General features: G+C 46.0%; 3 protein-coding genes and 1 pseudogene across 4 annotated transcripts; 2 read left to right on the top strand and 2 right to left on the bottom strand.

The window, feature by feature from the left end:
• Positions 1–13810: 13810 nt before the first annotated feature.
• LOC142312504 (manganese-dependent ADP-ribose/CDP-alcohol diphosphatase-like) lies at positions 13811–44430 on the bottom strand. Of its 2 annotated transcripts, none has more exons than XM_075351463.1 (4): positions 44296–44430; positions 15975–16571; positions 14513–14629; positions 13811–14345 (listed from the first exon to the last, which is right to left on the bottom strand). In XM_075351463.1, the coding sequence occupies exons 1-4, from the start codon at positions 44390–44392 to the stop codon at positions 14050–14052; spliced, it is 1107 nt and encodes a 368-aa protein (XP_075207578.1). In that variant the 5' UTR covers positions 44393–44430; the 3' UTR covers positions 13811–14049. The 2 variants fall into 2 exon arrangements, with proteins under 2 accessions (XP_075207578.1, XP_075207579.1); XM_075351464.1 differs by lacking the exon at positions 44296–44430 and adding an exon at positions 24322–24407.
• On the top strand, positions 24445–50699 carry TMEM220 (transmembrane protein 220). Its single transcript, XM_075351465.1, has 6 exons — positions 24445–24696; positions 38430–38459; positions 43838–43898; positions 44383–44497; positions 44576–44635; positions 50251–50699. Exons 1-6 carry the CDS (start codon positions 24598–24600, stop codon positions 50381–50383), a joined length of 498 nt encoding a protein of 165 aa, XP_075207580.1. The 5' UTR covers positions 24445–24597; the 3' UTR covers positions 50384–50699.
• Positions 50700–64816: 14117 nt separating this feature from the next.
• LOC142310475 (tripartite motif-containing protein 75-like) lies at positions 64817–67148 on the top strand. Its single transcript, XM_075347996.1, has one exon. It carries the CDS (start codon positions 64969–64971, stop codon positions 66514–66516), a length of 1548 nt encoding a protein of 515 aa, XP_075204111.1. The 5' UTR covers positions 64817–64968; the 3' UTR covers positions 66517–67148.
• A 3729-nt stretch (positions 67149–70877) lies between these two features.
• LOC142313170 (E3 ubiquitin-protein ligase TRIM7-like) overlaps positions 70878–72089 on the bottom strand; it is a 4292-nt pseudogene continuing 3080 nt past the window's right edge.

Genomic DNA, 72089 nt, shown 5'->3' on the forward strand with positions numbered 1-72089 from the left:
CCTCTAGTGGTGACGGTATAAATCTGTATGTAGTGAGCTCCCTCTAGTGGTGGCTGTATAAATCTGTATGTAGTGAGCTCCCTCTAGTGGTGGCTGTATAAATCTGTATATAGTGAGCTCCCTCTAGTGGTGTCTGTATAAATCTGTATGTAGTGACCTCCCTCTAGTGGTGGCTGTATAAATCTGTATGTAGTGAGCTCCCTCTAGTGGTGACTGTATAAATCTGTATGTAGTGAGCTCCCTCTAGTGGTGACGGTATAAATCTGTATGTAGTGAGCTCCCTCTAGTGGTGGCTGTATAAATCTGTATGTAGTTAGCTCCCTCTAGTGGTGGCTGTATAAATCTGTATGTAGTGAGCTCCCTCTAGTGGTGACTGTATAACTCTGTATGTAGTGAGATCCCTCTAGTGGTGACTGTATAAATCTGTATGTAGTGAGCTCCCTCTAGTGGTGACTGTATAAATCTGTATGTAGTGAGCTCCCTCTAGTGGTAGTTGTATAAATCTGTATGTAGTGAGCTCCCTCTAGTGGTGACTGTATAAATCTGTATGTAGTGAGCTCCCTCTAGTGGTGGATGTATAAATCTGTATGTAGTGAGCTCCCTCTAGTGGTGGCTGTATAAATCTGTATGTAGTGAGCTTCCTCTAGTGGTGGCTGTATAATCTGTATGTAGTGAGCTCCCTCTAGTGGTGACTGTATAAATCTGTATGTAGTGAGCTCCCTCTAGTGGTGGCTGTATAATCTGTATGTAGTGAGCTCCCTCTAGTGGTGACTGTATAAATCTGTATGTAGTGAGCTCCCTCTAGTGGTGACGGTATAAATCTGTATGTAGTGAGCTCCCTCTAGTGGTGGATGTATAAATCTGTATGTAGTGAGCTCCCTCTAGTGGTGGCTGTATAAATCTGTATGTAGTGAGCTCCCTCTAGTGGTGACTGTATAAATCTGTATGTAGTGAGCTCCCTCTAGTGGTGACTGTATAAATCTGTATGTAGTGATCTCCCTCTAGTGGTGGCTGTATAAATCTGTATGTAGTGAGCTCCCTCTAGTGGTGACTGTATAAATCTGTATGTAGTGAGCTCCCTCTAGTGGTGGCTGTATAAATCTGTATGTAGTGAGCTCCCTCTAGTGGTGGCTGTATAATCTGTATGTAGTGAGCTCCCTCTAGTGGTGACTGTATAAATCTGTATGTAGTGAGCTCCCTCTAGTGGTGACGGTATAAATCTGTATGTAGTGAGCTCCCTCTAGTGGTGGCTGTATAAATCTGTATGTAGTGAGCTCCCTCTAGTGGTGGCTGTATAAATCTGTATATAGTGAGCTCCCTCTAGTGGTGTCTGTATAAATCTGTATGTAGTGACCTCCCTCTAGTGGTGGCTGTATAAATCTGTATGTAGTGAGCTCCCTCTAGTGGTGACTGTATAAATCTGTATGTAGTGAGCTCCCTCTAGTGGTGACGGTATAAATCTGTATGTAGTGAGCTCCCTCTGATGGTGGCTGTATAAATCTGTATGTAGTGAGCTCCCTCTAGTGGTGACGGTATAAATCTGTATGTAGTGAGCTCCCTCTAGTGGTGGATGTATAAATCTGTATGTAGTGAGCTCCCTCTAGTGGTGGCTGTATAAATCTGTATGCAGTGAGCTCCCTCTAGTGGTGACTGTATAAATCTGTATGTAGTGAGCTCCCTCTAGTGGTGACTGTATAAATCTGTATGTAGTGAGCTCCCTCTAGTGGTGGCTGTATAAATCTGTATGTAGTGAGCTCCCTCTAGTGGTGACTGTATAAATCTGTATGTAGTGAGCTCCCTCTAGTGGTGGCTGTATAAATCTGTATGTAGTGAGCTTCTTCTAGTGGTGGCTGTATAAATCTGTATGTAGTGAGCTCCCTCTAGTGGTGACTGTATAAATCTGTATGTAGTGAGCTCCCTCTAGTGGTGACTGTATAAATCTGTATGTAGTGATCTCCCTCTAGTGGTGACTGTATAAATCTGTATGTAGTGAGCTCCCTCTAGTGGTGACTGTATAAATCTGTATGTAGTGAGCTCCTTCTAGTGTTGACTATATAAATCTGTATGTAGTGATCTCCCTGTAGTGGTGACTGTATAAATCTGTATGTAGTGAGCTCCCTCTAGTGGAGGCTGTATAAATCTGTATGTAGTGAGCTCCCTCTAGTGGTGGCTGTATAAATCTGTATGTAGTGAGCTCCCTCTAGTGGTGACTGTATAATCTGTATGTAGTGAGCTCCCTCTAGTGGTGACTGTATAAATCTGTATGTAGTGAGCTCCCTCTAGTGGTGACGGTATAAATCTGTATGTAGTGAGCTCCCTCTGATGGTGGATGTATAAATCTGTATGTAGTGAGCTTCTTCTAGTGGTGGCTGTATAAATCTGTATGTAGTGAGCTCCCTCTAGTGGTGACTGTATAAATCTGTATGTAGTGAGCTCCCTCTAGTGGTGACTGTATAAATCTGTATGTAGTGATCTCCCTCTAGTGGTGGCTGTATAAATCTGTATGTAGTGATCTCCCTCTAGTGGAGGCTGTATAAATCTGTATGTAGGGAGCTCCTTCTAGTGGTGACTGTATAATCTGTATGTAGTGAGCTCCCTCTAGTGGTGGCTGTATAAATCTGTATGTAGTGAGCTCCCTCTAGTGGTGACTGTATAATCTGTATGTAGTGAGCTCCCTCTAGTGGTGGCTGTATAAATCTGTATGTAGTGACCTCCCTCTAGTGGTGGCTGTATAAATCTGTATGTAGTTAGCTCCCTCTAGTGGTGGATGTATAAATCTGTATGTAGTGAGCTCCCTCTAGTGGCAGCTGTATAAATCTGTATGTAGTGAGCTCCCTCTAGTGGTGGATGTATAAATCTGTATGTAGTGAGCTCCCTCTAGTGGTGACTGTATAAATCTGTATGTAGTGAGCTCCCTCTAGTGGTGGCTGTATAAATCTGTATGTAGTGAGCTCCCTCTAGTGGTGGCTGTATAAATCTGTATGTAGTGAGCTCCCTCTAGTGGTGGCTGTATAAATCTGTATGTAGTGAGCTCCCTCTAGTGGTAGTTGTATAAATCTGTATGTAGTGAGCTCCCTCTAGTGGTGGCTGTATAAATCTGTATGTAGTGAGCTCCGTCTAGTGGTGGCTGTATAAATCTGTATGTAGTGAGCTCCCTCTAGTGGTAGTTGTATAAATCTGTATGTAGTGAGCTCCCTCTAGTGGTGGCTGTATAAATCTGTATGTAGTGAGCTCCCTCTAGTGGTGGCTGTATAAATCTGTATGTAGTGAGTTTCCTCTAGTGGTGGCTGTATAAATCTGTATGTAGTGAGCTCCCTCTAGTGGTGGCTGTATAAATCTGTATGTAGTGAGCTCCCTCTAGTGGTGGCTGTATAAATCTGTATGTAGTGAGCTCCCTCTAGTGGTGGCTGTATAAATCTGTATGTAGTGAGCTCCCTCTAGTGGTGGCTGTATAAATCTGTATATAGTGAGCTCCCTCTAGTGGTGGCTGTATAAATCTGTATGTAGTGAGCTCCCTCTAGTGGTGGCTGTATAAATCTGTATGTAGTTAGCTCCCTCTAGTGGTGGCTGTATAAATCTGTATGTAGTGAGCTCCCTCTAGTGGTGACTGTATAACTCTGTATGTAGTGAGATCCCTCTAGTGGTGACTGTATAAATCTGTATGTAGTGAGCTCCCTCTAGTGGTGACTGTATAAATCTGTATGTAGTGAGCTCCCTCTAGTGGTGACTGTATAAATCTGTATGTAGTGAGCTCCCTCTAGTGGTGGCTGTATAAATCTGTATGTAGTGAGCTCCCTCTAGTGGTGGCTGTATAAATCTGTATGTAGTGAGCTCCCTCTAGTGGTGGCTGTATAAATCTGTATGTAGTGAGCTCCCTCTAGTGGTGGCTGTATAAATCTGTATGTAGTGAGCTCCCTCTAGTGGTGACTGTATAAATCTGTATGTAGTGAGCTCCCTCTAGTGGTGGCTGTATAAATCTGTATGTAGTGAGCTCCCTCTGATGGTGGATGTATAAATCTGTATGTAGTGAGCTCCCTCTAGTGGTGACTGTATAAATCTGTATGTAGTGAGCTCCCTCTAGTGGTGGCTGTATAAATCTGTATGTAGTGAGCTCCCTCTAGTGGTGACTGTATAAATCTGTATGTAGTGAGCTCCCTCTAGTGGTGGCTGTATAAATCTGTATGTAGTGAGCTCCCTCTAGTGGTGGTTGTATAAATCTGTATGTAGTTAGCTCCCTTTAGTGGTGGCTGTATAAATCTGTATGTAGTTAGCTCCCTCTAGTGGTGGCTGTATAAATCTGTATGTAGTTAGCTCCCTCTAGTGGTGGCTGTATAAATCTGTATGTAGTGAGCTCCCTCTAGTGGTGACTGTATAAATCTGTATGTAGTGAGCTCCCTCTAGTGGTGGCTGTATAAATCTGTATGTAGTGACCTCCCTCTAGTGGTGGCTGTATAAATCTGTATGTAGTGACCTCCCTCTAGTGGTGACTGTAAAAATCTGTATGTAGTGAGCTCCCTCTAGTGGTGACTGTATAAATCTGTATGTAGTGAGCTCCCTCTAGTGGTGACTGTATATATCTGTATGTAGTGAGCTCCCTCTAGTGGTGGCTGTATAAATCTGTATGTAGTGAGCTCCCTCTAGTGGTTGCTGTATAAATCTGTATGTAGTGAGCTCCCTCTAGTGGTGGTTGTATAAATCTGTATGTAGTGAGCTCCCTCTAGTGGTGACTGTATAAACCTGTATGTAGTGAGCTCCCTCTAGTGATGACTGTATAAACCTGTATGTAGTGAGCTCCCTCTAGTGGTGGCTGTATAAATCTGTATGTAGTGAGCTCCCTCTAGTGGTGGATGTATAAATCTGTATGTAGTGAGCTCCCTCTAGTGGTGACTGTATAAATCTGTATGTAGTGAGCTCCCTCTAGTGGTGGCTGTATAAATCTGTATGTAGTGAGCTCCCTCTAGTGGTGGCTGTAATCTGTATGTAGTGAGCTCCCTCTAGTGGTGGCTGTATAAATCTGTATGTAGTGAGCTCCCTCTAGTGGTGGCTGTATAAACCTGTATGTAGTGAGCTCCCTCTAGTGGTGGCTGTATAAATCTGTATGTAGTGAGCTCCCTCTAGTGGTGGCTGTATAAACCTGTATGTAGTGATCTCCCTCTAGTGGTGGCTGTATAAACCTGTATGTAGTGAGCTCCCTCTAGTGGTGGCTGTATAAATCTGTATGTAGTGAGCTCCCTCTAGTGGTGGCTGTATAAATCTGTATGTAGTGAGCTCCCTCTAGTGGTGGCTGTATAAATCTGTATGTAGTGAGCTCCCTCTAGTGGTGGCTGTATAAATCTGTATGTAGTGAGCTCCCTCTAGTGGTGGCTGTATAAATCTGTATGTAGTGAGCTCTCTCTAGTGGTGGCTGTATAAATCTGTATGTAGTGAGCTCTCTCTAGTGGTGGCTGTTTAAATCTGTATGTAGTGAGCTCCCTCTAGTGGTGGCTGTATAAATCTGTATGTAGTGAGCTCCCTCTAGTGGTGGCTGTATAAACCTGTATGTAGTGAGCTCCCTCTAGTGGTGACTGTATAAATCTGTATGTAGTGAGCTCCCTCTAGTGGTGACTGTATATATCTGTATGTAGTGAGCTCCCTCTAGTGGTGGCTGTATAAATCTGTATGTAGTGAGCTCCCTCTAGTGGTGGTTGTATAAATCTGTATGTAGTGACCTCCCTCTAGTGGTGGCTGTATAAATCTGTATGTAGTGACCTCCCTCTAGTGGTGGCTGTATAAACCTGTATGTAGTGAGCTCCCTCTAGTGGTGACTGTATAAATCTGTATGTAGTGAGCTCCCTCTAGTGGTGACTGTATATATCTGTATGTAGTGAGCTCCCTCTAGTGGTGGCTGTATAAATCTGTATGTAGTGAGCTCCCCCTAGTGGTGACTGTATAAATCTGTATGTAGTGAGCTCCCTCTAGTGGTGGCTGTATAGATCTGTATGTAGTGAGCTCCCCCTAGTGGTGGCTGTATAAATCTGTATGTAGTGAGCTCCCTCTATTGGTGGCTGTATAATCTGTATGTAGTGAGCTCCCTCTAGTGGTGACTGTATAAATCTGTATGTAGTGAGCTCCCTCTAGTGGTGACTGTATATATCTGTATGTAGTGAGCTCCCTCTAGTGGTGGCTGTATAAATCTGAATGTAGTGAGCTCCCTCTAGTGGTGGCTGTATAAATCTGTATGTAGTGAGCTCCCTCTAGTGGTGGCTGTATAAATCTGTATGTAGTGAGTTCCCTCTAGTGGTGGCTGTATAAATCTGTATGTAGTGAGCTCCCTCTAGTGGTGGCTGTATAAATCTGTATGTAGTGAGCTCCCTCTATTGGTGGCTGTATAAATCTGTATGTAATGAGCTCCCTCTAGTGGTGGCTGTATAAATCTGTATGTAGTTAGCTCCCTCTAGTGGTGGCTGTATAAATCTGTATGTAGTGAGCGCCCTCTAGTGGTGGCTGTATAAATCTGTATGTAGTGAGCTCCCTCTAGTGGTGGCTGTATAAATCTGTATGTAGTGAGCTCCCTCTAGTGGTGGCTGTATAAATCTGTATGTAGTGAGCTCCCTCTAGTGGTGACTGTATAAATCTGTATGTAGTGAGCTCCCTCTAGTGGTGGCTGTATAAATCTGTATGTAGTTAGCTCCCCCCAGTGGTGGCTGTATAAATCTGTATGCAGTGAGCTCCCTCTAGTGGTGACTGTATAAATCTGTATGTAGTGAGATCCCTCTAGTGGTGGCTGTATAAATCTGTATGTAGTTAGCTCCCCCCAGTGGTGGCTGTATAAATCTGTATGTAGTGAGCGCCCTCTAGTGGTGGCTGTATAAAGCTGTATGTAGTGAGCTCCCTCTAGTGGTGGCTGTATAAATCTGTATGTAGTGAGCTCCCTCTAGTGGTGGCTGTATAAATCTGTATGTAGTGAGCGCCCTCTAGTGGTGACTGTATAAATCTGTATGTAGTGAGTTCCCTCTAGTGGTGGCTGTATAAATCTGTATGTAGTTAGCTCCCCCCAGTGGTGGCTGTATAAATCTGTATGTAGTGAGCGCCCTCTAGTGGTGGCTGTATAAAGCTGTATGTAGTGAACTCCCTCTAGTGGTGGCTGTATAAATCTGTATGTAGTGAGCTCCCTCTAGTGGTGACTGTATAAATCTGTATGTAGTGAGCGCCCTCTAGTGGTGACTGTATAAATCTGTATGTAGTGAGATCCCTCTAGTGGTGACTGTATAAATCTGTATGTAGTGAGCTCCCTCTAGTGGTGACTGTATAAATCTGTATGTAGTGAGCTCCCTCTAGTGGTGGCTGTATAAATCTGTATGTAGTGAGCTCCCTCTAGTGGTGGCTGTATAAATCTGTATGTAGTGAGCTCCCTCTAGTGGTGACTGTATAAATCTGTATGTAGTGAGCTCCCTCTAGTGGTGACTGTATAAATCTGTATGTAGTGAGCTCCTATATACAAGAATATAACCACTATAATACTGCCCCTATATACAAGAATATAATTACTATAATACTGCTCCTATATATAAGAATATAACTACTATAATACTGCTCCTATGTACAAGAATATAACTACTATAATACTGCTCCTATGTACAAGAATATAACTACTATAATACTGCTCCTATATACAAGAATATAACTACTATAATACTGCTCCTATATATAAGAATATAACTACTATAATACTGCTCCTATGTACAAGAATATAACTACTATAATACTGCCCCCTATATACAAGAATATAACTCCTATAATACTGCCCCCTATATACAGGAATATAACTACTATAATACTGCCCCTATGTACAAGAATATAACTACTATAATACTGCTCCTATATACAAGAATATAACTACTATAATACTGCCCCTATATACAAGAATATAACTACTATAATACTGCTCCTATATACAAGAATATAACTACTATAATACTGCCCCTAGATACAAGAATATAACTACTATAATACTGCCCCTATGTACAAGAATATAACTACTATAATACTGCCCCTATATACAAGAATATAACTACTATAATACTGCCCCCTATATACAAGAATATAACTACTATAATACTGCCCCTATATACAAGAATATAACTACTATAATACTGCCCCTATATACAAGAATATAACTACTATAATACTGCCCCTATATACAAGAATATAACTACTATAATACTGCTCCTATATACAAGAATATAACTACTATAATACTGCTCCTATATACAAGAATATAACTACTATAATACTGCCCCTATATACAAGAATATAACTACTATAATACTGCTCCTATATACAAGAATATAACTACTATAATACTGCCCCTATATACAAGAATATAACTCCTATAATACTGCCCCCTATATACAGGAATATAACTACTATAATACTGCCCCTATGTACAAGAATATAACTACTATAATACTGCTCCTATATACAAGAATATAATTACTATAATACTGCCCCTATATACAAGAATATAACTACTATAATACTGCTCCTATATACAAGAATATAACTACTATAATACTGCCCCTATGTACAAGAATATAACTACTATAATACTGCTCCTATATATAAGAATATAACTACTATAATACTGCTCCTATATACAAGAATATAACTACTATAATACTGCCCCTATATACAAGAATATAACTACTATAATACTGCCCCCTATATACAAGAAGGTAACTACTATAATACTGCCCCCTATATACAAGAATATAACTACTATAATACTGCCCCTATATACAAGAATATAACTACTATAATACTGCCCCTATATACAAGAAGATAACTACTATAATACTGCCCCTATATACAAGAAGATAACTACTATAATACTGCTCCTATATACAAGAATATAACTACTATAATACTGCCCCCTATATACAAGAATATAACTACTATAATACTGCCCCCTATATACAAGAATATAACTACTATAATACTGCCCCTATATACAAGAAGATAACTACTATAATACTGCTCCTATGTACAAGAATATAACTACTATAATACTGCCCCTATATACAAAAATATATCTGCTATAATACTGCCCCTATGTACAAGAATATAACTACTATAATACTGCCCCTATATACAAGAATATAACTACTATAATACTGTCCCTATATACAAGAATATAAATACTATAATACTGCCCCCTATGTACAAGAGTATAACTACTATAATACTGCCCCTATATACAAGAAGATAACTACTATAATACTGCCCCTATATACAAGAATATAACTACTATAATACTGCCCCTATGTACAAGAATATAACTACTATAATACTGCCCCCCTATATACAAGAATATAACTACTATAATACTGTCCCTATGTACAAGAATATAACTACTATAATACTGCCCCTATGTACAAGAATATAACTACTATAATACTGCTCCTATATACAAGAATATAATTACTATAATACTGCCCCTATGTACAAGAATATAACTATTATAATACTGCTCTCTATATACAAGAATATAACTACTATAATCCTGCCCCTATATACAAGAATATAACTACTATAATACTGCCCCTATGTACAAGAATATAACTACTATAATACTGCCCCTATATACAAGAATATAACTACTATAATACTGCCCCCTATGTACAAGAATATAACTACTATAATACTGCCCCCTATATACAAGAATATACCTACTATAATACTGCCCCCTATATACAAGAATATAACTACTATAATACTGCCCCTATATACAAGAATATAACTACTATAATACTGCTCCTATGTACAAGAATATAACTACTATAATACTGCCCCTATGTACAAGAATATAACTACTATAATACTGCCCCTATATACAAGAATATAACTACTATAATACTGCCCCTATATACAAGAATATAACTACTATAATACTGCCCCTATATACAAGAATATAACTACTATAATACTGCCCCTATGTACAAGAATATAACTACTATAATACTGCTCCCTATATACAAGAATATAACTACTATAATACTGCCCCCTATATACAAGAATATAACTACTATAATTCTGCCCCTATATACAAGAATATAACTACTATAATACTGCTCCTATGTACAAGAATATAACTACTATAATACTGCCCCTATATACAAGAATATAACTACTATAATACTGCCCCTATATACAAGAATATAACTACTATAATACTGCCCCTATATACAAGAATATAACTACTATAATACTGCTCCTATGTACAAGAATATAACTACTATAATACTGCCCCTATATACAAGAATATAACTACTATAATACTGCCCCCTATATACAAGAATATAACTACTATAATACTGCCCCTATATACAAGCATATAACTACTATAATACTGCCCCTATATACAAGAATATAACTACTATAATACTGCCCCTATATACAAGAATATAACTACTATAATACTGCCCCCTATGTACAAGAATATAACTACTATAATACTGCCCCTATGTACAAGAATATAACTACTATAATACTGCCCCTATATACAAGAATATAACTACTATAATACTGCCCCCTATGTACAAGAATATAACTACTATAATACTGCCCCTATGTACAAGAATATAACTACTATAATACTGCCCCTATATACAAGAATATAACTACTATAATACTGCCCCCTATGTACAAGAATATAACTACTATAATACTGCCCCTATATACAAGAATATAACTACTATAATACTGCCCCTATATACAAGAATATAACTACTATAATACTGCCCCTATGTACAAGAATATAACTACTAGAATACTGCCCCTATATACAAGAATATAACTACTATAATACTGCCCCCTATGTACAAGAATATAACTACTATAATACTGCCCCTATATACAAGAATATAACTACTATAATACTGCCCCTATATACAAGAATATAACTACTATAATACTGCCCCTATGTACAAGAATATAACTACTATAATACTGCCCCCTATATACAAGAATATAACTACTATAATACTGCCCCTATATACAAGAATATAACTACTATAATACTGCCTTTATGTACAGGAATATAACTACTATAATGCTGCCCCTATATACAAGAATATAACTACTATAATACCGCCCCTATATACAAGAATATAACTACTATAATACTGCTCCTATATACAAGAATATAACTACTATAATACTGCCCCTATATACAAGAATATAACTACTATAATACTGCTCCTATATACAAGAATATAACTACTATAATACTGCTCCTATATACAAGAATATAACTACTATAATACTGCCCCTATGTACAAGAATATAACTACTATAATACTGCCCCCTATATACAAGAATATAACTACTATAATACTGCCCCTATATACAAGAATATAACTACTATAATACTGCCCCTATGTACAAGAATATATCTGCTATATTACTGCCCCTATGTACAAGAATATAACTACTATAATACTGCTCCTATATACAAGAATATAACTACTATAATACTGCCCCTATGTACAAGAATATAACTACTATAATACTGCCCCTATATACAAGAATATAACTACTATAATACTGTCCCTATATACAAGAATACAACTACTATAATACTGCCCCTATATACAAGAATACAACTACTATAATACTGCCCTCTATATACAAGAATATAACTACTATAATACTGCCCCTATGTACAAGAATATAACTACTATAATACTGCCCCTATATACAAGAATACAACTACTATAATACTGCCCCTATATACAAGAATACAACTACTATAATACTGCCCTCTATATACAAGAATATAACTACTATAATACTGCCCCCTATATACAAGAATATAACTACTATAATACTGCCCCTATGTACAAGAATATATCTGCTATAATACTGCCCCTATGTACAAGAATATAACTACTATAATACTGCCCCTATATACAAGAATATGACTACTATAATACTGTCCCTATGTACAAGAATATAACTACTATAATACTGCCCCTATGTACAAGAATATAACTACTATAATACTGCCCCTATATACAAGAATATAACTACTATAATACTGCCCCTATGTACAAGAATATAACTACTATAATACTGCCCCTATGTACAAGAATATAACTACTATAATACTGCTCCTATATACAAGAATATAACTACTATAATACTGCCCCCTATGTACAAGAATATAACTACTATAATACTGCTCCTATATACAAGAATATAACTACTATAATACTGCCCCTATATACAAGAATATAACTACTATAATACTGCTCCTATATACAAGAATATAACTACTATAATACTGCCCCTATATACAAGAATATAACTACTATAACACTGCCCCTATATACAAGAATATAACTACTATAATACTGCCCCCTATATACAAGAATATAACTACTATAACACTGCCCCTATATACAAGAATATAACTACTATAATACTGCCCCTATATACAAGAATATAACTACTATAATACTGCTCCTATATACAAGAATATAACTAATATAATGCTGCCCCTATATACAAGAATATAACTACTATAATACTGCTCCTATATACAAGAATATAACTACTATAATACTGCCCCCTATATACAAGAATATAACTACTATAACACTGCCCCTATATACAAGAATATAACTGCTATAATACTGCCCCCTATATACAAGAATATAACTACTATAATACTGCCCCTATATCCAAGAATATAACTACTATAATACTGCCCCTATATACAAGAATATAACTACTATAATACTGCCCCTATATACAAGAATATAACTACTATAATACTGCTCCTATATACAAGAATATAACTACTATAATACTGCCCCTATATACAAGAATATAACTACTATAACACTGCCCCTATATACAAGAATATAACTACTATAATACTGCCCCCTATATACAAGAATATAACTACTATAACACTGCCCCTATATACAAGAATATAACTACTATAATACTGCCCCTATATACAAGAATATAACTACTATAACACTGCCCCTATATACAAGAATATAACTACTATAATACTGCTCCTATATACAAGAATATAACTAATATAATGCTGCCCCTATATACAAGAATATAACTACTATAATACTGCTCCTATATACAAGAATATAACTACTATAATACTGCCCCTATATACAAGAATATAACTACTATAATACTGCCCCCTATATACAAGAATATAACTACTATAACACTGCCCCTATATACAAGAATATAACTGCTATAATACTGCCCCCTATATACAAGAATATAACTACTATAATACTGCTCCTATATACAAGAATATAACTACTATAACACTGCCCCTATATACAAGAATATAACTACTATAATACTGCCCCTATATACAAGAATATAACTACTATAATACTGCTCCTATATACAAGAATATAACTACTATAATACTGCCTCCTATATACAAGAATATAACTACTATAATACTGCCCCCTATATACAAGAATATAACTACTATAATACTGCCCCTATATACAAGAATATAACTACTATAATACTGCCTCTATATACAAGAATATAACTACTATAATACTGCCCCTATGTACAAGAATATAACTACTATAATACTGCCCCCTATATACAAGAATATAACTACTATAATACTGCCTCCTATATACAAGAATATAACTACTATAATACTGCCCCTATGTACAAGAATATAACTACTATAATACCGCCCCCTATGTACAGGAATATACCAGCTATAATACTGCCCATCAGTAATAATGACAACCTCTGGACATATTTATGCCGCACACTTTGTATTTTGGAGCTCGTTGTTACAGTTTTCTCTCAGTCTTATTGGTAGATCTTATCGGTAGATCTTATTGGTAGATCTTATTGGTAGATCCTATTGGTAGATCCTCTTTCGTAGTCGTCACACCCGTTGCTGGGAGACAATCCCTCCGGTCCATTAGTACAATGATGTGTTGGAGCCATCATGCTTGTCGCGTGTTCCGCTCATCTTCGCGCCGGTCTTTCCATGGTCCTCTAGCTCTTCCGGTAGAGCAGCGTTCTCTCGGGGATCAGGCCGCGGCCCCTGAGGACCATCTTGTCTTCGTATATGTGCATGGTGCCGAACGCTTGGCTGTCAGGGGGCGTCTCAATGATGCCGTTGAAGGTGACGTGGTGGATTCCACACTGGTCCTGAAAGTATCCACCATCGTGATCGTGTCCAGAAAAATAGGCCACCACACAGGGGTGAGACTGCAGAAGGTCTAGGACCTCCAGATAGTTCCAGGTCAGACATACTGGGTCTGTGGATTTGGGGTGGACTGGGAGGTGACCTGTAATGGAGAAGACATGCTTATTATACCGTGTGTAGTGTAATAGGTTCAAGTCAGCAAGCCAACAGAGGACAAGCCACCAGATGGCAATGAGCTCACGCACGCAACGTCCTCTGGGGGCATTACACAGAGTCACACGTCCATGACTCCCACAGAAGGCGACGTACCTGCAACCATCACTTTTTCATCGTTTTTATCTGATTCTTCGAGAACCTCAGTAATCCAGCTGAGCTGAGCGGCGCTGATCCCACCATTGAACTGGACAAATCGCGTTTCTGGAAGATCTGCAACATAAAAAAAAGTAATCACAACAACACCTACACCATGTCCTCTGACAATGAAAAATACTGAGATGTTGTCACAGTCCAGCCCATCTCTGAAAGTCGACTCAAAGTTTCATGGCAAGAGCCAAGAGCAGACGTTCCTCAGAAGTTGACGTTCCTCACAAGTAGACAATCCTCACAAGTTGACGTCCCTCACAAGTTGACATTCCTCACAAGTTGACGTTCTTCACAAGTTGACGTTCCTCACAAGTTGACGCTCCTCACAAGTTGACGCTCCTCCCAAGTTGACGTTCCTCACAAGTTGACATTCCTCACAAGTTGACGCTCCTCACAAGTTGACGTTCCTCAGAATTAGACAATCCTCACAAGTTGACGTCCCTCACAAGTTGACATTCCTCACAAGTTGACGTTCTTCACAAGTTGACGTTCCTCACAAGTTGACGTTCCTCACAAGTTGACGTTCCTCACAAGTTGACTTTCCTCACAAGTTGCGTTCCTCACAAGTTGTGTTCCTCACAAGTTGCGTTCCTCACAAGTTGACGTTCTTCACAAGTTGACGTTTCTCAGAAGTAGACGTTTCTCACAAGTTGACGTTCCCCACAAGTAGACATTCCTCACAAGTTGACGTTCTTCACAAGTTGACATTCCTCACAAGTTGACATTCCTCACAATTTGACATTTCTCACAAGTTGACGTTCCTCACAAGTTGACGTTCATCACAAGTTGACGTTCCTCACAAGTAGACATTTCTCACAAGTTGACATTCCTCACAAGTTGACATTCTTCCAAGTTGACGTTCCTCACAAGTTGCGTTCCTCAAAAGTTGACGTTCCTCACAAGTTGATGTTCCTTAGATGTTGACGTTCCTCAGAAGTAGATATTACTCACAAGTTGACGTTCCTCACAAGTTCATGTTCCTTACAAGTTAACGTTCCTCAGAAGTTGACTTTGATGCTTCCAGGTGAGGTTTTAAAGGGGTAATCCAGCCTATGATTGTGATTGGCAAGGGATGGTGATCGGTCCTAACTTTTTAGACCAGAATACCCCTTTAAGGTGCTTGTATGCATTTGATCAGAGATGACTTAACCTCGCAATTTGGGCCATGTTTTTGGAACCTCTTAACTCTCGAAAGAGGGATTGTCGTGCTGAATTTCTACTGATCCTTTTGGTTTCTGGGAAAGATAAGACACCACCTAGAAGCCTCAGCTACATAGAGTGTGCATGTGTGTGAGGTTTCAGATGACAAGGTAGGGGTCAACATATACTCTAGGTGTATGGGCACTTTGAGGAATAGAGATAACACAGATATGGTGGGTCCCACCCCTATAGTGTTCCCCTTCAATACCTTTAGGACTGTTTTTGTCTTCATTCGGATTCTTCTGTCTGAGGAGCCTCGAGGACTTGACGTATTTGTCACTGGATGGATCTCGTCCAATCACACTTAAGTCATAAGAGTCAATTAACAGGAGTCGAAATTTTGAGGAAGGACTGAAGTGATAGGCATAAAACGAGTCCAGGGGGTCCCCACCATCTTCAGAAGACGTCGTCGATGTATCGGGGAGTCTGGAACTGTTCAGAATCGACTCCATTAGCTGCTGCCTGGTGAAGTTGTAGAACTCATGGTTTCCCCAGATGTGGTGGACGGGGACCTTCAGCTTTTCAATCTCGGTCAGGACTTTCTTCAGCGACGTCTCGGAGGACTTGTGTGCGACATTGTAACCGTCTATGAGGTCCCCGAGCTGGAGGATGAACTGAGGGGTGTCGGGCTCGGAGGACCACTCTCGTATAGCTCCTTGGAGTAACGATAGACTATTCCTGTAGTATCTCATCCTGGTCTTGACGTAGTTGTACCCATCGTCTATGTCGGCATACTGGATGTCGGCTATGACGCCAAACGTAAATATGGGGTCCTCCATGTCTTCATTCACGGGGGGCTCCGCTCCTGAAAGACAATATTCAGAGAGGGATTAATCATTATGCAACAAAATGGGTGGTCGCATGTAGTTCTACGATGATTGGACCCACTGGTGGGCGAGAACCAAACTCATCGCAACGCTAGAAGGCACATGCGCACTCTCATTACTAACTATGCCATGCCAGGTCTGTGCCGGGGATCCCACACACGTCACTTATCATGGCCCACCGTCACCCATGTGCCCACCATCCAGCATCACTCATGTGCCCACCATCCAGCATCACTCATGTGCCCACCATTCACCGTCACCCATGTGCCCACCATCCAGCATCATCCATGTGCCCACCATCCAGCATCACTCATGTGCCCACCGTCCAGCATCACACATGTGCCCACCATTCACCGTCACCCATGTGCCCACCATCCAGCATCACACATGTGCCCACCGTTCACCGTCACCCATGTGCCCACCATCCAGCATCACACATGTGCCCACCGTTCACCGTCACCCATATGCCCACCATCCAGCATCATCCATGTGCCCACCGTCCAGCATCACCCATGTGCCCATCATCCAGCATCACCCATGTGCCCACCGTCCAGCTTAACCCATATGCCCATCATCCAGCATCACCCATGTGCCCACCATCCAGCATCACCCATATGCTCATCATCCAGCATCACCCATGTGCCCATCATCCAGCATCACCCATGTGCCCATCATCCAACATCACCCATGTGCCCACCGTCCAGCATCACCCATGTGCCCATCATTCAGCATCACCCATGTGCCCATCATCCAGCATCACCCATGTGCCCATCATCCAGCATCACCCATGTGCCCATCATCCAGCATCACCCATGTGCCCATCATCCAGCATCACCCATGTGCCCATCATCCAGCATCACCCATGTGCCCATCGTCCAGCATCACCCATGTGCCCATCGTCCAGCATCACCCATGTGCCCACCATCCAGCATCACCCATGTGCCCATCATCCAGCATCACCCATGTGCCCACCGTCCAGCATCACCCATGTGCCCACCGTCCAGCATCACCCATGTGCCCATCATCCAGCATCACCCATGTGCCCACCGTCCAGCATCACCCATGTGCCCATCATCCAGCATCACCCATGTGCCCACCGTCCAGCATCACCCATGTGCCCATCATCCAGCATCACCCATGTGCCCACCGTCCAGCATCACCCATGTGCCCATCATCCAGCATCACCCATGTGCCCACCGTCCAGCATCACCCATGTGCCCACCGTCCAGCATCACCCATGTGCCCACCGTCCAGCATCACCCATGTGCCCATCATCCAGCATCACCCATGTGCCCATCATCCAGCATCACCCATATGCCCATCATCCAGCATCACCCATGTGCCCACCGTCCAGCATCACCCATGTGCCCATCATCCAGCATCACCCATGTGCCCATCATCCAGCATCACCCATGTGCCCATCATCCAGCATCACCCATGTGCCCACCATCCAGCATCACCCATGTGCCCATCATCCAGCATCACCTATGTGCCCATCATCCAGCATCACCCATGTGCCCATCATCCAGCATCACCCATGTGCCCATCATCCAGCATCACCCATGTGCCCACCATCCAGCATCACCCATATGCCCATCGTCCAGCATCACCCATGTGCCCACCGTCCAGCATCACCCATGTGCCCACCATCCAGCATCACCCATATGCCCATCGTCCAGCATCACCCATGTGCCCACCATCCAGCATCACCCATGTGCCCACCGTCCAGCATCACCCATGTGCCCACCATCCAGCATCACCCATGTGCCCATCATCCAGCATCACCCATGTGCCCATCATCCAGCATCACCCATGTGCCCATCATCCAGCATCACCCATGTGCCCACCATCCAGCATCACCCATGTGCCCATCATCCAGCATCACCTATGTGCCCATCATCCAGCATCACCCATGTGCCCATCATCTAGCATCACCCATGTGCCCATCGTCCAGCATCACCCATGTGCCCACCATCCAGCATCACCCATGTGCCCACCGTCCAGCATCACCCATATGCCCATCATCCAGCATCACCCATGTGCCCATCATCCAGCATCACCCATGTGCCCACCATCCAGCATCACCCATGTGCCCATCATCCAGCATCACCCATGTGCCCACCATCCAGCATCACCCATATGCCCATCGTCCAGCATCACCCATGTGCCCACCATCCAGCATCACCCATGTGCCCACCATCCAGCATCACCCATATGCCCATCGTCCAGCATCACCCATGTGCCCACCATCCAGCATCACCCATGTGCCCACCGTCCAGCATCACCCATATGCCCATCATCCAGCATCACCCATGTGCCCATCATCCAGCATCACCCATGTGCCCACCATCCAGCATCACCCATGTGCCCATCATCCAGCATCACCCATGTGCCCACCACCGTCTCATGCCAGCAGTCGCCCCCGTTGGCCCGGTGAGCTGGTTACAGTTACCTACCCTTGAGATATTAGCGTGACCCTCCCCTCCACATTACACTTATGAACCTTGTGGCCCTAAGTGAGCACAACGCCCCCATCTCCCTTGTACTGTGATTCTTTACATCCTCTTCTGACCCCATTCATCAGAACAATTCCTCACATCCTCCACTGATCCTTTCTTCAGAACGATTCTTCACATATTCCTTCAAACTTTTCATCAGTCTGATTCTTTATATCCTCCTCTGATGCTTTCATCAGAATGATCCTTCACGACTTTCTGTAATCCTTTTATTAGGATTTTTCACATACTCCACTGATCCTGTCATCAGAACGATTCTTCATATATTCCTTCAAAATTTTCATCAGACTGATTCTTTGTATCCTCCTCTGATTCTTTCATCAGAAGAATTCTTCATAACTTTCTCTAATCCTTTCACAATAATGATTCTTCACATACTCCTCTGATCCCATCATCAGGATGATTCTTCACAACCTCCTATAATTTAAATCAGGACAGTTCTTCACATCAAGTTTCGATTCTTTCACCAAAACAATTCTTTATATTCTTCTCTAAATTACATCACATCCTCCGTAATTTCGTTCATCAGAACGATTCTTCACATCCTCCTCTGATCCTTTCATCACAACAATTCTTCACTGATTCCTTTCATCAGACTAATTCTTCACATTCTCCTGTTATCATTTCATCAGGACGATTCTTTACGCTTTTCTTACCCTTTCATCGAAACGATTCTCTGCATCCTCCTCTGATCCTTTCATCAGAATATTTTTTCACATCCTTCACTGATCCTTTTCATCAGATCAATTCTTCACATTCTACTATTATATCATCAGCATGATTCTCTACACTTTTCTTATCCTTTTATCAAAACGATTCTTCACATCCTCCTCTGATTCTTCATCAGAACGATTCTTCACATCCTCCTCTGATCCTTTCTTCAGAATACTTTTTCACATCCTTTGCTGATCCCTTTCATCAGACCAATTCTTCACATCCTCCTCTGATCCTTTCTTCAGAATACTTTTTCACATCCTTTGCTGATCCCTTTCATCAGACCAATTCTTCACATCCTCCTCTGATCCTTTCTTCAGAATACTTTTTCACATCCTTTGCTGATCCCTTTCATCAGACCAATTCTTCACATCCTCCTCTGATCCTTTCTTCAGAATACTTTTTCACATCCTTTGCTGATCCCTTTCATCAGACCAATTCTTCACATCCTCCTCTGATCCTTTCTTCAGAATACTTTTTCACATCCTTTGCTGATCCCTTTCATCAGACCAATACTTCACATCCTCCTCTGATCCTTTCTTCAGAATACTTTTTCACATCCTTTGCTGATCCCTTTCATCAGACCAATTCTTCACATCCTCCTCTGATCCTTTCTTCAGAATACTTTTTCACATCCTTTGCTGATCCCTTTCATCAGACCAATTCTTCACATCCTCCTCTGATCCTTTCTTCAGAATACTTTTTCACATCCTTTGCTGATCCCTTTCATCAGACCAATTCTTCACATCCTCCTCTGATCCTTTCTTCAGAATACTTTTTCACATCCTTTGCTGATCCCTTTCATCAGACCAATTCTTCACATCCTCCTCTGATCCTTTCTTCAGAATACTTTTTCACATCCTTTGCTGATCCCTTTCATCAGACCAATTCTTCACATCCTCCTCTGATCCTTTCTTCAGAATACTTTTTCACATCCTTTGCTGATCCCTTTCATCAGACCAATTCTTCACATCCTCCTCTGATCCTTTCTTCAGAATACTTTTTCACATCCTTTGCTGATCCCTTTCATCAGACCAATTCTTCACATCCTCCTCTGATCCTTTCTTCAGAATACTTTTTCACATCCTTTGCTGATCCCTTTCATCAGACCAATTCTTCACATCCTCCTCTGATCCTTTCTTCAGAATACTTTTTCACATCCTTTGCTGATCCCTTTCATCAGACCAATTCTTCACATCCTCCTCTGATCCTTTCTTCAGAATACTTTTTCACATCCTTTGCTGATCCCTTTCATCAGACCAATTCTTCACATCCTCCTCTGATCCTTTCTTCAGAATACTTTTTCACATCCTTTGCTGATCCCTTTCATCAGACCAATTCTTCACATCCTCCTCTGATCCTTTCTTCAGAATACTTTTTCACATCCTTTGCTGATCCCTTTCATCAGACCAATTCTTCACATCCTCCTCTGATCCTTTCTTCAGAATACTTTTTCACATCCTTTGCTGATCCCTTTCATCAGACCAATTCTTCACATCCTCCTCTGATCCTTTCTTCAGAATACTTTTTCACATCCTTTGCTGATCCCTTTCATCAGACCAATTCTTCACATCCTCCTCTGATCCTTTCTTCAGAATACTTTTTCACATCCTTTGCTGATCCCTTTCATCAGACCAATTCTTCACATCCTCCTCTGATCCTTTCTTCAGAATACTTTTTCACATCCTTTGCTGATCCCTTTCATCAGACCAATTCTTCACATCCTCCTCTGATCCTTTCTTCAGAATACTTTTTCACATCCTTTGCTGATCCCTTTCATCAGACCAATTCTTCACATCCTCCTCTGATCCTTTCTTCAGAATACTTTTTCACATCCTTTGCTGATCCCTTTCATCAGACCAATTCTTCACATCCTCCTCTGATCCTTTCTTCAGAATACTTTTTCACATCCTTTGCTGATCCCTTTCATCAGACCAATTCTTCACATCCTCCTCTGATCCTTTCTTCAGAATACTTTTTCACATCCTTTGCTGATCCCTTTCATCAGACCAATTCTTCACGTTCTCCTGTTATCATCAAGGTGATTCTTCACCCTTTTCTTTAAACGATTCTGTGCATCCTCTTCTGATCCTTTCATCAGAACGATTCATCACTTCTTCATCTGGCTCCATTTGTGATCCAGTTGTTTGCGTTCACAGGATCGCCTACTGCTGGAGGTTCTCACGGGTCCAATGTCCATGAAGGGGCGCTATGCTGGAGGACGGGCCAATCAGCGAGCGCAGATATTACCGCCATATAGACCATAGTATAAGGCCATCTGCAGATGAGACCTTAGGGCCAGTAGCCCCCCGAGCCGCACCGTGACCCTGCACTGCCGGACTTACTAATATAAAGGCCCAGTAGCCCCCGAGCCGCACCGTGACCCTGCACTGCCGGACTTACTAATATAAAGGCCCAGTAGCCCCCCGAGCCGCACCGTGACCCTGCACTGCCGGACTTACTAATATAAAGGCCAAGTAGCCCCCCGAGCCGCACCGTGACCCTGCACTGCCGGACTTACTAATATAAAGGCCCAGTAGCCCCCGAGCCGCACCGTGACCCTGCACTGCCGGACTTACTAATATAAAGGCCCAGTAGCCCCCGAGCCGCACCGTGACCCTGCACTGCCGGACTTACTAATATAAAGGCCAAGTAGCCCCCGAGCCGCACCGTGACCCTGCACTGCCGGACTTACTAATATAAAGGCCCAGTAGCCCCCGAGCCGCACCGTGACCCTGCACTGCCGGACTTACTAATATAAAGGCCCAGTAGCCCCCGAGCCGCACCGTGACCCTGCACTGCCGGACTTACTAATATAAAGGCCCAGTAGCCCCCGAGCCGCACCGTGACCCTGCACTGCCGGACTTACTAATATAAAGGCCCAGTAGCCCCCGAGCCGCACCGTGACCCTGCACTGCCGGACTTACTAATATAAAGGCCCAGTAGCCCCCGAGCCGCACCGTGACCCTGCACTGCCGGACTTACTAATATAAAGGCCCAGTAGCCCCCGAGCCGCACCGTGACCCTGCACTGCCGGACTTACTAATATAAAGGCCCAGTAGCCCCCGAGCCGCACCGTGACCCTGCACTGCCGGACTTACTAATATAAAGGCCAAGTAGCCCCCCGAGCCGCACCGTGACCCTGCACTGCCGGACTTACTAATATAAAGGCCCAGTAGCCCCCGAGCCGCACCGTGACCCTGCACTGCCGGACTTACTAATATAAAGGCCCAGTAGCCCCCGAGCCGCACCGTGACCCTGCACTGCCGGACTTACTAATATAAAGGCCAAGTAGCCCCCGAGCCGCACCGTGACCCTGCACTGCCGGACTTACTAATATAAAGGCCCAGTAGCCCCCGAGCCGCACCGTGACCCTGCACTGCCGGACTTACTAATATAAAGGCCCAGTAGCCCCCGAGCCGCACCGTGACCCTGCACTGCCGGACTTACTAATATAAAGGCCCAGTAGCCCCCGAGCCGCACCGTGACCCTGCACTGCCGGACTTACTAATATAAAGGCCAAGTAGCCCCCCCGAGCCGCACCGTGACCCTGCACTGCCGGACTTACTAATATAAAGGCCAAGTAGCCCCCCGAGCCGCACCGTGACCCTGCACTGCCGGACTTACTAATATAAAGGCCAAGTAGCCCCCCGAGCCGCACCGTGACCCTGCACTGCCGGACTTACTAATATAAAGGCCCAGTAGCCCCCCGAGCCGCACCGTGACCCTGCACTGCCGGACTTACTAATATAAAGGCCCAGTAGCCCCCGAGCCGCACCGTGACCCTGCACTGCCGGACTTACTAATATAAAGGCCAAGTAGCCCCCGAGCCGCACCGTGACCCTGCACTGCCGGACTTACTAATATAAAGGCCCAGTAGCCCCCCGAGCCGCACCGTGACCCTGCACTGCCGGACTTACTAATATAAAGGCCAAGTAGCCCCCCAAGCCGCACCGTGACCCTGCACTGCCGGACTTACTAATATAAAGGCCAAGTAGCCCCCCGAGCCGCACCGTGACCCTGCACTGCCGGACTTACTAATATAAAGGCCCAGTAGCCCCCGAGCCGCACCGTGACCCTGCACTGCCGGACTTACTAATATAAAGGCCAAGTAGCCCCCGAGCCGCACCGTGACCCTGCACTGCCGGACTTACTAATATAAAGGCCCAGTAGCCCCCGAGCCGCACCGTGACCCTGCACTGCCGGACTTACTAATATAAAGGCCCAGTAGCCCCCGAGCCGCACCGTGACCCTGCACTGCCGGACTTACTAATATAAAGGCCAAGTAGCCCCCCAAGCCGCACCGTGACCCCCACACCCACCATGGGGTATTAAGACGACACAGACCCTGGGGGTCTAAAAATTAACCCTTTCAGTAGACAATAAACCTGGATAGTGCACGTATGTGACAAGTGACGACGCGGCGATACGGAGAGGACGTGCGCAGCGTGGCAGGGGTTAATCCTGCCCGGCGAGGGGGGACAAGGGCTGGTCTTACCCGGCATGTTGTGTGACATCAGGGGGAAATGCTTCCTTGTCACAGCCCACCCCCCACGTGATCCCGCCCAGGCACGGACACCCCACCCTCCGGGGCAGGCGCCTCACAGCTGAGGATTTGTTACAGTTGCAGCCAAACTTCACCGACCTGATACATTGTGGCGAAAGTCAGCAGTGATGGAAGGGTTAAGCTGTAGGCGGAGCTTAGGACAGGAAGTGTCTGAAGAATGGAGGAAGACCCAGGAGGGGCAGAGTCTGCAGAGGACTGAGGGGGAGCATGGAGGGCGCAGACCCCACACCCCAATATCAGGGGGCACTGTGGAGGCTCTGCAATGCCACAATGGCCGCATTCTTTACACTGGCTGCGTATGTGCAAGTAAGTGTAACCCTGCGTGTGCTGGAGCGACAGAAAGCAGCACAGAGGATTTCAGGAGAGGAGAGCACAGAGATACATAGAGGAAGGAGCAGGTCCCAGCAGCACAGAGTATTTCAGGAGAGGAGAGCGCTGATCTTATAGGAGGACACAGAGATACAGAGGAAGGAGCAGGTCCCAGCAGCACAGAGTATTTCAGGAGAGGAGAACACTGATCTTATAGGAGGACACAGAGATACATAGAGGAAGGAGCAGGTCCCAGCAGCACAGAGTATTTCAGGAGAGGAGAACACTGATCTTATAGGAGGACACAGAGATACATAGAGGAAGGAGCAGGTCCCAGCAGCACAGAGTATTTCAGGAGAGGAGAGCACTGATCTTATAGGAGGACACAGAGATACATAGAGGAAGGAGCAGGTCCCAGCAGCACAGAGTATTTCAGGAGAGGAGAGCACTGATCTTATAGGAGGTCACAGAGATACAGAGGAAGGAGCAGGTCCCAGCAGCACAGAGTATTTCAGGAGAGGAGAGCACTGATCTTATAGGAGGACACAGAGATACATAGAGGAAGGAGCAGGTCCCAGCAGCACAGAGTATTTCAGGAGAGGAGAGCACTGATCTTATAGGAGGACACAGAGATACATAGAGGAAGGAGCAGGTCCCAGCAGCACAGAGTATTTCAGGAGAGGAGAGCACTGATCTTATAGGAGGACACAGAGATACATAGAGGAAGGAGCAGGTCCCAGCAGCACAGAGTATTTCAGGAGAGGAGAGCGCTGATCTTATAGGAGGACACAGAGATACAGAGGAAGGAGCAGGTCCCAGCAGCACAGAGTATTTCAGGAGAGGAGAACACTGATCTTATAGGAGGACACAGAGATACATAGAGGAAGGAGCAGGTTCCAGCAGCACAGAGTATTTCAGGAGAGGAGAGCGCTGATCTTATAGGAGGACACAGAGATACATAGAGGAAGGAGCAGGTCCCAGCAGCACAGAGTATTTCAGGAGAGGAGAGCACTGATCTTATAGGAGGTCACAGAGATACAGAGGAAGGAGCAGGACCCAGCAGCACAGAGTATTTCAGGAGAGGAGAGCACTGATCTTATAAGAGGTCACAGAGATACATAGAGGAAGGAGCAGGTCCCAGCAGCACAGAGTATTTCAGGAGAGGAGAGCGCTGATCTTATAAGAGGTCACAGAGATACATAGAGGAAGGAGCAGGTCCCAGCAGCACAGAGTATTTCAGGAGAGGAGAGCGCTGATCTTATAGGAGGACACAGAGATACAGAGGAAGAAGCAGGACCCAGCAGCACAGAGTATTTCAGGAGAGGGAAGCGCTGATCTTATAGGAGGTCACAGAGATACATAGAGGAAGGAGCAGGTCCCAGCAGCACAGAGTATTTCAGGAGAGGAGAGCACTGATCTTATAGGAGGTCACAGAGATACAGAGGAAGGAGCAGGTCCCAGCAGCACAGAGTATTTCAGAAGAGGAGAGCACTGATCTTATAGGAGGACACAGAGATACATAGAGGAAGGAGCAGGTCCCAGCAGCACAGAGTATTTCAGGAGAGGAGAGCGCTGATCTTATAGGAGGACACAGAGATACAGAGGAAGAAGCAGGTCCCAGCAGCACAGAGTATTTCAGGAGAGGGAAGCGCTGATCTTATAGGAGGACACAGAGATACATAGAGGAAGGAGCAGGTCCCAGCAGCACAGAGTATTTCAGGAGAGGAGAGCGCTGATCTTATAGGAGGTCACAGAGATACATAGAGGAAGGAGCAGGTCCCAGCAGCACAGAGTATTTCAGGAGAGGAGAGCGCTGATCTTATATAAGGTCACAGAGATACATAGAGGAAGGAGCAGGTCCCAGCAGCACAGAGTATTTCAGGAGAGGAGAGCACTGATCTTATAGGAGGTCACAGAGATACATAGAGGAAGGAGCAGGACCCAGCAGCACAGAGTATTTCAGGAGAGGAGAGCACTGATCTTATAGGAGGACACAGAGATTCATAGAGGAAAGAGCAGGTCCCAGCAGCACAGAGTATTTCAGGAGAGGAGAGCACTGATCTTATAGGAGGACACAGAGATACAGAGGAAGGAGCAGGTCCCAGCAGCACAGAGTATTTCAGGAGAGGAGAGAGCTGATCTTATAGGAGGTCACAGAGATACATAGAGGAAGGAGCAGGTCCCAGCAGCACAGAGTATTTCAGGAGAGGAGAGCACTGATCTTATAGGAGGACACAGAGATACAGAGGAAGGAGCAGGTCCCAGCAGCACAGAGTATTTCAGGAGAGGAGAGCACTGATCTTATAGGAGGACACAGAGATACATAGAGGAAGGCGCAGGTCCCAGCAGCACAGAGTATTTCAGGAGAGGAGAGCACTGATCTTATAGGAGGACACAGAGATACATAGAGGAAGGAGCAGGTCCCAGCAGCACAGAGTATTTCAGGAGAGGAGAGCACTGATCTTATAGGAGGACACAGAGATACATAGAGGAAGGAGCAGGTCCCAGCAGCACAGAGTATTTCAGGAGAGGAGAGCACTGATCTTATAGGAGGACACAGAGATACATAGAGGAAGGAGCAGGTCCCAGCAGCACAGAGTATTTCAGGAGAGGAGAGCACTGATCTTATAGGAGGTCACAGAGATACAGAGGAAGGAGCAGGACCCAGCAGCACAGAGTATTTCAGGAGAGGAGAGCGCTGATCTTATAGGAGGTCACAGAGATACATAGAGGTAGGAGCAGGTCCCAGCAGCACAGAGTATTTCAGGAGAGGGGAGCACTGATCTTATAGGAGGACACAGAGATACAGAGGAAGGAGCAGGTCCCAGCAGCACAGAGTATTTCAGGAGAGGAGAGAGCTGATCTTATAGGAGGACACAGAGATACAGAGGAAGGAGCAGGTCCCAGCAGCACAGAGTATTTCAGGAGAGGGAAGCGCTGATCTTATAGGAGGACACAGAGATACATAGAGGAAGGAGCAGGTCCCAGCAGCACAGAGTATTTCAGGAGAGGAGAGTACTGATCTTATATAAGGTCACAGAGATACATAGAGGAAGGAGCAGGTCCCAGCAGCACAGAGTATTTCAGGAGAGGAGAGCACTGATCTTATAGGAGGTCACAGAGATACATAGAGGAAGGAGCAGGACCCAGCAGCACAGAGTATTTCAGGAGAGGAGAGCACTGATCTTATAGGAGGACACAGAGATTCATAGAGGAAAGAGCAGGTCCCAGCAGCACAGAGTATTTCAGGAGAGGAGAGCACTGATCTTATAGGAGGTCACAGAGATACATAGAGGAAGGAGCAGGACCCAGCAGCACAGAGTATTTCAGGAGAGGAGAGCACTGATCTTATAGGAGGTCATAGAGATACATAGAGGAAGGAGCAGGACCCAGCAGCACAGAGTATTTCAGGAGAGGAGAGCACTGATCTTATAGGAGGACACAGAGATACAGAGGAAGGAGCAGGTCCCAGCAGCACAGAGTATTTCAGGAGAGGAGAGAGCTGATCTTATAGGAGGTCACAGAGATACATAGAGGAAGGAGCAGGTCCCAGCAGCACAGAGTATTTCAGGAGAGGAGAGCACTGATCTTATAGGAGGACACAGAGATACACAGAGGAAGGAGCAGGACCCAGCAGCACAGAGTATTTCAGGAGAGGAGAGCACTGATCTTATAGGAGGTCACAGAGATACAGAGGAAGGAGCAGGTCCCAGCAGCACAGAGTATTTCAGGAGAGGAGAGCACTGATCTTATAGGAGGTCACAGAGATACAGAGGAAGGAGCAGGTCCCAGCAGCACAGAGTATTTCAGGAGAGGAGAGCACTGATCTTATAGGAGGACACAGAGATACAGAGGAAGGAGCAGGTCCCAGCAGCACAGAGTATTTCAGGAGAGGAGAGCACTGATCTTATAGGAGGACACAGAGATACAGAGGAAGGAGCAGGTCCCAGCAGCACAGAGTATTTCAGGAGAGGAGAGCACTGATCTTATAGGAGGACACAGAGATACATAGAGGAAAGCGCAGGTCCCAGCAGCACAGAGTATTTCAGGAGAGGAGAGCACTGATCTTATAGGAGGACACAGAGATACATAGAGGAAGGAGCAGGTCCCAGCAGCACAGAGTATTTCAGGAGAGGGGAGCACTGATCTTATAGGAGGACACAGAGATACAGAGGAAGGAGCAGGTCCCAGCAGCACAGAGTATTTCAGGAGAGGAGAGAGCTGATCTTATAGGAGGACACAGAGATACAGAGGAAGGAGCAGGTCCCAGCAGCACAGAGTATTTCAGGAGAGGAGAGCACTGATCTTATAGGAGGACACAGAGATACATAGAGGAAGGAGCAGGTCCCAGCAGCACAGAGTATTTCAGGAGAGGAGAGCACTGATCTTATAGGAGGACACAGAGATACAGAGGAAGGAGCAGGTCCCAGCAGCACAGAGTATTTCAGGAGAGGAGAGCACTGATCTTATAGGAGGACACAGAGATACATAGAGGAAGGAGCAGGTCCCAGCAGCACAGAGTATTTCAGGAGAGGAGAGCGCTGATCTTATAGGAGGACACAGAGATACAGAGGAAGGAGCAGGTCCCAGCAGCACAGAGTATTTCAGGAGAGGAGAGCACTGATCTTATAGGAGGTCACAGAGATACATAGAGGAAGGAGCAGGTCCCAGCAGCACAGAGTATTTCAGGAGAGGAGAGCGCTGATCTTATAGGAGGTCACAGAGATACAGAGGAAGGAGCAGGTCCCAGCAGCACAGAGTATTTCAGGAGAGGAGAGCACTGATCTTATAGGAGGTCACAGAGATACATAGAGGTAGGAGCAGGTCCCAGCAGCACAGAGTATTTCAGGAGAGGGGAGCACTGATCTTATAGGAGGACACAGAGATACATAGAGGAAGGAGCATGTCCCAGCAGCACAGAGTATTTCAGGAGAGGAGATCACTGATCTTATAGGAGGTCACAGAGATACATAGAGGAAGGAGCATGTCCCAGCAGCACAGAGTATTTCAGGAGAGGAGATCACTGATCTTATAGGAGGTCACATAGATACATAGAGGAAGGAGCAGGTCCCAGCAGCACAGAGTATTTCAGGAGAGGAGAGCACTGATCTTATAGGAGGTCACAGAGATACATAGAGGAAGGAGCATGTCCCAGCAGCACAGAGTATTTCAGGAGAGGAGATCACTGATCTTATAGGAGGTCACATAGATACATAGAGGAAGGAGCAGGTCCCAGCAGCACAGAGTATTTCAGGAGAGGAGAGCACTGATCTTATAGGAGGACACAGAGATACAGAGGAAGGAGCAGGTCCCAGCAGCACAGAGTATTTCAGGAGAGGAGAGCACTGATCTTATAGGAGGACACAGAGATACAGAGGAAGGAGCAGGTCCCAGCAGCACAGAGTATTTCAGGAGAGGAGAGCGCTGATCTTATAGGAGGACACAGAGATACAGAGGAAGAAGCAGGACCCAGCAGCACAGAGTATTTCAGGAGAGGGAAGCGCTGATCTTATAGGAGGTCACAGAGATACATAGAGGAAGGAGCAGGTCCCAGCAGCACAGAGTATTTCAGGAGAGGAGAGCACTGATCTTATAGGAGGTCACAGAGATACATAGAGGAAGGAGCAGGTCCCAGCAGCACAGAGTATTTCAGGAGAAAAGAGCACTGATCTTATAGGAGGACACAGAGATACATAGATGAAGGAGCAGGTCCCAGCAGCACAGAGTATTTCAGGAGAGGAGAGCACTGATCTTATAGAAGGACACAGAGATACATAGAGGAAGGAGCAGGACCCAGCAGCACAGAGGATTTCAGGAGAGGAGAGCACTGATCTTATATGAGGACACAGAGATACAGAGGAAGGAGCAGGTCCCAGCAGCACAGAGTATTTCAGGAGAGGAGAGCACTGATCTTATAGGAGGTCACAGAGAGATACATAGAGGAAAGAGCAGGTCCCAGCAGCACAGAGTATTTCAGGAGAGGAGAGCACTGATCTTATAGGAGGTCACAGATATACATAGAGGAAGAAGCAGGTCCCAGCAGCACAGAGTATTTCAGGAGAGGAGAGCACTGATCTTATAGGAGGACACAGAGATACAGAGGAAGGAGCAGGTCCCAGCAGCACAGAGTATTTCAGGAGAGGAGAGCACTGATCTTATAGGAGGACACAGAGATACATAGAGGAAGGAGCAGGTCCCAGCAGCACAGAGTATTTCAGGAGAGGAGAGCACTGATCTTATAGGAGGACACAGAGATACATAGAGGAAGGAGCAGGTCCCAGCAGCACAGAGTATTTCAGGAGAGGAGAGCGCTGATCTTATAGGAGGACACAGAGATACAGAGGAAGGAGCAGGTCCCAGCAGCACAGAGTATTTCAGGAGAGGAGAACACTGATCTTATAGGAGGACACAGAGATACATAGAGGAAGGAGCAGGTTCCAGCAGCACAGAGTATTTCAGGAGAGGAGAGCGCTGATCTTATAGGAGGACACAGAGATACATAGAGGAAGGAGCAGGTCCCAGCAGCACAGAGTATTTCAGGAGAGGAGAGCACTGATCTTATAGGAGGTCACAGAGATACAGAGGAAGGAGCGGGTCCCAGCAGCACAGAGTATTTCAGGAGAGGAGAGCACTGATCTTATAAGAGGTCACAGAGATACATAGAGGAAGGAGCAGGTCCCAGCAGCACAGAGTATTTCAGGAGAGGAGAGCGCTGATCTTATAAGAGGTCACAGAGATACATAGAGGAAGGAGCAGGTCCCAGCAGCACAGAGTATTTCAGGAGAGGAGAGCGCTGATCTTATAGGAGGACACAGAGATACAGAGGAAGAAGCAGGACCCAGCAGCACAGAGTATTTCAGGAGAGGGAAGCGCTGATCTTATAGGAGGTCACAGAGATACATAGAGGAAGGAGCAGGTCCCAGCAGCACAGAGTATTTCAGGAGAGGAGAGCACTGATCTTATAGGAGGTCACAGAGATACAGAGGAAGGAGCAGGTCCCAGCAGCACAGAGTATTTCAGAAGAGGAGAGCACTGATCTTATAGGAGGACACAGAGATACATAGAGGAAGGAGCAGGTCCCAGCAGCACAGAGTATTTCAGGAGAGGAGAGCGCTGATCTTATAGGAGGACACAGAGATACAGAGGAAGAAGCAGGTCCCAGCAGCACAGAGTATTTCAGGAGAGGGAAGCGCTGATCTTATAGGAGGACACAGAGATACATAGAGGAAGGAGCAGGTCCCAGCAGCACAGAGTATTTCAGGAGAGGAGAGTACTGATCTTATATAAGGTCACAGAGATACATAGAGGAAGGAGCAGGTCCCAGCAGCACAGAGTATTTCAGGAGAGGAGAGCACTGATCTTATAGGAGGTCACAGAGATACATAGAGGAAGGAGCAGGACCCAGCAGCACAGAGTATTTCAGGAGAGGAGAGCACTGATCTTATAGGACACAGAGATTCATAGAGGAAAGAGCAGGTCCCAGCAGCACAGAGTATTTCAGGAGAGGAGAGCACTGATCTTATAGGAGGACACAGAGATACAGAGGAAGGAGCAGGTCCCAGCAGCACAGAGTATTTCAGGAGAGGAGAGAGCTGATCTTATAGGAGGTCACAGAGATACATAGAGGAAGGAGCAGGTCCCAGCAGCACAGAGTATTTCAGGAGAGGAGAGCACTGATCTTATAGGAGGACACAGAGATACAGAGGAAGGAGCAGGTCCCAGCAGCACAGAGTATTTCAGGAGAGGAGAGCACTGATCTTATAGGAGGACACAGAGATACATAGAGGAAGGCGCAGGTCCCAGCAGCACAGAGTATTTCAGGAGAGGAGAGCACTGATCTTATAGGAGGACACAGAGATACATAGAGGAAGGAGCAGGTCCCAGCAGCACAGAGTATTTCAGGAGAGGAGAGCACTGATCTTATAGGAGGACACAGAGATACATAGAGGAAGGAGCAGGTCCCAGCAGCACAGAGTATTTCAGGAGAGGAGAGCACTGATCTTATAGGAGGACACAGAGATACATAGAGGAAGGAGCAGGTCCCAGCAGCACAGAGTATTTCAGGAGAGGAGAGCACTGATCTTATAGGAGGTCACAGAGATACAGAGGAAGGAGCAGGACCCAGCAGCACAGAGTATTTCAGGAGAGGAGATCACTGATCTTATAGGAGGTCACAGAGATACAGAGGAAGGAGCAGGTCCCAGCAGCACAGAGTATTTCAGGAGAGGAGAGCACTGATCTTATAGGAGGTCACAGAGATACATAGAGGAAGGAGCAGGTCCCAGCAGCACAGAGTATTTCAGGAGAGGAGAGCGCTGATCTTATAGGAGGTCACAGAGATACATAGAGGTAGGAGCAGGTCCCAGCAGCACAGAGTATTTCAGGAGAGGGGAGCACTGATCTTATAGGAGGACACAGAGATACAGAGGAAGGAGCAGGTCCCAGCAGCACAGAGTATTTCAGGAGAGGAGAGAGCTGATCTTATAGGAGGACACAGAGATACAGAGGAAGGAGCAGGTCCCAGCAGCACAGAGTATTTCAGGAGAGGGAAGCGCTGATCTTATAGGAGGACACAGAGATACATAGAGGAAGGAGCAGGTCCCAGCAGCACAGAGTATTTCAGGAGAGGAGAGTACTGATCTTATATAAGGTCACAGAGATACATAGAGGAAGGAGCAGGTCCCAGCAGCACAGAGTATTTCAGGAGAGGAGAGCACTGATCTTATAGGAGGTCACAGAGATACATAGAGGAAGGAGCAGGACCCAGCAGCACAGAGTATTTCAGGAGAGGAGAGCACTGATCTTATAGGAGGACACAGAGATTCATAGAGGAAAGAGCAGGTCCCAGCAGCACAGAGTATTTCAGGAGAGGAGAGCACTGATCTTATAGGAGGTCACAGAGATACATAGAGGAAGGAGCAGGACCCAGCAGCACAGAGTATTTCAGGAGAGGAGAGCACTGATCTTATAGGAGGTCATAGAGATACATAGAGGAAGGAGCAGGACCCAGCAGCACAGAGTATTTCAGGAGAGGAGAGCACTGATCTTATAGGAGGACACAGAGATACAGAGGAAGGAGCAGGTCCCAGCAGCACAGAGTATTTCAGGAGAGGAGAGAGCTGATCTTATAGGAGGTCACAGAGATACATAGAGGAAGGAGCAGGTCCCAGCAGCACAGAGTATTTCAGGAGAGGAGAGCACTGATCTTATAGGAGGACACAGAGATACACAGAGGAAGGAGCAGGACCCAGCAGCACAGAGTATTTCAGGAGAGGAGAGCACTGATCTTATAGGAGGTCACAGAGATACAGAGGAAGGAGCAGGTCCCAGCAGCACAGAGTATTTCAGGAGAGGAGAGCACTGATCTTATAGGAGGTCACAGAGATACAGAGGAAGGAGCAGGTCCCAGCAGCACAGAGTATTTCAGGAGAGGAGAGCACTGATCTTATAGGAGGACACAGAGATACAGAGGAAGGAGCAGGTCCCAGCAGCACAGAGTATTTCAGGAGAGGAGAGCACTGATCTTATAGGAGGACACAGAGATACAGAGGAAGGAGCAGGTCCCAGCAGCACAGAGTATTTCAGGAGAGGAGAGCACTGATCTTATAGGAGGACACAGAGATACATAGAGGAAAGCGCAGGTCCCAGCAGCACAGAGTATTTCAGGAGAGGAGAGCACTGATCTTATAGGAGGACACAGAGATACATAGAGGAAGGAGCAGGTCCCAGCAGCACAGAGTATTTCAGGAGAGGGGAGCACTGATCTTATAGGAGGACACAGAGATACAGAGGAAGGAGCAGGTCCCAGCAGCACAGAGTATTTCAGGAGAGGAGAGAGCTGATCTTATAGGAGGACACAGAGATACAGAGGAAGGAGCAGGTCCCAGCAGCACAGAGTATTTCAGGAGAGGAGAGCACTGATCTTATAGGAGGACACAGAGATACATAGAGGAAGGAGCAGGTCCCAGCAGCACAGAGTATTTCAGGAGAGGAGAGCACTGATCTTATAGGAGGACACAGAGATACAGAGGAAGGAGCAGGTCCCAGCAGCACAGAGTATTTCAGGAGAGGAGAGCACTGATCTTATAGGAGGACACAGAGATACATAGAGGAAGGAGCAGGTCCCAGCAGCACAGAGTATTTCAGGAGAGGAGAGCGCTGATCTTATAGGAGGACACAGAGATACAGAGGAAGGAGCAGGTCCCAGCAGCACAGAGTATTTCAGGAGAGGAGAGCACTGATCTTATAGGAGGTCACAGAGATACATAGAGGTAGGAGCAGGTCCCAGCAGCACAGAGTATTTCAGGAGAGGGGAGCACTGATCTTATAGGAGGACACAGAGATACATAGAGGAAGGAGCATGTCCCAGCAGCACAGAGTATTTCAGGAGAGGAGATCACTGATCTTATAGGAGGTCACAGAGATACATAGAGGAAGGAGCATGTCCCAGCAGCACAGAGTATTTCAGGAGAGGAGATCACTGATCTTATAGGAGGTCACATAGATACATAGAGGAAGGAGCAGGTCCCAGCAGCACAGAGTATTTCAGGAGAGGAGAGCACTGATCTTATAGGAGGTCACAGAGATACATAGAGGAAGGAGCATGTCCCAGCAGCACAGAGTATTTCAGGAGAGGAGATCACTGATCTTATAGGAGGTCACATAGATACATAGAGGAAGGAGCAGGTCCCAGCAGCACAGAGTATTTCAGGAGAGGAGAGCACTGATCTTATAGGAGGACACAGAGATACAGAGGAAGGAGCAGGTCCCAGCAGCACAGAGTATTTCAGGAGAGGAGAGCACTGATCTTATAGGAGGACACAGAGATACAGAGGAAGGAGCAGGTCCCAGCAGCACAGAGTATTTCAGGAGAGGAGAGCGCTGATCTTATAGGAGGTCACAGATACATAGAGGAAGGAGCAGGACCCAGCAGCACAGAGTATTTCAGGAGAGGAGAGCACTGATCTTATAGGAGGACACAGAGATACAGAGGAAGGAGCAGGTCCCAGCAGCACAGAGTATTTCAGGAGAGGAGAACACTGATCTTATAGGAGGACACAGAGATACATAGAGGAAGGAGCAGGTCCCAGCAGCACAGAGTATTTCAGGACAGGAGAGCGCTGATCTTATAGGAGGACACAGAGATACATAGAGGAAGGAGCAGGTCCCAGCAGCACAGAGTATTTCAGGAGAGGAGAGCAATGATCTTATATGAGGACACAGAGATACATAGAGGAAGGAGCAGGTCCCAGCAGCACAGAGTATTTCAGGAGAGGAGAGCACTGATCTTATAGGAGGACACAGAGATACATAGAGGAAGGAGCAGGTCCCAGCAGCACAGAGTATTTCAGGAGAGGAGAGCGCTGATCTTATAGGAGGACACAGAGATACATAGAGGAAGGAGCAAGTCCCAGCAGCACAGAGTATTTCAGGGGAGGAGAGCACTGATCTTATAGGAGGTCAGAGAGATACATAGAGGAAGGAGCAGGTCACAGCAGCACAGAGTATTTCAGGAGAGGAGAGCACTGATCTTATAGCAGGACACAGAGATACAGAGGAAGGAGCAGGTCACAGCAGCACAGAGTATTTCAGGAGAGGAGAACACTGATCTTATAGGAGGACACAGAGATACAGAGGAAGGAGCAGGTCCCAGCAGCACAGAGTATTTCAGGAGAGGAGAGCACTGATCTTATAGGAGGACACAGAGATACAGAGGAAGGAGCAGGGCCCAGCAGCACAGAGTATTTCAGGAGAGGAGAGCACTGATCTTATAGGAGGACACAGAGATACATAGAGGAAGGAGCAGGACCCAGCAGCACAGAGTATTTCAGGAGAGGAGAGCACTGATCTTATAGGAGGACACAGAGATACATAGAGGAAGAAGCTGGACCCAGCAGCACAGAGTATTTCAGGAGAGGAGAGCACTGATCTTATAGGAGGACACAGAGATACAGAGGAAGGAGCAGGTCCCAGCAGCACAGAGTATTTCAGGAGAGGAGAACACTGATCTTATAGGAGGACACAGAGATACAGAGGAAGGAGCAGGTCCCAGCAGCACAGAGTATTTCAGGAGAGGAGAGCACTGATCTTATAGGAGGACACAGATACATAGAGGAAGGAGCAGGTCCCAGCAGCACAGAGTATTTCAGGAGAGGAGAGCGCTGATCTTATAGGAGGACACAGAGATACAGAGGAAGGAGCAGGTCCCAGCAGCACAGAGTATTTCAGGAGAGGAGAGCACTGATCTTATAGCAGGACACAGAGATACAGAGGAAGGAGCAGGTCACAGCAGCACAGAGTATTTCAGGAGAGGAGAGCACTGATCTTATAGGAGGACACAGAGATACAAAGGAAGGAGCAGGTCACAGCAGCACAGAGTATTTCAGGAGAGGAGAGCACTGATCTTATAGGAGGTCACAGAGATACATAGAGGAAGGAGCAGGTCCCAGCAGCACAGAGTATTTCAGGAGAGGAGAGCACTGATCTTATAGGAGGTCACAGAGATACATAGAGGAAGGAGCAGGTCACAGCAGCACAGAGTATTTCAGGAGAGGAGAGCACTGATCTTATAGGAGGTCACAGAGATACATAGAGGAAGGAGCAGGTCCCAGCAGCACAGAGTATTTCAGGAGAGGAGAGCACTGATCTTATAGGAGGACACAGAGATACATAGAGGAAGGAGCAGGTCCCAGCAGCACAGAGTATTTCAGGAGAGGAGAGCACTGATCTTATAGGAGGACACAGAGATACATAGAGGAAGGAGCAGGTCCCAGCAGCACAGAGTATTTCAGGAGAGGAGAGCACTGATCTTATAGGAGGACACAGAGATACATAGAGGAAGGAGCAGGTCCCAGCAGCACAGAGTATTTCAGGAGAGGAGAGCGCTGATCTTATAGGAGGTCACAGAGATACACAGAGGAAGGAGCAGGTCCCAGCAGCACAGAGTATTTCAGGAGAGGAGAGCGCTGATCTTATAGGAGGTCACAGAGATACATAGAGGAAGGAGCAGGTCCCAGCAGCACAGAGGATTTCAGGAGAGGAGAGTGCTGATCTTATAGGAGGTCACAGAGATACAGAAGAAGGAGCAGGTCCCAGCAGCACAGAGTATTTCAGGAGAGGAGAGCACTGATCTTATAGGAGGACACAGAGATACAGAGGAAGGAGCAGGTCCCAGCAGCACAGAGTATTTCAGGAGAGGAGAGCACTGATCTTATAGGAGGACACAGAGATACATAGAGGAGGGAGCAGGTCCCAGCAGCACAGAGTATTTCAGGAGAGGAGAGCACTGATCTTATAGGAGGACACAGAGATACATAGAGGAAGGAGCAGGTCCCAGCAGCACAGAGTATTTCAGGAGAGGAGAGTGCTGACCTTATAGGAGGACACAGAGATACATAGAGGAAGGAGCAGGTCCCAGCAGCACAGAGTATTTCAGGAGAGGAGAGCACTGATCTTATAGGAGGACACAGAGATACATAGAGGAAGGAGCAGGTCCCAGCAGCACAGAGTATTTCAGGAGAGGAGAGCACTGATCTTATAGGAGTACACAGAGATACAGAGGAAGGAGCAGGTCCCAGCAGCACAGAGTATTTCAGGAGAAGAATGCACAGCTCTTATGGGAGGGCACAGGGTGAGTGTTATATAATAGAAGGAGCAGGTCCCAGCTGTATTTATACAATGATGATGATGTATTGGGTTTTCTCACATTTTTATGTTCTACTTTTTTACAGATCAATGATCCTGATGCTGAGATCTGGATTGTGAGTAACTTGTGTTATTCTATTACAGAGGTGGTTTTTTTTTAATCGTCATCACAACAACACATATATAAAGGGTTAATACCTCCACTCTATGATAGGAATGGACTCTGGTGGTATGAACAGGAGGAAGGACAGAAGAATCAGGAGGGAGGTGGGAGAGAGGACCATGGAGGAGCAGGTGGGAGAGAGGACCATGGAGAGAGGAGGAGGGACAGAGAACCATGGAGAGAGGAGGAGGGACAGAGGACCATGGAGAGAGGAGGAGGGACAGAGGACCATGGAGAGAGGAGGAGGGACAGAGGACCATGGAGAGAGGAGGACGGACAGAGGACCATGGAGAGAGGAGGAGAGACAGAGGACCATGGAGAGAGGAGGAGAGACAGAGGACCATGGAGAGAGGAGGAGGGACAGAGGACCATGGAGAGAGGAGGACGGACAGAGGACCATGGAGAGAGGAGGAGAGACAGAGGACCATGGAGAGAGGAGGAGAGACAGAGGACCATGGAGAGAGGAGGAGGGACAGAGGACCATGGAGAGAGGAGGAGGGACAGAGGACCATGGAGAGAGGAGGAGGGACAGAGGACCATGGAGAGAGGAGGAGAGACAGAGGACCATGGAGAGAGGAGGAGGGACAGAGGACCATGGAGAGAGGAGGAGGGACAGATGACCATGGAGAGAGGAGGAGGGACAGAGGACCATGGAGAGAGGAGGAGGGACAGAGGACCATGGAGAGAGGAACAGGGACAGAGGACCATGGAGAGAGGAGGAGGGACAGAGGACCATGGAGAGAGGAGGAGGGACAGAGGACCATGGAGAGAGGAGGAGGGACAGAGGACCATGGAGAGAGGAACAGGGACAGAGGACCATGGAGGAGGAGGAGGGACAGAGGACCATGGAGAGAGGAGGAGGGACAGAGGACCATGGAGAGAGGAGGAGGGACAGAGGACCATGGAGAGAGGAGGAGAGACAGAGGACCATGGAGAGAGGAACAGGGACAGAGGACCATGGAGAGAGGAGGAGGGACAGAGGACCATGGAGAGAGGAGGAGGGACATAGGACCATGGAGAGAGGAGGAGGGACAGAGGACCATGGAGAGAGGAACAGGGACAGAGGACCATGGAGAGAGGAGGTGGGAGAGAGGACCATGGAGAGAGGAGGAGGGACAGAGAACCATGGAGAGAGGAGGAGGGACAGAGGACCATGGAGAGAGGAGGAGGGACAGAGGACCATGGAGAGAGGAGGAGGGACAGAGGACCATGGAGAGAGGAGGACGGACAGAGGACCATGGAGAGAGGAGGAGAGACAGAGGACCATGGAGAGAGGAGGAGAGACAGAGGACCATGGAGAGAGGAGGAGGGACAGAGGACCATGGAGAGAGGAGGAGGGACAGAGGACCATGGAGAGAGGAGGAGGGACAGAGGACCATGGAGAGAGGAGGAGAGACAGAGGACCATGGAGAGAGGAGGAGGGACAGAGGACCATGGAGAGAGGAGGAGGGACAGATGACCATGGAGAGAGGAGGAGGGACAGAGGACCATGGAGAGAGGAGGAGGGACAGAGGACCATGGAGAGAGGAACAGGGACAGAGGACCATGGAGAGAGGAGGAGGGACAGAGGACCATGGAGAGAGGAGGAGGGACAGAGGACCATGGAGAGAGGAGGAGGGACAGAGGACCATGGAGAGAGGAACAGGGACAGAGGACCATGGAGGAGGAGGAGGGACAGAGGACCATGGAGAGAGGAGGAGGGACAGAGGACCATGGAGAGAGGAGGAGGGACAGAGGACCATGGAGAGAGGAGGAGAGACAGAGGACCATGGAGAGAGGAACAGGGACAGAGGACCATGGAGAGAGGAGGAGGGACAGAGGACCATGGAGAGAGGAGGAGGGACATAGGACCATGGAGAGAGGAGGAGGGACAGAGGACCATGGAGAGAGGAACAGGGACAGAGGACCATGGAGAGAGGAGTAGGGACAGAGGACCATGGAGTGAGGAGGAGGGACAGAGGACCATGGAGTGAGGAGGAGGGACAGAGGACCATGGAGAGAGGAGGAGAGACAGAGGACCATGGAGAGAGGAGGAGGGACAGAGGACCATGGAGTGAGGAGGAGGGACAGAGGACCATGGAGAGAGGAGGAGGGACAGAGGACCATGGAGAGAGGAGGAGGGACAGAGGACCATGGAGAGAGGAGGAGAGACAGAGGACCATGGAGAGAGGAACAGGGACAGAGGACCATGGAGAGAGGAGGAGGGACAGAGGACCATGGAGAGAGGAGGAGGGACATAGGACCATGGAGAGAGGAGGAGGGACAGAGGACCATGGAGAGAGGAACAGGGACAGAGGACCATGGAGAGAGGAGGAGGGACAGAGGACCATGGAGAGAGGAACAGGGACAGAGGACCATGGAGAGAGGAGGAGGGACAGAGGACCATGGAGAGAGGAGGAGGGACAGAGGACCATGGAGTGAGGAGGAGGGACAGAGGACCATGGAGAGAGGAGGAGGGACAGAGGACCATGGAGAGAGGAGGAGGGACAGAGGACCATGGAGAGAGGAGGAGAGACAGAGGACCATGGAGAGAGGAACAGGGACAGAGGACCATGGAGAGAGGAGGAGGGACAGAGGACCATGGAGAGAGGAGGAGGGACAGAGGACCATGGAGAGAGGAGGAGGGACATAGGACCATGGAGAGAGGAGGAGGGACAGAGGACCATGGAGAGAGGAACAGGGACAGAGGACCATGGAGAGAGGAGGAGGGACAGAGGACCATGGAGAGAGGAGGAGGGACAGAGGACCATGGAGAGAGGAGGAGAGACAGAGGACCATGGAGAGAGGAGTAGGGACAGAGGACCATGGAGTGAGGAGGAGGGACAGAGGACCATGGAGAGAGGAGGACGGACAGAGGACCATGGAGAGAGGAGGAGAGACAGAGGACCATGGAGAGAGGAGGAGAGACAGAGGACCATGGAGAGAGGAGGAGGGACAGAGGACCATGGAGAGAGGAGGAGGGACAGAGGACCATGGAGAGAGGAGGAGAGACAGAGGACCATGGAGAGAGGAACAGGGACAGAGGACCATGGAGAGAGGAACAGGGACAGAGGACCATGGAGAGAGGAGGAGGGACAGAGGACCATGGAGAGAGGAGGAGGGACAGAGGACCATGGAGAGAGGAGGAGGGACAGATGACCATGGAGAGAGGAGGAGGGACAGAGGACCATGGAGAGAGGAGGAGGGACAGAGGACCATGGAGAGAGGAACAGGGACAGAGGACCATGGAGAGAGGAGGAGGGACAGAGGACCATGGAGAGAGGAGGAGGGACAGAGGACCATGGAGAGAGGAGGAGGGACAGAGGACCATGGAGAGAGGAACAGGGACAGAGGACCATGGAGGAGGAGGAGGGACAGAGGACCATGGAGAGAGGAGGAGGGACAGAGGACCATGGAGAGAGGAGGAGGGACAGAGGACCATGGAGAGAGGAGGAGAGACAGAGGACCATGGAGAGAGGAACAGGGACAGAGGACCATGGAGAGAGGAGGAGGGACAGAGGACCATGGAGAGAGGAGGAGGGACATAGGACCATGGAGAGAGGAGGAGGGACAGAGGACCATGGAGAGAGGAACAGGGACAGAGGACCATGGAGAGAGGAGTAGGGACAGAGGACCATGGAGTGAGGAGGAGGGACAGAGGACTATGGAGAGAGGAGGAGGGACAGAGGATTATGGAGAGAGGAGGAGGGACAGAGGACCATGGAGAGAGGAGGAGGGACAGAGGACCATGGAGAGAGGAGGAGGGACAGAGGACCATGGAGAGAGGAGGAGGGACAGAGGACCATGGAGAGAGGAGGAGGGACAGAGGACCATGGAGAGAGGAGGAGGGACAGAGGACCATGGAGAGAGGAGGAGGGACAGAGGACCATGGAGAGAGGAGGAGGGACAGAGGACCATGGAGAGAGGAGGAGGGACAGAGGACCATGGAGAGAGGAACAGGGACAGAGGACCATGGAGAGAGGAGGAGAGACAGAGGACCATGGAGAAAGGAGGAGGGACAGAGGACCATGGAGAGAGGAACAGGGACAGAGGACCATGGAGAGAGGAGGAGGGACAGAGGACCATGGAGAGAGGAACAGGGACAGAGGACCATGGAGAGAGGAGGAGGGACAGAGGACCATGGAGAGAGGAGGAGGGACAGAGGACCATGGAGAGAGGAACAGGGACAGAGGACCATGGAGAGAGGAAGAGGGACAGAGGACCATGGAGAGAGGAACAGGGACAGAGGACCATGGAGAGAGGAGGAGGGACAGAGGACCATGGAGAGAGGAACAGGGACAGAGGACCATGGAGAGAGGAGGAGGGACAGAGGACCATGGAGAGAGGAGGAGGGACAGAGGACCATGGAGAGAGGAGGAGGGACAGAGGACCATGGAGAGAGGAGGAGGGACAGAGGACCATGGAGAGAGGAAGAGGGACAGAGGACCATGGAGAGAGGAAGAGGGACAGAGGACCATGGAGAGAGGAACAGGGACAGAGGACCATGGAGAGAGGAGGAGGGACAGAGGACCATGGAGAGAGGAGGAGGGACAGAGGACCATGGAGAGAGGAGGAGGGACAGAGGACCATGGAGAGAGGAACAGGTACAGAGGACCATGGAGAGAGGAGGAGGGACAGAGGACCATGGAGAGAGGAGGAGGGACCGAGGACCATGGAGAGAGGAGGAGGGACAGAGGACCATGGAGAGAGGAAGAGGGAACGAAGAATCTGGAGGCATGATGAGAGACCGAGGATGAGGGCCAATTCTAATTGTAAGGGCTCATGTAGATCTCCATTCAACATGGTACAAGCATGGCCTGTAATGCACAAACCAGCCAGGGGCTGTACGAGAGCTGTGCCTGGGTAGTAGGGCTATCCATGAACTTCCCTGGGTTGTTGGGTAGTAAGGACACTGCCCCGGGGGTGTAAATCCCACCAGAAGCCCCGTCCCCGCCTACAGCATTGCACATATCTCCACAGGCATTTGTATAGTATAATAAACCCCCAAAATCACACACAGGCTTCTCCCCAGCATCGCAGTCCCACAAACCTCCACATCAGACATCTCCAATCATTATAGGCCCCCAAATCCCACCACAGGAGTCCCCCCAACATCGCACACCCCATAAACTCCCAATGCAAGCATCTACACAACATTATAAACCCCACCACAGGTGCCCCCCACATTATAGAACCTACAAATCCCACCAAAACCATCCCGAATGTCAGTAAAGTGATGTGAGGGCCGGGTTTGGCCCTTGGATTGAGTCTGACATTGCCGAGCGTCCATGTGTATGGAGTGGTGAGGAGATAATAATGGCTGACCTGTGCCCCATTATCTGCCCTTTACAGGTTATCTATGTGATCCCAGCCGCCCTGCTATTCCTCCTCAGCCTAAATCCCGACATAACGGGTGAGTCCGGGGATAATACCGGGTCCGGGGATAATACGGGGTCCGGGGATAATACCGGGTCCGGGGATAATACGGGGTCCGGGGATAATACGGGGTCCGGGGATAATACCGGGTCCGGGGATAATACGGGGTCCGGGGATAATACGGGGTCCGGGGATAATACCGGGTCCGGGAATAATACCGGGTCCGGGGATAATACCGGGTCCGGGGATAATACCGGGTCCGGGGATAATACCGGGTCCGGGGATAATACCGGGTCCGGGGATAATACCGGGTCCGGGGATAATACGTGGTCCGGGGATAATACGTGGTCCGGGGATAATACGGGGTCCGGGGATAATACGGGGTCCGGGGATAATACGGGGTCCGGGGATAATACCGGGTCCGGGGATAATACCGGGTCCGGGGATAATGCGGGGTCCGGGGTCACCGCAGGCTCCGCTGGGCTGTAATCTACCAGCGTCTGTTATGTTCCTCCACACAGGCCACCCCATCTGGAGGACGCTGGCCGGTCTCCATGGCGCCCTCTGTGTGATCGGAGCGTCCTATCTGCTGCTGTCCGGGAATATAAGAAACATATTACACCAGGAGGAAGGCAGGTAAGAACACAGCAGAGGATGGCGGCACAATCACAGACATGATGGCGGCCGAGGTGACCACTCCCAATTATCTCCTAGGGAACTGTCCGGATTATTAATCATCGCATTATGGATGATCCTCTGTAAGGATTCTGGAAGGTAAAGTCAGAGATGTCATCTGTGTGCAAGTGTATATACTATGTACAGGATTATACCTGCTATAATACTGCCCCTATGTACAGGAATATAACTACTATAATACTGCCCCTATGTACAAGAATATAACTACTATAATACTGCTCCTATGTACAAGAATATATCTACTATAATACTACCCCTATGTACAAGAATATAACTACTATAATACTGCCCCTATATACAAGAATATAACTACTATAATACTGCCCCCTATATACAAGAATATAACTACTATAATACTGCCCCCTATATACAAGAATATAACTACTATAATACTGCCACTATATACAAGAATATAACTACTATAATACAGCCCCTATATACAAGAATATAACTACTATAATACTGTCCCCTATATACAAGAATATAACTACTATAATACTGCCTCTATGTACAAGAATATAACTACTATAATACTGCCCCCTATATACAAGAATATAACTACTATAATACTGCCCCTATGTACAAGAATATAACTACTATAATACTGCCTCTATGTACAAGAATATAACTACTATAATACTGCCCCCTATATACAAGAATATAACTACTATAATACTGCCCCTATATACAAGAATATAACTACTATAATACTGCCCCCTATATACAAGAATATAACTACTATAATACTGCCTCTATGTACAAGAATATAACTACTATAATACTGCCCCCTATGTACAAGAATATAACTACTATAATACTGCCCCTATATACAAGAATATAACTACTATAATACTGCCCCTATATACAAGAATATAACTACTATAATACTGCCCCTATGTACAAGAATATAACTACTATAATACTGCCCCTATATACAAGAATATAACTAGTATAATACTGCCTCTATGTACAAGAATATAACCACTATAATACTGCCCCTATGTACAAGAATATAACTACTATAATACTGCCCCTATGTACAAGAATATAACTACTATAATACTGCCCCCTATATACAAGAATATAACTACTATAATACTGCCCCCTATATACAAGAATATAACTACTATAATACTGCCCCCTATATACAGGAATATAACTACTATAATACTGCCCCTATGTACAGGAATATAACTACTATAATACTGCCCCTATGTACAAGAATATAACTACTATAATACTGCTCCTATGTACAAGAATATATCTACTATAATACTACCCCTATGTACAAGAATATAACTACTATAATACTGCCCCCTATGTACAAGAATATAACTACTATAATACTGCCCCTATATACAAGAATATAACTACTATAATACTGCCCCCTATATACAAGAATATAACTACTATAATACTGCCCCCTATATACAAGAATATAACTACTATAATACTGCCACTATATACAAGAATATAACTACTATAATACAGCCCCTATATACAAGAATATAACTACTATAATACTGTCCCCTATATACAAGAATATAACTACTATAATACTGCCTCTATGTACAAGAATATAACTACTATAATACTGCCCCCTATATACAAGAATATAACTACTATAATACTGCCCCTATGTACAAGAATATAACTACTATAATACTGCCTCTATGTACAAGAATATAACTACTATAATACTGCCCCCTATATACAAGAATATAACTACTATAATACTGCCCCTATATACAAGAATATAACTACTATAATACTGCCCCCTATATACAAGAATATAACTACTATAATACTGCCTCTATGTACAAGAATATAACTACTATAATACTGCCCCCTATGTACAAGAATATAACTACTATAATACTGCCCCTATATACAAGAATATAACTACTATAATACTGCCCCTATATACAAGAATATAACTACTATAATACTGCCCCTATGTACAAGAATATAACTACTATAATACTGCCCCTATATACAAGAATATAACTAGTATAATACTGCCTCTATGTACAAGAATATAACCACTATAATACTGCCCCTATGTACAAGAATATAACTACTATAATACTGCCCCTATGTACAAGAATATAACTACTATAATACTGCCCCCTATATACAAGAATATAACTACTATAATACTGCCCCCTATATACAAGAATATAACTACTATAATACTGCCCCCTATATACAGGAATATAACTACTATAATACTGCTCCTATATACAAGAATATAACTACTATAATACTGCCCCTATATACAAGAATATAACTCATATAATACTGCCCCTATGTACAAGAATATAACTACTATAATACTGCCCCTATATACAAGAATATAACCACTATAATACTGCCACTATATACAAGAATATAACTACTATAATACTGCTCCCTATGTACAAGAATATAACTACTATAATACTGCCCCCTATGTGCAAGAATATAACTACTATAATACTGCCCCTATATACAAGAATATAACTACTATAATACTGCTCCCTATGTACAAGAATATAACTACTATAATACTGCCCCTATATACAAGAATATAACTACTATAATACTGCCCATATGTGCAAGAATATAACTACTATAATACTGCCCCTATGTACAAGAATATAACTACTATAATACTGCCCTCTATGTACAAGAATATAACTACTATAATACTGCCCCCTATATACAAGAATATAACTACTATAATACTGCCCCTATGTACAAGAATATAACTACTATAATACTGCCCCCTATATACAAGAATATAACTACTATAATACTGCCCCTATGTACAAGAATATAACTACTATAATACTGCCCCTGTATACAAGAATATAACTACTATTATACTGCCCCCTATGTACAAGAATATAACTACTATATTACTGCCCCCTATATACAAGAATATAACTACTATAATACTGCCTCCTATATACAAGAATATAACTACTATAATACTGCCCCTATATACAAGAATATAACTAGTATAATACTGCCTCTATGTACAAGAATATAACTACTATAATACTGCCCCTATATACAAGAATATAACTAGTATAATACTGCCTCTATGTACAAGAATATAACTACTATAATACAGCCCCCTATGTACAAGAATATAACTACTAGAATACTGCCCCTATATACAAGAATATAACTAGTATAATACTGCCTCTATGTACAAGAATATAACTACTATAATACTGCCCCTATATACAAGAATATAACTAGTATAATACTGCCTCTATGTACAAGAATATAACTACTATAATACTGCCCCCTATGTACAAGAATATAACTACTATAATACTGCCCCTATATACAAGAATATAACTAGTATAATACTGCCTCTATGTACAAGAATATAACTACTATAATACTGCCCCTATATACAAGAATATAACTAGTATAATACTGCCTCTATGTACAAGAATATAACTACTATAATACTGCCTCCTATATACAAGAATATAACTACTATAATACTGCCCCTATATACAAGAATATAACTAGTATAATACTGCCTCTATGTACAAGAATATAACTACTATAATACAGCCCCCTATGTACAAGAATATAACTACTAGAATACTGCCCCTATATACAAGAATATAACTAGTATAATACTGCCTCTATGTACAAGAATATAACTACTATAATACTGCCCCTATATACAAGAATATAACTAGTATAATACTGCCTCTATGTACAAGAATATAACTACTATAATACTGCCCCCTATGTACAAGAATATAACTACTATAATACTGCCCCTATATACAAGAATATAACTAGTATAATACTGCCTCTATGTACAAGAATATAACTACTATAATACTGCCCCTATATACAAGAATATAACTAGTATAATACTGCCTCTATGTACAAGAATATAACTACTATAATACTGCCTCCTATATACAAGAATATAACTACTATAATACTGCCCCTATATACAAGAATATAACTAGTATAATACTGCCTCTATGTACAAGAATATAACTACTATAATACTGCCCCTATATACAAGAATATAACTAGTATAATACTGCCTCTATGTACAAGAATATAACTACTATAATACAGCCCCCTATGTACAAGAATATAACTACTATAATACTGCCCCTATATACAAGAATATAACTAGTATAATACTGCCTCTATGTACAAGAATATAACTACTATAATACTGCCCCCTATGTACAAGAATATAACTACTATAATACTGCCTCTATATACAAGAATATAACTACTATAATACTGCCCCCTATGTACAAGAATATAACTACTATAATAGTGCCCCTATGTACAAGAATATAACTACTATAATACTGCCCCCTATATACAAGAATATAACTACTATAATACTGTCCCTATATACAAGAATATAACTACTATAATACTGCCCCTATATAGAAGAATATAACTACTATAATACTGCCCCTATATACAAGAATATAACTACTATAATACTGCTCCTATATACAAGAATATAACTACTATAATACTGCTCCTATATACAAGAATATAACTACTATAATACTGCCCCTATGTACAAGAATATAACTACTATAATACTGCCCCTATATACAAGAATATAACTACTATAATACTGCCCCTATATACAAGAATATAACTACTATAATACTGCCCCCTATGTACAAGAATATAACTACTATAATAGTGCCCCTATGTACAAGAATATAACTACTATAATACTGCCCCCTATATACAAGAATATAACTACTATAATACTGCCCCCTATATACAAGAATATAACTACTATAATACTGTCCCTATATACAAGAATATAACTACTATAATACTGCCCCTATATAGAAGAATATAACTACTATAATACTGCCCCTATATACAAGAATATAACTACTATAATACTGCTCCTATATACAAGAATATAACTACTATAATACTGCTCCTATATACAAGAATATAACTACTATAATACTGCCCCTATGTACAAGAATATAACTACTATAATAGTGCCCCTATGTACAAGAATATATCTACTATAATACTGCCCCTATGTACAAGAATATAACTACTATAATACTGTCCCCTATGTACAGGAATATAAATACTATAATATAGCCCCCTATGTACAAGAATATAACTACTATAATACTGCCCCTATATACAAGAATATAACTACTATAATACTGCCCCTATATACAAGAATATAACTACTATAATACTGCCCCCTATATACAAGAATATAACTACTATAATACTGCCCCCTATGTACAAGAATATAACTACTATAATACTGCCCCTATATACAAGAATATAACTACTATAATACTGCTCCTGTATACAAGAATATAACTGCTATAATACTGCCCCCTATGTACAAGAATATAACTACTATAATACTGCTCCTATGTACAAGAAAATAACTACTATAATACTGCCCCTATATACAAGAATATAACTACTATAATACTGCCCCTATGTACAAGAATATAACTACTATAATACTGCTCCTATGTACAAGAATATAACTGCTATAATACTGCCCCTATATACAAGAATATAACTACTATTATACTGCCCCTATGTACAAGAATATATCTACTATAATACTGCCCTTATGTACAGGAATATAACTACTATAATACTGCTATGTACAAATCTATACTATTTCCTGCTTCTTCCAGGGCGGCGGTCGGTGGGGTGAGATTGTTTGTGGCCGTCTCAGTCTCCGTTTTTCCGTTCTTGGTTTGGATCTACATCTATGTTGATAAGGAGATCCGGACGTCTTGGCCCCAGCACTGTAAGACGGTGATATGAGACACTTAGTGGCGGTTTTCATTCTATTTTTGATGGAGCAAGTCTGGACCTTGTATCTCGCTGATGTTTTTGGATCTACCCCTATTTGAGAAGACCCTTGTGATGAGGATTTTTGGGACCGGCTCCCACCCCTCATTACTTTTTTGGGACCATGTAGAGGGTTCTGCGGCTTTTTGTAGATTATGCGCAGTTCCGGTGATTTGGAGGACCCGAGAATGGAGGCAGAACATTCTTGTTTGTTGCTGTTTTGTCCATTTCTTAAAGGAGCGGTGAACATAAGTTTCAACAAAAGGAATTAAAAAAAACAAGGACGTGGTTTTCTATTTCTCACTTCTCTTTTGTTCGTTCTCTCAACAGGAGCCATGTTGCATAGTACTGATAGTACCGGCAGTAGTGCTCGTAGTGCCAGTCACAGTACTGATAGTACCGGCAGTAGTGCTCGTAGTGCCAGTCACAGTACTGATAGTACCGGCAGTAGTGCTCGTAGTGCCAGTCACAGTACTGATAGTACCGGCAGTAGTGCTCGTAGTGCCAGTCACAGTACTGATAGTACCGGCAGTAGTGCTCGTAGTGCCAGTCACAGTACTGATAGTACCGGCAGTAGTGCTCGTAGTGCCAGTCACAATACTGATAGTACCGGCAGTAGTGCTCGTAGTGCCAGTCACAGTACTGATAGTACCGGCAGTAGTGCTCGTAGTGCCAGTCACAATACTGATAGTACCGGCAGTAGTGCTCGTAGTGCCAGTCACAATACTGATAGTACCGGCAGTAGTGCTCGTAGTGCCAGTCACAGTACTGATAGTACCGGCAGTAGTGCTCGTAGTGCCAGTCACAGTACTGATAGTACCGGCAGTAGTGCTCGCAGCGCCAGTCACAGTACTGACAGTACCGGCAGTAGTGCTCGCAGCGCCAGTCACAGTACTGATAGTACCGGCAGTAGTGCTCGTAGTGCCAGCCATAGTACTGATAGTACCGGCAGTAGTGCTCGTAGTGCCAGTCACAGTACTGATAGTACCGGCAGTAGTGCTCGTAGTGCCAGTCACACCACAAACACCCACTGAAATCTCAAGGGTCAGTTTTCGCTAGATTAAAGTTAGGGTTGGGGTTAGTGCTATGGTTAAAACTAGGGTTAGGGTTAAAGCTAAGGTTATGGTTAGGGTTAGAGCTAGAGATAAAGCTTGGGTTAGAGCTAGTAATAAGGGTTAGAGCTAGTAATAAGGGTTAGAGCTAGTAATAAGGGTTAGAGCTAGTAATAAGGGTTAGAGCTAGTAATAAGGGTTAAGATCAGGGTTGAGACTGGTGTGAAGACTCGGGGCTCGTGTGAGTATATTAATACCTTAGCCTTAACCCGAACATAAACAACAGCCAATGTAATAAAAACAATGTACAACTTATCAGGGTTTACACTTCTAGAACCTTCCTCTGAGCATAGCGTAGATTTCTTGTATCTGGCTTCAGCCGTGGTCCCGTGTCCGAGGCATAGCCCACGCCGCTCACAATCGGCAGTACAAGGATCCGGTGACACTGATATGCGGGCACAGCTACTGCCGGGTCTGTATCACCAAGACATTCGAGCTCCAGGATAAAGGAGACTACAAGTGCCCAGTGTGCAACCGTTACTTTAAGAACTTACCGGAGCTGAACTCAAACTGGAGCCTGCGTAACTTAGTAGACAGGTTGTCCTCTGTTGACCTCCAAAGCACAGAACTGGGCTCCATCTGTACATACTGCATCCTCTCTCCGGTGTCTGCCGTGAAGTCCTGCCTGCTTTGTGAAGCTCATCTATGTGAAGACCACCTGAGGGTCCACAGTGAAGCAAAAGAACATGTGTTAAGTGAACCCACTCTGGCCTTGAACTCTAGAAAATGCTCCATCCACAAGAAGACCCTAGAATATTTCTGTAAAAAAGACGCCATCTTCACGTGTCTGCGTTGTAAGTCGTATGGTGGACATCGGGGACATCATGTAGAGCACGTAGATGAGGCCTACAGGAAAAAGAAAAAGGAACTGAGTGGTGTCCTGGACGGCCTGACCAAAACAAGTGAAGAAGTTCACGAAAGACTTCACTCCCTGGAAGATGAGAAGGAAGACGCCCTGGCAAAAGCATCGGTGGTAAAGGAAAGGTTCACAAGCTTGTTTAGCCACATCAGTAGACAACTGGGAAAACTGGAGACAAGAGTCCAGAAGGAAATCTCCAGGCAGGAAGAGCAAATCCTACACTCAGTCTCTGATATGATTCTGGAGCTGGAAGCCAAGAAGGATGAGCTTTCCGAGAGGATATCTGACCTTGAGAAGATATGTGAAATGACCAACCCGGTGAGATTCCTACAGGAAGGTACATTGCCACCACTTGACGTTGGTGACCCTGGTGGTGACCAGGTACGTGTTCTAGGAGACCTTGAGGAGAACCTGGTGGTGATGTTGGTGAATACTGGAATGGCTGAGATTACCACTGATGTAGAGAACAACAAAGGTGCTTGAATCTTCAGATCTGTTGCTGGATGAGAACACAGCAGCCAATGATGTCAAGGTTTCTGAAAATTTGAAACTTGCCTCTTGGACCGACACTAACCAGGAACCTGAGAGGTTTAAGAACTTCCAAGTTTTAAGCACCAGAAGCTTTTCCTCTGGCCAACATTTCTGGTCTGTGGAGGCCAATGGATCAGGGAGCTGGATGGTGGGACTGAGCTATCCGAGTCTCGAAAGGGAAGGATGTCTATCCTACTTTGGCTACAACAGTAATTCTTGGGGATTGTGCAGGTATCTCGATAATCAATACTTAGTGATACACGAGGGTAAAGAAGTCCAGCTGCCTTACCAGTTTTCCTATCATATTCTGGGAATATATCTGGACTATGAAGGTGGACGTATGTCTTTTTATGAGCTCGGAGACCCTATTAGACACTTGCACACCTTTACTGCCACCTTCACCGAGCCCCTTCATCCTGCCTTTTATGTATGGAAGGGAGCCATTGTCAAAATAATAAACTAAAGGGTTGGCATGGTGGAAATCCTACAAACTGTCCAAAGAGCTCAGCTTAAAGAGGATGGTGAGTTTATCTTGTGACTGGTGGGGTGTTGTCACTGGGATGTTCACTTACGGTGAGGTGGTCCCAGTTATGGCTCTTGGAAGGAAGTTGATAACATCGGCCGAGCATTCCCTCTTCTGTATCTCCAGAGGCTTGATAAGAAGTGGCTTCTGCTTTTCTGATGTTTGGGGTCTACTCATTAATGAAGGTCCCAGAAGTCAAACCTTTACGAGATGTCTAAATAACCAGTCATGGGGAAACCACCATCATCCTGAGCCTGAGTATATTCATGAGAGGCCAAAAACATCACAAACCTCATGAGTCCATGTGACCGACTGTGACATAAGTAGGTGACCAGTCCACCTTGAGATGATGGTCTACTGCTTAGGGTCCTCACATGGAACAGCAGACGTATTCCTCTGTTCTGCTTTTTTTTTTTTTGCATACATTTTCGAAGATTCGTACATTATATAAAATATTCATGGGCTGAAATAAAACCAGTCAATATGGAACAATTGTCTTTGGTTCTTACTGGTGGAGGAATCCCTTCTAGATCAGTTGGTTGCTTCTTAAGTCCCTGATGTTTAGGTTTTGATGTCAGGTCTGTGATGTCCAATCTATTTAATCATCCAATCCATGGGGCCCAATGATTTATGCCTTATCCAGTCTCTGAGTCCATAGTTTCCGATAGCTTCTGGTAATCTACAGACACTTGTCTGATGCCAGTAGTTTTGTTGTCCCAGTCCTCAGTGTCCAGTACTTTGGGGTCCCATATGTCCAGCAGTTTGATGTCCCAGTCCCATATGTCCACTATTTTGGTGTCCCAGTTCAATATGTCCAGTACTTTGATGTCCCAGTCCCATATGTCCACTATTTTGGTGTCCCATTGTCTAGTAGTTTTGTTGTCCCAGTCCTCCAGTCCTCGGTGTCCAGTAGTTTGGTGTCCTAGTTCCTGATGTCCAATAGTTTGATGTCCCAGTCCCAGGTATCCAGTAGTGTAATGTCTTGGTCCAGGTGTCCAGTAGTTTTTTGTATCTGTCCCTGTTGTTCAGTAGTTTTAAGTTTCAGTCCCAGATGTCCAGTGATTTGGTGTCCCTGCTGTCCAGTAGTGCTGGGTCTCATTCCCAGGTGTCCAGTAGTGCTGGGTCTCATTCCCAGGTGTCCAGTGGTTTTTTTGTCCCATTCCCAGGTGTCCAGTGGTTTTATGTCCCAGGTGTCCAGTGGTTTTATGTCCCAGGTGTCCAGTGGGTTTTTGTCCCATTCCCAGGTGTCCAGTGGGTTTTGTTCCATTCCCAAGTGTCCAGTGGTTTTTGTCCCATTCCCAGGTGTCCAGTGGTTTTTGTCACATTCCCAGGTGTCCAGTGGGTTTTTGTCCCAGGTGTCCAGTGGGTTTTTGTCCCAGGTGTCCAGTGGGTTTTTGTCCCAGGTGTCCAGTGGTTTTTTGTCCCATTCCCAGGTGTCCAGTGGTTTTATGTCCCAGGTGTCCAGTGGGTTTTTGTCCCAGGTGTCCAGTGGGTTTTTGTCCCAGGTGTCCAGTGGGTTTTTGTCCCAGGTGTCCAGTGGGTTTTTGTCCCAGGTGTCCAGTGGTTGTTTGTCCCATTCCCAGGTGTCCAGTGGTTTTATGTCCCAGGTGTCCAGTGGTTTTATGTCCCATTCCCAGGTGTCCAGTGGTTTTTGTCCCATTCCCAGGTGTCCAGTGGTTTTATGTCCCAGATGTCCAGTGGGATTTTATTCCATTCCCAGGTGTCCAGTGGGTTTTTGTCCCATTCCCAAGTGTCCAGTGGTTTTTGTCCCATTCCCAGGTGTCCAGTGGGTTTTTGTTCCATTCCCAGGTGTCCAGTGGGTTTTTGTCCCATTCCCAGGTGTCCAGTGGGTTTTTGTCCCAGGTGTCCAGTGGTTTTTTGTCCCATTCCCAGGTGTCCAGTGTTTTTTGTTCCATTCCCAGGTGTCCAGTGTTTTTTGTCCCATTCCCAGGTGTCCAGTGGTTTTATGTCCCAGGTGTCCAGTGGTTTTATGTCCCAGGTGTCCAGTGGTTTTATGTCCCAGGTGTCCAGTGGTTTTATGTCCCAGGTGTCCAGTGGTTGTTTGTCCCATTCCCAGGTGTCCAGTGGGTTTTTGTTCCATTCCCAGGTGTCCAGTGGGTTTTTGTTCCATTCCCAGGTGTCCAGTGGTTTTATGTCCCAGGTGTCCAGTGGGTTTTTGTCCCATTCCCAGGTGTCCAGTGGGTTTTTGTTCCATTCCCAGGTGTCCAGTGGGTTTTTGTTCCATTCCCAGGTGTCCAGTGGTTTTATGTCCCAGGTGTCCAGTGGGTTTTTGTCCCATTCCCAGGTGTCCAGTGGGTTTTTGTCCCATTCCCAGGTGTCCAGTGGGTTTTGTCCCATTCCCAGGTGTCCAGTGGTTTTTGTCCCATTCCCAGGTGTCCAGTGGTTTTTGTCCCATTCCCAAGTGTCCAGTGGTTTTTGTCCCATTCCCAAGTGTCCAGTGGGTTTTTGTTCCATTCCCAGGTGTCCAGTGGGTTTTTGTTCCATTCCCAGGTGTCCAGTGGGTTTTTGTTCCATTCCCAGGTGTCCAGTGGGTTTTTGTCCCATTCCCAGGTGTCCAGTGGTTTTTTGTCCCATTCCCAGGTGTCCAGTGGGTTTTTGTCCCAGGTGTCCAGTGGGTTTTTGTCCCAGGTGTCCAGTGGTTGTTTGTCCCATTCCCAGGTGTCCAGTGGTTTTATGTCCCAGGTGTCCAGTGGTTTTATGTCCCATTCCCAGGTGTCCAGTGGTTTTTGTCCCATTCCCAGGTGTCCAGTGGTTTTTTGTTCCATTCCCAGGTGTCCAGTGGTTTTTTGTTCCATTCCCAGGTGTCCAGTGGTTTTATGTCCCAGATGTCCAGTGGGTTTTTGTTCCATTCCCAGGTGTCCAGTGGGTTTTTGTCCCATTCCCAAGTGTCCAGTGGGTTTTTGTCCCATTCCCAGGTGTCCAGTGTTTTTTTGTCCCATTCCCAGGTGTCCAGTGTTTTTTGTTCCATTCCCAGGTGTCCAGTGTTTTTTGTCCCATTCCCAGGTGTCCAGTGGTTTTATGTCCCAGGTGTCCAGTGGTTTTATGTCCCAGGTGTCCAGTGGTTGTTTGTCCCATTCCCAGGTGTCCAGTGGGTTTTTGTTCCATTCCCAGGTGTCCAGTGGTTTTTGTCCCATTCCCAGGTGTCCAGTGGTTTTTGTCCCATTCCCAGGTGTCCAGTGGGTTTTTGTCCCATTCCCAGGTGTCCAGAGGTGATTTGTCCCATTCCCAGGTGTCCAGTGGTTTTATGTCCCAGGTGTCCAGTGGTTTTTGTCCCATTCCCAGGTGTCCAGTGGTTTTTTGTCCCATTCCCAGGTGTCCAGTGTTTTTTGTTCCATTCCCAGGTGTCCAGTGTTTTTTGTCCCATTCCCAGGTGTCCAGTGGTTTTATGTCCCAGGTGTCCAGTGGTTTTATGTCCCAGGTGTCCAGTGGTTGTTTGTCCCATTCCCAGGTGTCCAGTGGTTTTATGTCCCAGGTGTCCAGTGGTTGTTTGTCCCATTCCCAGGTGTCCAGTGGGTTCTTGTTCCATTCCCAAGTGTCCAGTGGTTGTTTGTCCCATTCCCAGGTGTCCAGTGGTTTTATGTCCCAGGTGTCCAGTGGGTTTTTGTTCCATTCCCAGGTGTCCAGTGGTTGTTTGTCCCATTCCCAGGTGTCCAGTGGTTTTATGTCCCAGGTGTCCAGTGGTTTTTGTTCCATTCCCAGGTGTCCAGTGGGTTTTTGTCCCATTCCCAGGTGTCCAGTGGTTGTTTGTCCCATTCCGAGGTGTCCAGTGGGTTTTTGTTCCATTCCCAGGTGTCCAGTGGTTTTTGTCCCATTCCCAGGTGTCCAGTGGGTTTTTGTCCCATTCCCAGGTGTCCAGAGGTGATTTGTCCCATTCCCAGGTGTCCAGTGGTTTTATGTCCCAGGTGTCCAGTGGTTTTTGTCCCATTCCCAGGTGTCCAGTGGTTTTTTGTCCCATTCCCAGGTGTCCAGTGTTTTTTGTTCCATTCCCAGGTGTCCAGTGTTTTTTGTCCCATTCCCAGGTGTCCAGTGGTTTTATGTCCCAGGTGTCCAGTGGTTTTATGTCCCAGGTGTCCAGTGGTTGTTTGTCCCATTCCCAGGTGTCCAGTGGTTTTATGTCCCAGGTGTCCAGTGGTTGTTTGTCCCATTCCCAGGTGTCCAGTGGTTTTATGTCCCAGGTGTCCAGTGGGTTTTTGTCCCATTCCCAGGTGTCCAGTGGTTGTTTGTCCCATTCCCAGGTGTCCAGTGGTTTTATGTCCCAGGTGTCCAGTGGTTTTTGTTCCATTCCCAGGTGTCCAGTGGTTTTATGTCCCAGGTGTCCAGTGGTTTTTGTTCCATTCCCAGGTGTCCAGTGGGTTTTTGTCCCATTCCCAGGTGTCCAGTGGTTGTTTGTCCCATTCCGAGGTGTCCAGTGGGTTTTTGTTCCATTCCCAGGTGTCCAGTGGTTTTTGTCCCATTCCCAAGTGTCCAGTGGTTTTTGTTCCATTCCCAGGTGTCCAGTGGGTTTTTGTTCCATTCCCAGGTGTCCAGTGGTTTTTGTCCCATTCCCAGGTGTCCAGTGGGTTTTTGTCCCATTCCCAGGTGTCCAGAGGTGATTTGTCCCATTCCCAGGTGTCCAGTGGTTTTATGTCCCAGGTGTCCAGTGGTTGTTTGTCCCATTCCGAGGTGTCCAGTGGGTTTTTGTTCCATTCCCAGGTGTCCAGTGGTTTTTGTCCCATTCCCAAGTGTCCAGTGGTTTTTGTCCCATTCCCAGGTGTCCAGTGGGTTTTTGTTCCATTCCCAGGTGTCCAGTGGTTTTTTGTCCCATTCCCAGGTGTCCAGTGTTTTTTGTCCCATTCCCAGGTGTCCAGTGGTTTTATGTCCCAGGTGTCCAGTGGTTTTATGTCCCAGGTGTCCAGTGGTTGTTTGTCCCATTCCCAGGTGTCCAGTGGTTTTATGTCCCAGGTGTCCAGTGGTTGTTTGTCCCATTCCCAGGTGTCCAGTGGTTTTATGTCCCAGGTGTCCAGTGGGTTTTTGTTCCATTCCCAGGTGTCCAGTGGTTGTTTGTCCCATTCCCAGGTGTCCAGTGGTTTTATGTCCCAGGTGTCCAGTGGTTTTTGTTCCATTCCCAGGTGTCCAGTGGGTTTTTGTCCCATTCCCAGGTGTCCAGTGGTTGTTTGTCCCATTCCGAGGTGTCCAGTGGGTTTTTGTTCCATTCCCAGGTGTCCAGTGGTTTTTGTCCCATTCCCAGGTGTCCAGTGGGTTTTTGTCCCATTCCCAGGTGTCCAGAGGTGATTTGTCCCATTCCCAGGTGTCCAGTGGTTTTATGTCCCAGGTGTCCAGTGGTTTTTGTCCCATTCCCAGGTGTCCAGTGGTTTTTTGTCCCATTCCCAGGTGTCCAGTGTTTTTTGTTCCATTCCCAGGTGTCCAGTGTTTTTTGTCCCATTCCCAGGTGTCCAGTGGTTTTATGTCCCAGGTGTCCAGTGGTTTTATGTCCCAGGTGTCCAGTGGTTGTTTGTCCCATTCCCAGGTGTCCAGTGGTTTTATGTCCCAGGTGTCCAGTGGTTGTTTGTCCCATTCCCAGGTGTCCAGTGGTTTTATGTCCCAGGTGTCCAGTGGGTTTTTGTCCCATTCCCAGGTGTCCAGTGGTTGTTTGTCCCATTCCCAGGTGTCCAGTGGTTTTATGTCCCAGGTGTCCAGTGGTTTTTGTTCCATTCCCAGGTGTCCAGTGGTTTTATGTCCCAGGTGTCCAGTGGTTGTTTGTCCCATTCCCAGGTGTCCAGTGGTTTTATGTCCCAGGTGTCCAGTGGTTGTTTGTCCCATTCCCAGGTGTCCAGTGGTTTTATGTCCCAGGTGTCCAGTGGGTTTTTGTCCCATTCCCAGGTGTCCAGTGGTTGTTTGTCCCATTCCGAGGTGTCCAGTGGGTTTTTGTTCCATTCCCAGGTGTCCAGTGGTTTTTGTCCCATTCCCAAGTGTCCAGTGGTTTTTGTTCCATTCCCAGGTGTCCAGTGGGTTTTTGTTCCATTCCCAGGTGTCCAGTGGTTTTATGTCCCAGGTGTCCAGTGGTTTTTGTCCCATTCCCAGGTGTCCAGTGGTTTTTTGTCCCATTCCCAGGTGTCCAGTGTTTTTTGTTCCATTCCCAGGTGTCCAGTGTTTTTTGTCCCATTCCCAGGTGTCCAGTGGTTTTATGTCCCAGGTGTCCAGTGGTTTTATGTCCCAGGTGTCCAGTGGTTGTTTGTCCCATTCCCAGGTGTCCAGTGGTTTTATGTCCCAGGTGTCCAGTGGTTGTTTGTCCCATTCCCAGGTGTCCAGTGGGTTCTTGTTCCATTCCCAAGTGTCCAGTGGTTGTTTGTCCCATTCCCAGGTGTCCAGTGGTTTTATGTCCCAGGTGTCCAGTGGGTTTTTGTTCCATTCCCAGGTGTCCAGTGGTTGTTTGTCCCATTCCCAGGTGTCCAGTGGTTTTATGTCCCAGGTGTCCAGTGGTTTTTGTTCCATTCCCAGGTGTCCAGTGGGTTTTTGTCCCATTCCCAGGTGTCCAGTGGTTGTTTGTCCCATTCCGAGGTGTCCAGTGGGTTTTTGTTCCATTCCCAGGTGTCCAGTGGTTTTTGTCCCATTCCCAGGTGTCCAGTGGGTTTTTGTCCCATTCCCAGGTGTCCAGAGGTGATTTGTCCCATTCCCAGGTGTCCAGTGGTTTTATGTCCCAGGTGTCCAGTGGTTTTTGTCCCATTCCCAGGTGTCCAGTGGTTTTTTGTCCCATTCCCAGGTGTCCAGTGTTTTTTGTTCCATTCCCAGGTGTCCAGTGTTTTTTGTCCCATTCCCAGGTGTCCAGTGGTTTTATGTCCCAGGTGTCCAGTGGTTTTATGTCCCAGGTGTCCAGTGGTTGTTTGTCCCATTCCCAGGTGTCCAGTGGTTTTATGTCCCAGGTGTCCAGTGGTTGTTTGTCCCATTCCCAGGTGTCCAGTGGTTTTATGTCCCAGGTGTCCAGTGGGTTTTTGTCCCATTCCCAGGTGTCCAGTGGTTGTTTGTCCCATTCCCAGGTGTCCAGTGGTTTTATGTCCCAGGTGTCCAGTGGTTTTTGTTCCATTCCCAGGTGTCCAGTGGTTTTATGTCCCAGGTGTCCAGTGGTTTTTGTTCCATTCCCAGGTGTCCAGTGGGTTTTTGTCCCATTCCCAGGTGTCCAGTGGTTGTTTGTCCCATTCCGAGGTGTCCAGTGGGTTTTTGTTCCATTCCCAGGTGTCCAGTGGTTTTTGTCCCATTCCCAAGTGTCCAGTGGTTTTTGTTCCATTCCCAGGTGTCCAGTGGGTTTTTGTTCCATTCCCAGGTGTCCAGTGGTTTTTGTCCCATTCCCAGGTGTCCAGTGGGTTTTTGTCCCATTCCCAGGTGTCCAGAGGTGATTTGTCCCATTCCCAGGTGTCCAGTGGTTTTATGTCCCAGGTGTCCAGTGGTTGTTTGTCCCATTCCGAGGTGTCCAGTGGGTTTTTGTTCCATTCCCAGGTGTCCAGTGGTTTTTGTCCCATTCCCAAGTGTCCAGTGGTTTTTGTCCCATTCCCAGGTGTCCAGTGGGTTTTTGTTCCATTCCCAGGTGTCCAGTGGTTTTTTGTCCCATTCCCAGGTGTCCAGTGTTTTTTGTCCCATTCCCAGGTGTCCAGTGGTTTTATGTCCCAGGTGTCCAGTGGTTTTATGTCCCAGGTGTCCAGTGGTTGTTTGTCCCATTCCCAGGTGTCCAGTGGTTTTATGTCCCAGGTGTCCAGTGGTTGTTTGTCCCATTCCCAGGTGTCCAGTGGTTTTATGTCCCAGGTGTCCAGTGGGTTTTTGTTCCATTCCCAGGTGTCCAGTGGTTGTTTGTCCCATTCCCAGGTGTCCAGTGGTTTTATGTCCCAGGTGTCCAGTGGTTTTTGTTCCATTCCCAGGTGTCCAGTGGGTTTTTGTCCCATTCCCAGGTGTCCAGTGGTTGTTTGTCCCATTCCGAGGTGTCCAGTGGGTTTTTGTTCCATTCCCAGGTGTCCAGTGGTTTTTGTCCCATTCCCAGGTGTCCAGTGGGTTTTTGTCCCATTCCCAGGTGTCCAGAGGTGATTTGTCCCATTCCCAGGTGTCCAGTGGTTTTATGTCCCAGGTGTCCAGTGGTTTTTGTCCCATTCCCAGGTGTCCAGTGGTTTTTTGTCCCATTCCCAGGTGTCCAGTGTTTTTTGTTCCATTCCCAGGTGTCCAGTGTTTTTTGTCCCATTCCCAGGTGTCCAGTGGTTTTATGTCCCAGGTGTCCAGTGGTTTTATGTCCCAGGTGTCCAGTGGTTGTTTGTCCCATTCCCAGGTGTCCAGTGGTTTTATGTCCCAGGTGTCCAGTGGTTGTTTGTCCCATTCCCAGGTGTCCAGTGGTTTTATGTCCCAGGTGTCCAGTGGGTTTTTGTCCCATTCCCAGGTGTCCAGTGGTTGTTTGTCCCATTCCCAGGTGTCCAGTGGTTTTATGTCCCAGGTGTCCAGTGGTTTTTGTTCCATTCCCAGGTGTCCAGTGGTTTTATGTCCCAGGTGTCCAGTGGTTGTTTGTCCCATTCCCAGGTGTCCAGTGGTTTTATGTCCCAGGTGTCCAGTGGTTGTTTGTCCCATTCCCAGGTGTCCAGTGGTTTTATGTCCCAGGTGTCCAGTGGGTTTTTGTCCCATTCCCAGGTGTCCAGTGGTTGTTTGTCCCATTCCGAGGTGTCCAGTGGGTTTTTGTTCCATTCCCAGGTGTCCAGTGGTTTTTGTCCCATTCCCAAGTGTCCAGTGGTTTTTGTTCCATTCCCAGGTGTCCAGTGGGTTTTTGTTCCATTCCCAGGTGTCCAGTGGTTTTTGTCCCATTCCCAGGTGTCCAGTGGGTTTTTGTCCCATTCCCAGGTGTCCAGAGGTGATTTGTCCCATTCCCAGGTGTCCAGTGGTTTTATGTCCCAGGTGTCCAGTGGTTTTTTGTTCCATTCCCAGGTGTCCAGGGATTTGGAAGCACAAAGCACCGGCCCATAAGTGGTGCGGCCCATCCTTAAGCTTGGGAATATGAAGGAATAGGATTATTGACAGCACTAACGTCATACACTAAGAAACCCGCTTGGGGAGATAAAGTGCAGCAATACAACAAAACAGTATTTTTTATGTTATAAAATAAAAAGTTTTGATATTTTCATCTTTAAAACCCCAGGGGGCGCCGCTCACCCCCCATTCTGGGAAGTTTAGCATCACAGCGAGACATATTGAAGGTGACTGCTGTGATCCTGTCGTATGGACACTGGGGCGGCTGTCAGCGCCGAATACAGCGTTCCTGGGGTCGGAGGGTACAAATGACCAAGCCATGATAATTCCTCTGGTGGGTTTTGGGGGTTTTTGGGTTTTTTTTTTTTTTTTTTAGCAGATTTGCACCAAAAACTCTTCAAAAAACCTCTGGTCATTTTTTCTGTCAGTTTTCTCTTCTTTCTTGCTCTTTTCGTTGCTGTTTTTAGCTCTAAATTCTCCAGGATTTACCTAATTAGGCCCCAAAATCCAAAACTCTTTGTTCCCAATTCATTATTGCATTTGTGTTGTTTTTTGTGTAGTAGTTTTTTTTTTTTTTTTTTGCTTTTAGGCCATTTTTGTTGTCAATTTTGTGCCTTTTTAAAGCGAAACGTTACCGTTAAAATGTCGCCAGGGGCTCTAAAAATACTATTTCTTTTTTTACTTTTTTTAGTGCACGTTTCGTAAAAAATTATGCAAAATTTGTGAAATAAAAATTTAGGTGTAAATAAATCCATCCAGGGAGAATATTTGCTCCAAAATTTAGCAACTTTTTAAAATTTCACAACTGATGAATCAATTCCAAACCAGAAAAAAACTAACAGGTGAAAACATATAAAATAGAGTTAAAAAAAAATAAAAAAGGTAACAAAACTAAAATAAGAAAAGATGAAAAAAAAAATAAAAAAGTCAATGAAAAACAATATTAAAAAAAAGTTAAATATAAAAGGCAAATAAAAAAGATAAAAAAAACAGCAAAAATAAAAAGGCAAATAAAAACAATATAAAAAAAGAAAATAAAAAAGATAAAAAAAAATGAAAATTAAAAAGGCAATTAAAAACAAGATAAAAAAAACTAAAATAAAAATAGATTAAAATAAAAGGAAAATAAAAAAAGATTAAAAAGTAAAATAATAGATTAAAATAAAGGAAAATAAAAAAAGATTAAAAAGTAAAATAATAGATTAAAATAAAGGAAAATAAAAAAAATTAAAAAGTAAAATAAAAAAGCAAATAAAAACAAGATAAAAAAACTAAAATAAAAGGCAAATAAAAACAAGAATAAAAAAATAAATAAAAAAGATAAAAAAAACGAAAATTAAAAAGGCAATTAAAAACAAGATAAAAAAACTAAAATAAAAATAGATTAAAATAAAGGAAAATAAAAAAAGATTAAAAAGTAAAATAATAGATTAAAATAAAGGAATATAAAAAAAGATTAAAAAGTAAAATAAAAAAGCAAATAAAAACAAGATAAAAAAAACCTAAAATAAAAGGCAAATAAAAACAAGAATAAAAAAATAAATAAAAAAGATAAAAAAACGAAAATTAAAAAGGCAATTAAAAACAAGATAAAAAAACCTGAAATAAAAATAGAATAACTAAAATAAAGGAAAATAAAAAAGGATTAAAAAAGTAAAATAAAATAAATAAAAACAAGATAAAAAAAACCTAAAATAAAAGGCAAATAAAAGAATAAAAAATAAATAAAAAAGATTAAAAAAATAAAAGAAAAAAGATTAAAAGAAAAATAAAAAAGGCAATTATAGACAAGATAAAAAATGTAAAAGGAAAATTAAAAAAAAATAAAAAAAAAACCTAAAATAAAAAAGCCAAGTAAAGACAGGATTAAAAAAACGAACGTAAAAAAGCAAATAAAAACAAAACAAACAAACTGAAATAAAAAATAAAACAAAAAAATAAAATAAGATTAAAAAAAACAAAAATAAAAAAGGCAAATAAAAGATAAAAGCAACAAACAAAATAAAAAAATCATAAAAACAAGATTAAAAAAACTAACATAAAAAGGAAAATAAAAAAACTAAAATTAAAAAGGCAAATTAAAAAAAAGCTAAAAAAAAACCTAATAAAAAAAAGATAAAAAAATAAAATATATAAGGCAATTAAAAACAAGATTAAAAAAATAAATCCTCCCCTTTGTGCTAAAGCTGAGCAATCTGGAAAAGAAAGAGTTAAACCCACCCCCCCCTTTTATCAATGCCACCAGAAACCTGTTCTGCTGAGTTTGGAGGATTTTTTTTACATTTTTTTTCTAACTTTATTAGTCCCAGAGCAAACAGCCGTGGCCACTCGGCTTTCTTAAAGGCATCCCTGAGCTTCAGAGCGTTTCTCCAAGGAGCAGATACAATAAGTCCTGGAGCTCTGAGACCTCTCCTTTAAAAAAAAAAAAAAAACAACTCTCCAGTCCAGCCAGGCTGGCCAGGGAAGGTTTGGAGGTCCCTGCCCCATTAGCCTGCAGGATGCATATTGTGGTGTAGAGCATTTTTGCTTTCCTCAGTCCACAATGGCGACCACTGATCTGAGGGACGAGGTGAGCTGCTCCATCTGCCTGAGTGTCTACACGGACCCCGTCACCCTGAGATGTGGACACAACTTCTGCTGGGACTGCATCAGTTGTCTGCTGGACTCACAGAGGGACTCCAGAACTTATACCTGCCCCGACTGTAGGAAGGAGTTCAGCCAGCGGCCATCGTTGTACAGGAACGTGACTCTGAGGAGCATAGCCAGACATTTCCAGATCCCCGAGGGTCAGCACGGTAAGGCCACGGTCATGTGTACTTACTGCCTGCACTGCCCCGTCGTTGCCGTGACCTCCTGCGTTTTGTGTGAAGCTTCTCTATGTGGAAAACACCTTGACGTCCACAACAAAGCTTCGGAACATGTCTTGATTGACCCAACCGTTTCCCTGAAGAACCGAAAATGCTCAGTCCACAAAAAGATCCTGGAGTATTACTGTTCCGAAGATGAGATGTGCATCTGCGTCTACTGTCGGGTCGATGGAGACCACACCGGCCACCAAGTTCAATCTCCAGATGACGCCTCTGAGGAGAAGAAGACAAAGATGACCAAAGTTCTGGAGACGTTGACCTCGAAGAAGACAGAAACTGAGATAAAAATTCAGAATCTCCAAGAGCGGCTAATAAAACAGCAGGAAAAAGCATCCGAGATCAAAGGTAAAGTCTCCACGCTGTTCGTAGACATCAGAAAACAACTGGAGAACTTGGAGAAACGTATCATCAATGACATCTACAGGCAGGAGAAACGGGTGTCAAACGTAGTTTCTGCTCTGATCCAAGAGCTGGAGACTAAAAAGAACCACCTGTCCAAGAAAATGGGTCAGATCGAGGATTTGTGCCAGGTGACTGATCCGTTACTTATCTTACAAGACCCCAGTTGTGAAGACTACATCCAATATGGTCAAGAGGATGATGAGGTCCTGAATGATCAGAAGATTGAAGATACAGGGGACCTTGATGAGGCCCAGATTAAGAAGACCATACATGACCAAGTATCTGATCTGACCACCCACGTCAACGCCTGCCTGTTTTTGTTGGATCCTTTGGACCTCTCGTTGGATGTAAACACAGCCGCTAATAACCTAAGTATATCGGAGGACTTGAAGACGGCATGGGTTACATCCACGGACCAAGAGCCACCAGTTTGCCCAGAGAGGCTTCTAAGTATCCAGACTTTTTCATCTGGGCAACATTACTGGGAGGTGGACACCAGTCAATCGGGAGACTGGAAGTTGGGTGTGAGCTACCCCTTTGTAGATGGTGTTTGTGAGGACTCCTGGTGCTTGTGGAGGAATAATGACCAGTGTTCAGCAGTGCATGAGAAAAGCGTTGGCCCCGTAGCGTTGTGCAGTAAACTGTATTGTACGTCGTTTGGGGTGTTTCTGGATTACGAGGCCGGACGGCTGTCCTTTTACCAGCTGGGTGACCCCATTAGACACTTGCACACTTTCTCTGCCACCTTCACCGAACCTCTTCATGCTTCATTCTGGTTAAATAGTAAAGACTCAAAAGCCTGGGTCGAAATCAAAACCTAAAGATCCACTTGTCTGAAAAGTACGTTTGGCATAACGAAGCTCCACCACCCTAGAACCTAAACTGGCCCCATCAAAGAGAAGGTGATAACCAGGACTGGCCTTACGCTGGACGGTGTCTGTGTGCTACCTCATGTTGTATCCACGTGGTGTACGGTCATACAGTATTATTAATTATGCCATACGGTCACGGAAAAATAGTGTAATAGAGTAAGAGAACTGTTTAATGTCTATATAATGATGATATACAATTAATATCTAAGTAGTTGTCCCTTAAAGGGGACTTGTCACTTGCCATAAATATGTATTTTTTTTATTCTGGTTTAGTTGCCGCTGTTCTCCTGAATTCAGCGCTGTTTATTTTTCAGTCCTGCGCCTCTCCGTTCCTGAGATATGGCCCCTTCTTTCCGGTATGTAAATCCAGACTTGTTAGCCAAGGGGCGTGGCTATGAACTATGCACTGTGGGGGGGGTTTAGTGTCATAACCACGCCCCCCTTGACTACAAGATCTACATGTGGGATATAGTCTGCCATATCTCAGGAACGGAGAGGAGCAGGAACAAAAGAAAAATGGCGCCGGATTCATGAGAACAGCGGCATTTGGGAGTTATTAGTATTGTGTATGTAAAAAACTGCTGTGTGTGAATACTGTGCAGATAAATAAATGTAGATTATAGGCATCGCCTGGTTTATTTGACCCCCCCAGACACTGCCCACTGCCTAGACCGGCAGCAGATACAGTGGTACAACAAAAGAAGCTGCGCACCTCCAAATGTTTTTTGTGGGGGCTGCAGAATCTGTTCTGGCATAGTATTAGTTTAGGGGGTCTGGGGTATAAATTACTTTAGGGATGTGGATTCTGCAGTTTGAATTAATTTAGTTGTCAGTAGGAGGGTGGACATTGAGGAGCTGTCAATCACGCGGAATGGTCAGAGATTCAGCAGCAGGGAGGCGGCACACTGAGGAGCTTGACAGGCTGGGGACAGAGGTTACACAGTGAGGAGGGCGGACAGCGAGGAGGGCGGACAGCGAGGAGGGCGGACAGCGAGGAGGGCGGACAGCGAGGAGGGCGGACAGCGAGGAGGGCGGACAGCGAGGAGGGCGGACAGCGAGGAGGGCGGACAGCGAGGAGGGCGGAGAGTGAGGAGGGCGGACAGTGAGGAGCTTGTCAGGCTGGGGCAGAGGTTACACAGTGAGGAGGGCGGAGAGTGAGGAGGGCGGAGAGTGAGGAGGGCGGACAGCGAGGAGGGCGGACAGCGAGGAGGGCGGAGAGTGAGGAGGGCGGACAGTGAGGAGCTTGTCAGGCTGGGGCAGAGGTTACACAGTGAGGAGGGCGGAGAGTGAGGAGGGCGGAGAGTGAGGAGGGCGGAGAGTGAGGAGGGCGGAGAGTGAGGAGGGCGGAGAGTGAGGAGGGCGGAGAGTGAGGAGGGCGGAGAGTGAGGAGGGCGGAGAGTGAGGAGGGCGGAGAGTGAGGAGGGCGGACAGCGAGGAGGGCGGACAGCGAGGAGGGCGGACAGTGAGGAGGGCGGACAGTGAGGAGGGCGGACGACACGGAGAAGCTTCAGATTTACCTGGACATATAATCCCTATGGGAAGATTAAGTCAAACTGCACCCACCGAGCATGATTGACAGCTCCTCCGTGTCCAAAAACAAATACAAGACCCCAGACGAGACCCCCTGTATATAGATCCCAGACGAGACCCCCTGGATACAGACCCCAGACGAGACCCCCTGTATACAGACCCCAGACGAGACCCCCTGTATACAGACCCCAGACCAGACCCCCTGTATAGAGACCCCAGACCAGACCCCCTCTATAGAGACCCCAGAGCAGACCCCCTGTATAGAGACCCCAGAGCAGACCCCCTGTATAGAGACCCCAGAGCAGACCCCCTGTATAGAGACCCCAGAGCAGACCCCCTGTATAGAGACCCCAGAGCAGACCCCCTGTATAGAGACCCCAGAGCAGACCCCCTGTATAGAGACCCCAGAGCAGACCCCCTGTATAGAGACCCCAGAGCAGACCCCCTGTATAGAGACCCCAGAGCAGACTCCCTGTATAGAGACCCCAGAGCAGACCCCCTGTATAGAGACCCCAGAGCAGACCCCCTGTATGCAGACTCCAGACCTGACCCCCTGTATACAGACTCCAGACCAGACCCCCTGTATACAGACTCCAGACCAGACCCCAGACCAGACTCCCTGTATACAGACCCCAGACCAGACTCCCTGTATACAGACCCCAGACCAGACTCCCTGTATGCAGACCCCAGACCAGACCCCCTGTATACAGACCCCAGACCAGACCCCCTGTATGCAGACCCCAGACCAGACTCCCTGTATACAGACCCCAGACCAGACCCCCTGTATACAGACCCCAGACCAGACTCCCTGTATACAGACCCCAGACCAGACTCCCTGTATGCAGACCCCAGACCAGACTCCCTGTATACAGACTCCAGACCAGACCCCTGTATACAGACCCCAGACCAGACCCCCTGTATACAGACCCCAGACCAGACTCCCTGTATACAGACCCCAGACCAGACTCCCTGTATGCAGACCCCAGACCAGACTCCCTGTATACAGACTCCAGACCAGACCCCTGTATACAGACCCCAGACCAGACCCCCTGTATACAGACCCCAGACCAGACCCCCTGTATGCAGACCCCAGACCAGACTCCCTGTATGCAGACCCCAGACCAGACCCCCTGTATGCAGACTCCAGACCAGACCCCCTGTATGCAGACTCCAGACCAGACCCCCTGTATACAGACCCCAGACCAGACTCCCTGTATGCAGACACCAGACCAGACCCCCTGTATGCAGACCCCAGACCAGACCCCCTGTATACAGACTCCAGACCAGACTCCCTGTATACAGACTCCAGACCAGACCCCCTGTATACAGACCCCAGACCAGACTCCCTGTATACAGACCCCAGACCAGACCCCCTGTATACAGACTCCAGACCAGACCCCCTGTATGCAGACCCCAGACCAGACCCCCTGTATGCAGACTCCAGACCAGACCCCCTGTATGCAGACACCAGACCAGACCCCCTGTATGCAGACCCCAGACCAGACTCCCTGTATGCAGACACCAGACCAGACCCCCTGTATGCAGACCCCAGACCAGACCCCCTGTATACAGACTCCAGACCAGACCCCCTGTATACAGACTCCAGACCAGACCCCCTGTATACAGACTCCAGACCAGACCCCCTGTATACAGACTCCAGACCAGACCCCCTGTATACAGACTCCAGACCAGACCCCTGTATACAGACCCCAGACCAGACCCCCTGTATACAGACCCCAGACCAGACCCCCTGTATACAGACTCCAGACCAGACCCCCTGTATGCAGACCCCAGACCAGACCCCCTGTATGCAGACTCCAGACCAGACCCCCTGTATGCAGACCCCAGACCAGACCCCCTGTATGCAGACCCCAGACCAGACTCCCTGTATGCAGACACCAGACCAGACCCCCTGTATGCAGACCCCAGACCAGACCCCCTGTATACAGACTCCAGACCAGACCCCCTGTATACAGACTCCAGACCAGACCCCCTGTATACAGACTCCAGACCAGACCCCCTGTATACAGACTCCAGACCAGACCCCTGTATACAGACCCCAGACCAGACCCCCTGTATACAGACCCCAGACCAGACCCCCTGTATACAGACCCCAGACCAGACCCCCTGTATGCAGACCCCAGACCAGACCCCCTGTATGCAGACTCCAGACCAGACCCCCTGTATGCAGACTCCAGACCAGACCCCCTGTATACAGACCCCAGACCAGACTCCATGTATGCAGACCCCAGACCAGACCCCCTGTATGCAGACCCCAGACCAGACTCCCTGTATGCAGACACCAGACCAGACCCCCTGTATGCAGACCCCAGACCAGACCCCCTGTATACAGACTCCAGACCAGACCCCCTGTATACAGACTCCAGACCAGACCCCCTGTATACAGACTCCAGACCAGACCCCCTGTATACAGACTCCAGACCAGACCCCCTGTATACAGACTCCAGACCAGACCCCCTGTATACAGACCCCAGACCAGACTCCCTGTATACAGACCCCAGACCAGACCCCCTGTATACAGACCCCAGACCAGACCCCCTGTATACAGACTCCAGACCAGACCCCCTGTATACAGACCCCAGACCAGACTCCCTGTATACAGACCCTCTTGTGTAGGTTCGGCAGACAAAAAGTTTCCAAATAGGACTTTAAAAAAGTTTTATTTATGCTGGAACAGAGCATTTTTCAATGGAACATCCCTTTAAAGAATGCTGACATCACTCTGGAGCACTGCATTGTGGGAAGTCAGTGCTATGTGGTGCCTCCCACAATGCATCACTTCACAAAGTGCAGCTTTGGTTGTGAGCAGAGATTATGGTGGTTTATGATAAAATGGCGCGCGGTGCTTTGTTATTATGCTGGTGTATTATGGTCAGGGGATATAGAGTGTTTATATTATATAAATGTATAGTGACGGCAGCTTTCTCATGTGAGGACCTCTGCTTGCTGTCAGTGAATGTAAACGTCCGGTCCATCCATGCCCACCATGAAAATCCTTCCAGAGTCTAAAGATGGCGTGGAGTGGTTTGGTGAAGGTGGCGTGGAAGGAGTGCAGGTGTCGGATGGGGTCACTCAGCTCGTAGAAGGACAGGTGGCCCGCCTCGTAGTCCAGGTAGACCCCGAAACGCTGACAGGTGAACTCATCCCGCAGCTTGACCTCCTTGCAGGCGTGCATGGCCGAGTACTGGTTGTTCCATTTACACAAGCCCCATGATTTCTTGTTGCAGCCGATGTAGGAGCGGAAGCCTTTCCTGGCGATACTGGGATACGACATTCCCAGTCTCCAGTTTCCCCACTTACTTGTTTCCACCATCCAGAAATGTCGTCCCGTGGAGAAGCTGGAGCCGCTTAACACCTGGTGGTCTTTAAATCTCTGCGAGGTCTTTGGTTTTGGATCATGAGATTCTACCCAATAAAAGGACTTCATATCTGGGAGGACCCGAATATTATTCCCACCCGTGTCCTCATCCAGAAAGATGTCCGACTCCTCTTACATGAAGAGACCATTATGGGCAATGGTGACCAGCTCAGCAAATCCAGTCTTCAGAATCTCCGAGATCAGAGCTTTGTCCGGATCGTGAGCAGCTCTAGAATAGTCCTGTTGGTGGTTGTCACCATCATCAATGGCTAATAGTTCTAGTCCCTTGAGGAGTGTGATAGGTTCAGATGTGGTACGCAGCTCTTCCATAGTGGGCATCTTCTGGGTCAACTCAACTTTCTTCCTTTCCAGGTCCTTGACAGCTGATATAGGATCAGATTTGATTTGAAGACCATTCTAGAATGGTCTTCATCTTCATGGACCACTCATCCCCCTTCATTTCCAATCCATCGATGACTGTAATGGGACCAGATGTGGAACGCAGCTCTTTGATGATGGCCGTGAAGGACTTTCTTCTCTAGAATTTCCATGTGTTTCATCATGTCCTCGTTGACCTTCTTTGACAGACCCTCGGCTTCCAGTTGAAGCAGTT

Source organism: Anomaloglossus baeobatrachus, chromosome 5 (assembly GCF_048569485.1).
Source record: "Anomaloglossus baeobatrachus isolate aAnoBae1 chromosome 5, aAnoBae1.hap1, whole genome shotgun sequence".
Taxonomy (NCBI): Eukaryota; Metazoa; Chordata; class Amphibia; order Anura; family Aromobatidae; genus Anomaloglossus; species Anomaloglossus baeobatrachus.

What these genes read in the sequence shown, in the direction of transcription:
- LOC142310475 (XM_075347996.1), top strand. Translation starts at nt 64,969, where the DNA reads ATGGCGACCACTGATCTGAGGGACGAGGTGAGCTGCTCCATCTGCCTG.
- LOC142312504 (XM_075351463.1), bottom strand. Translation starts at nt 44,392, where the DNA reads ATGGGGTGGCCTGTGTGGAGGAACATAACAGACGCTGGTAGATTACAG. An exon ending in CCGCATTATCCCCGGACCCG is followed by an intron (nt 16,572 to 44,295) that starts GTATTATCCCCG and finishes ATTGTCTTTCAG; the next exon opens with GAGCGGAGCCCCCCGTGAAT. An exon ending in AGACAAAAACAGTCCTAAAG is followed by an intron (nt 14,630 to 15,974) that starts GTATTGAAGGGG and finishes TTTATGTTGCAG; the next exon opens with ATCTTCCAGAAACGCGATTT.
- TMEM220 (XM_075351465.1), top strand. Translation starts at nt 24,598, where the DNA reads ATGGAGGGCGCAGACCCCACACCCCAATATCAGGGGGCACTGTGGAGG. An exon ending in CACTGGCTGCGTATGTGCAA is followed by an intron (nt 24,697 to 38,429) that starts GTAAGTGTAACC and finishes ACTTTTTTACAG; the next exon opens with ATCAATGATCCTGATGCTGA. An exon ending in CTGATGCTGAGATCTGGATT is followed by an intron (nt 38,460 to 43,837) that starts GTGAGTAACTTG and finishes TGCCCTTTACAG; the next exon opens with GTTATCTATGTGATCCCAGC.